Source organism: Sceloporus occidentalis, unplaced genomic scaffold (assembly GCF_023333645.1).
Source record: "Sceloporus occidentalis isolate IW3139 unplaced genomic scaffold, rSceOcc1.0.p SCAF_58, whole genome shotgun sequence".
NCBI classification, from domain to species: domain Eukaryota; kingdom Metazoa; phylum Chordata; class Lepidosauria; order Squamata; family Phrynosomatidae; genus Sceloporus; species Sceloporus occidentalis.
Window position 1 is genome coordinate 1,922,987 of NW_028317038.1, and position 72,089 is coordinate 1,995,075.

The following is a 72,089-nucleotide window of genomic DNA, read 5'->3' on the forward strand; positions in this document are numbered from 1 at the left end:
ATTTGGTAAGAGGTCATAAACGTGTTATACTTTTTGCGGTCACCGGAGTACCTTTCTGGCATGGGTATCAGTGGTTCAGAGGCGGCTGCTCCCTGAAGTACCACAGGCTCTGGTAGCATAGGCGGTGCTGGGAGCTGATCACCATGTATTTTAGGATTGCCTTGCATTTGGTGCATTTGTTCCCATATCTGATTCTGTCCTGCTTGGACATCTTGCAATGACTGGTTCAGATGAGCTCATCTGGATCAGATGAGAAACCCTGTATGCAGAGATAGTGATAATAGTCTCAAAAAAACCAAGTAACAAAGTCCAAACAATGGTCAGGCAAGCCTGGTCAGGAGAGGAGAAATCAACGTAGTCAGGATAAGGCAAATATCGGCAACAAACTTTCACTTAGAAACACAGTAGCGTAGAAAGCTCAGTGGAGTAGTAGCAGAGGAGGCACGCTACGAGCACCTGCCGGACGCGGGCACTGCATGGACCTGGTGTTGCGAGGACCGCCACACTCCCGGGGGGTGGGGATGTAGTAATGTTGGGTGGTAATTTAATCCATATTTCAGGTGTACAAAATCTTGTATACTCATCTACCCGTCAGTCAGTGGCTCAGTGATGAGTAGCACATCTTTAGGAGTAACATGTCCAATGATGCTCAGACAACCTGATACAGACTGATAGTGAGTAAAGGACACATATGATATATCTGCTTCATACATCTGAGCAGCTTTGCCTTTTTCCATTCTTCTTCTATAAGTGTATAGTGTATGTTTAATGGTACTCAGAGATAAGTACTATGTAACTGTAAGACTAGATGAAATGTATTTCCTGCATGCTGCAGTTCAAAGCTGTGTAGACATATTCAGTGGGCAAGGTGAGAAAATGAATGGTCATTATAGGGAACTAGATTTAAGTTTTTACCTGCATTATTTTTGAAGACATTTATTATAGGGTTTTTTGAGTTAAAAAAAATGTCCAATTAAATTTTTTTGTACTTTAATACATAAACATATACATCCACATAAGAACAAGGTTGTATGTTCTGGGGCAGTAACACATCTAATAAATACAGACTTCCCAGGAATTTATAATGTGTTTCTCTTCTGCTAATCTGATCTCCAGACTTGCCAGATCTTTATAACATGTATCTTTATGAACAATAAGCCTCCTCTTGCTTTGCTTTAAACTTCTAACAATCTATTGTATTTCTTTCCTGTGTCCAAACGTGCTTCCTGTATGGAGCATTTAACAGGTGATGACCCCAATTTCCTCTGTTTAGCCTCATGTGCTGCTGCCACGAGCCCTGGGAATACACCCAAAGAACACACTTAGAGGTCAAGTACACTAGAAGTTACTGACCTGGTGTGTCTTCTGGGGTGTGATTTAGAGAGAGGTGTGCATTGTACTGGGACAGTGCAGATACTCATGTTCGGACATGGTCTGAACAAAAGCTGGGAGAATGTTTGCCTATATTTCTATTGTAAAAATGTTTAAACAAAAGTTGTTATGTTAATCAAACATTTGTTTGACAATATTGTGCATGCTGTATGATTTCCATATTGTGGTGGTCTTTTTTGTTATTTTTGTTCATGAGTCTCTTGTTTGAGTGGGCCCAAACCAAACCAAATAAGAGAGACAAGACCTAAATTACCCCTAGGCAAATGCCACATGATTTTTAGACTTTAAAACATTAATAACACAGCCCTCTTGGCCATCCAGACGCTTCAGGGGAATATAAATTAAAAGGATCACTTCTATAAACCGAACATTCTAAAAAAATGGTGATTACCATATTTCCCCATGTATAAGACGCACCCATCCATTAACTTCCCCTAAATTAACCCTAAAGACCCCACCAACCATAACTGCCCCTAAATTAACCCTAAACACCCCATTAACCATAACTGCCCCTAAATTAACCCTAAAGACCTCATCATCCATAACTGCCCATAAATTAACCCTAAAGACCCCATTAACCACAACTGCCCCTAAATTAACCACCACCTCCCCTAACTTTCAGCAGCCCAAATATTAATTTCATACTTACTGTTAGATGAGTTGCTGTCTGAGCAGTGTGCAGGGGCGGGGCCAATCGGCAGTGTGACTGCAGGGAGTTACCGCCAAGTACTGTAGTAACTGCAATCTACAACCACTGTATAAGACACACCCAGTTTTTAAACCCCGCATTTTTCGACAAAAGGTGCGTTTTATACATGGTACCCTGCTTAAAATATCACTGATCAAACTAAGTGGACTATCATTCACACCTTGGCCCCTTTAATGTAAAAAGGAATAGTCTTTCCACAGACAAGAAAAGCCGCTAGAATCGCTTTAACATAGAAATATTGAGTTGCATTGGCTACGGTACTAGTACTATAAACAGTTTGGAAATATGGCACCCTTAAAGTCATATTTTACACACAGCTCCGAGTACACGGACTTGCCCGCATTATATTGCAAAAATGATAAACAGAAAGGTTAGTCAGGGTACAAAATATACATGATGCCATTATCTTCTTCTTTACAATTTTCCATTCTATCACACCTATATGCTTAGATTAAATAACTACTCAATTTATCAGACAAGCAAAAATGACATCATTTTTTTTTTTTTTGCCAGCAACATATTTCTCCAGCCTGTGAGTTAGTACAAAAAAGCATCTGAAGGCATTTAGCTTCTAAAACACAGATGTTTAGCTGGTCCTGCTGTCAGTAGGTTTATTGATGCCTGAGGTTGGTCTTACGGAACACCAGCTCAGCCAATCCTTCTCTAATTGCAGTTCCCAGACTGCTTGAAAGCAATTCTCTGTACTTATAATGTGTGCTATTGTTATCCTCATCAATCCTACAGCTGGGCCCTGCTTTTTTTTATGTTTCTAATCAGCCATGATTACTGAAGTTAATTAGAAAGAATTAAATAGTTAAAAGAAAGGACTGACCAATCAAACTTGATCTGAGGCTTTCTGTTGCCAGGTGGACATGGAATATATACCTTAGCTAGTATAGTTTATTCTATGAATGTATTTATACCGATATGGTCAAATGGTTCAAAAGGGGTTTAAAACTTTTTATTAACAACCAGATTTAAGTTTGGATTCAACCATTTAGGTCGTGGATCCAAACAACATAATCTATTGTTAGATATGGCTTTAAAAAAACACCGGTGCCAAGGTTCTTGAAAGGAGGATCATTAGGGCAAAAATCCCTTTAATAGTGTTAGATTGTAATCCATTTTTGGATCCAGTTAAGGATATTGCTATTTTTTAGGAATAGGAGGTATTAATGTTTAATTAAATTTAAACTATACGCAACGATTTTGAAAACTGAAGTAGACGCTTTCCTGGCTGGTAAAATGATGCTAAATCACTTCTGTATATAAATCTCTGTTGCTTTAGTAATTGCCATTCACAATTAAGGCAGTCACATGGAGCTGGCCAACATCAAGCATGTTCCACCCATCCTGGGCCAGTTGGATTAATCTGAGAGGAAGCAACCAATGACTTCTTAAAATCTGTGTAGTTTTCAATTTTTAAGGGTCCTGCAAATCAAGAAAATGGGGTGGAAATACTGCATTTTGGGTTTAGTAAGATGTTATAGTAGGTTTTTTTTTTACCATGCCCACACCTATAGTTCTTGTCCTGAACGTCTTAATTTCAACTGCATCCACTGCATTCACAACAGGCAAAATTTGCAAAGACAGATTCCCGGCACTGTAAACTGGGGTATGTTTACTAAACTGCAAATTTACAGGCTAGCACTCCACTAGCTTAGCAAGGCATTAAAGGTCAACCCCAGTTAGATTCTCCAGAAAGGGAAAAAAAATTTTTAGACAAAAATAAATGTACACGTTATCCAAAAATCGTGATCAGAAAAAAAGAAAAGCCATTAATATTTTTATTTTATTTATTTTTCACAAATATAATAATCTAGTCAGAGGCAAGCAGACCAGAATAGATACTCATCAGGGGGTGAAACACTGCACCCTTTCTTCTACCAAGTCCAGAAGAAAAGCCTGCTCCCAAGTTTGGAAGGTTTTAGCTCTGCTTCAATGGCAGGGTTTGGCTCAGGTCTTGGTCTTGAGTGGTAGATGTTTTCTGGGAGAGGTCTGTCTGTTTTCACCTTTGTGACCTAATGAATGTAATAACACGTGTTAAATGATTATTCAATATCAACATACTATACTACATTCTATTTGTAAAAGAGACCAGAATTTCCTAGGTAGTGTTCAATATTACTTTAATTATTGTTGCAGATGTAAGCCCCTAAATAAAACACTAAGGGGATAACCCTCCTGATTAAAAATGACTACAAAAACTGTAGTATAGTTAATAAAACAGATATAAAACATACCTTTTAATAAAATATAATGTAATATTAAAATACGTACTATCTTAAAAGTATTTCAGTTTCCCTCCCTACCACGCAGGTATAAAGGATAGAAAAGAACATGTGTGTTTCTGTGATTAAGGAAACACAGAGCATTTATCTATTACATAGGCTAGGGCACATTGAGGTGAAGCTTTGGAATCCCAGCTTGTGGTTCCCTACATTCTTATCGAGACCTTAGGTGCGTATATTGTTGCCGAGTATAATATGCTGCAACACTGTAGGAAATGAAATTCATTAGTGTTACCGCAGTTAGGCTTTTACAGCTACATTTAGTATAGAGTACATAGTCCCACTGACCCGATCCCTTCTCATCTTACCCAATCTTTCATCTACTCTTGTTCATATCTTCAACCTCTCCCTCTCTACTGGATCTGTCCCATCCTCCTTCACGCATGCTACCATAACTCCTATCTTGAAAAAGCCCTCCCTGGACATGATTCATTTGTCCTATTACCATCCCATTTATCTACTTCTTCTTAATTTCAAGCTTATTGAAATTACTGTTTATACACAATTAACTTGATTCCAAGTCCTTACTTGACCCTCTTCAGTCTGATTTCCACCCTCAACACTCCACTGCCCTTACTAAAGTTACTCTATGCTAATCCTGCTTTTTTTTTTTTTTTTTTTTTTAAATGCTCTTTACATAATATGTTTTCAGACAGCTGCATATTAGTCCTATGCATGCCTGGGAACTCTCCGGGTTTGACCCGGAGACTACCGGGTGAGCACTGCTTATCCGGTTCAAGACACGAAACCTCCGCCCCACTCCCTGCCCATTTTTTCTTTAAATGGGGGTGGTGCCCGCCGACGTCAGTGGGCAGTCCTGCCCGCGTCCCGCAAGGGAAGGCTCCAGGTAGCCGGAGCCCAGAAGTTCCCAGGTATGGTCATATGTATGTGTTCCAACTCTTATCTAAGCCCAGTCTGTGAGATAAACGCCCTCACGCCTTATCATACTGCCTGGTGGTACCAAAATGGCTCAGCCATCACCCATGCATTAACTAATAAAAGTCTATGATGGAAAGGATTTCACTGACCAAGCATAGATTTATCAGCACTGCCATTGTTCATATCTTCAACCTCTCCCTCTCTACTGGATCTGTCCCATCCTCCTTCACGCATGCTACCATAACTCCTATCTTGAAAAAGCCCTCCCTGGACATGATTAATTTGTCCTATTACCATCCCATTTATCTACTTCTTCTTAATTTCAAGCTTATTGAAATTACTGTTTATACACAATTAACTTGATTCCAAGTCCTTACTTGACCCTCTTCAGTCTGATTTCCACCCTCAACACTCCACTGCCCTTACTAAAGTTACTCTATGCTAATCCTGCTTTTTTTTTTTTTTTAAATGCTCTTTACATAATATGTTTTCAGACAGCTGCATATTAGTCCTATGCATGCCTGGGAACTCTCCGGGTTTGACCCGGAGACTACCGGGTGAGCACTGCTTATCCGGTTCAAGACACGAAACCTCCGCCCCACTCCCTGCCCATTTTTTCTTTAAATGGGGGTGGTGCCCGCCGACGTCAGTGGGCAGTCCTGCCCGCGTCCCGCAAGGGAAGGCTCCAGGTAGCCGGAGCCCAGAAGTTCCCAGGTATGGTCATATGTATGTGTTCCAACTCTTATCTAAGCCCAGTCTGTGAGATAAACGCCCTCACACCTTATCATACTGCCTGGTGGTACCAAAATGGCTCAGCCATCACCCATGCATTAACTAATAAAAGTCTATGATGGAAAGGATTTCACTGACCAAGCATAGATTTATCAGCACTGCCATTAACAGCTCAGTGCCCCATCACTGATGAATGAATGTTAAAGTACTTGTAAGCACTTTAATATGCATTCTTTTAACTCCGTTGTGACACAGGGCATACTACTACATAATACCCTAAAACATGCTCCAGATGTCATAATAGTACCTCCTATGGTTTTTGCGTTAGCGAGGACATTTAAAAAAAAAAGGCCTTTGGCTACCTTATAAAACCTATCCGTTTCTACTCATGGGATGTTGTTGAACATAAGTTTTTTTGTTTTCTTGTGAAAGAAATGCTAAGTAAAATAGCACAACTTTTACATTACATTGACAACATGTGTGCGCTTATGTATGTTTGCACGCATGCATGTACAGTTAGGATCCATAAATATATATGAAGATGGATCCAGGCCCACATGAAAGAATTTGTGGACTGTAACCTTTAGTGAGAACCAAACCCTCTGTTTAGATGTCATACATCATATAACTTCACATACCACACTGTATAATCTGCTTGTGTTATAGAACTAAAATCAACCATTTAATATAGAGAAGGCCAGTTACTACTATCTATATTATCTATAACACAAAAGGGAGGGGGTAGGAAATTTGCTACAAAAGCAAGTTTCCCACCTTTTTAAAATTCTCAATGATAGAGACTAGTTGGTGTAAAAATTATGTATCAGATTGTAAAACTGCACTGGAAACTATGCAAAGTGGACATTGGTAATTTTACCTGAAAATAGGACTCCAGTGGCCTTTTAAATGTTAAGGCTTGATTTTTAAATCATAAAATACAGAAAGTTAATAATCTCACCTTAGACAGATCTCCCAAATCCGGTCTCACCCACCCCAGCTTGTCTAGGACACAGTTATCAAATGCGTGTTGTTGTTTGCGACAACGGCGGAGTTCTAGCAAGTTAGTATAGTCAATACAGGTCCAATATTCAGTGAATGGTTCAGCGCAATGAGTCTTAATTTTCCTAAAATAGAAGCAAAATTGTAAATTGATGTATTAACACCAGCACAACAACAGTTACGAAGTTTGCGACCATAAAGGTTTTGTTTTTACAATTAAATACATTGGATAAAGGTTCTGAAAGCCTACGTTCCTCCATGCAGTGACTTAACTAACCTATACTCATTTAAGAGTTGGATAAGTTTAAAGACTTGTTAATGAATAGTAGTTGCAATAGCAACCACTGTCAAAAAAAAGTCTATTAGGCTATTAAGAAACCCATGATATTTTAGCATAGTTTATACACAAATACAATACAGAGTTGCCATCAATATACCACAGACATGCCCACACCCTGTTGAATATCATATTGTATTCATTGTATTAATGTGTTGTAACTGGGCCTTAAAACCAAGCTAAATGTAAATATGTAATGGGGAGAACTGAGAGATATGCCCACCTTCTGTCAATAGTAGGAACTCGATATTCGGTAGGTGTATGACTAGGTCTCTCTCCATTACGGGTTCCCCAAATCATGTCACAAAGTCTGCTAACCCCTGGGTTCTGTACCAGCGGAAGAATCGACAATGCATGAGCTGTTACACTTATCAAGTCAAACAAATCTGAGTATAACATGTAGTGTAAACTTATGAGCAGGGCCGGCTTTACCTATTGTATCGGTCTGTCAACTCTAGCTTTGTTATTTCCCCTGAATATACGCATTGTAAGAAGCGCTGAGTAAATGGTTGGCGCTATATAAAGATGATAATAAATTACTGACAGGAGAAAGTGAAGTCTCTGGACAATGCAGATCTTACACGGACTGAGCAGTTTTGGATGTTAGTACCTAAAAAACTCCAGCGCACATTCATTTACTTGTTTTCCCTCCTTCAGACATTTCCTGGGATCCTTCTCTTCCCAACGACATAACATGAACTCTTTATTGGGCTTGTCACATTGGGATCCATAGTGATGAGCTGCAGCCTTCAGGACAGCAGAGCTAACATTGAGCTGCATAGTTTGGGGCAAAATGACAAGAAAACAAGACGGATTTGATAGGGATTTTGTAACGTCTGGCACACAAAACGTTTCACTCGGCAGTGCTAATAAGACAATGGGCTATGTTACAGGTGCATACCTGCAAACATTAACTGCCACCCACTGCAGAATGCTTAAGATATATTACAAACATTCTTACAAGCACGCATTATATGTATTTATTCATAAAGAAAAAAAATGCAGCAACATTATTTTGCATATACAATAACGGCAGTGTACATACGTCGGAACACATAGACAGATTTCTAGCGCATACATAAAGCTAACGTATTCATGTACTTTATTTATATATGTAAAGCTCTCATCAAGACGTATACCTCCCGGACTGTCAGGTCCTCAGATGTAGGTAATTCTACAGTTCCAGGCATGGCTGCCTCTGTCCCCGGAAGGTCAGCTTACAGCGCATGCGCGAATGACGCCATATCTGGTACGCAAATACGTCAAGACGCCCCCGTACGTCTCCCGCAACGTCATCCCCTGAAATTATAGTTTCTGTGACAAAGTGGGAGATTTATGGCATTAAGGCTTCTTACTACCCGCTACATACTTACTAGCGACAGTTTTGATTCTTCGGAGGCAGCAACGTATTCCTATATAGAGCTGAAATGCTCTACTGTTCTTTCGGCTAATCATTGGTAGCTGCTATCAGGTGACCGTCGATTGTCATAGTAACGCGTCCACTTCTTCATGTTGCGTTTGTTATAGTAACGTCTTTTCGTGGTCTGTAACGGGATGGAGTACACAGGCAGCAAGTACCGTGGGGATTACCGGAATGGGAGGTATTACTTGTATAAAGTGAGCGCCACAATGGCTAGAGAGTGTTATAATGTATGCTAACAAAGAATAGCTGCCCGAAACCACTGACTCTAATATTATAAAATAATGAAAAAATATCCAGGATTTATAATTGTAATTTTATTACAATGGCTCTAAGACAGTTAGATTGACAACATCATGTCATAGGACATTATAAGGCAAATTAACAAATTACCCAGTTTTAGCTAAATTAAAAAATTAATGTCATATCTGAGATAAAACCATAACTGAATCCAGTGAAGTATTTTGGCCGGGGGGCCCTCTTGGGCTTCGAAGCCCTCTGGTCCACCACTGCTCAATGGCTAACACAACCTCCACGATGCACTTGCAGTAAAATGCACTGTATGACTTTAAGATCAGAGTACCGGATATGCTACAGTGGCCACACGGGTCTGCTGGGGGGCACTGCCCTGAGAAAGGCCAGGGCAGCACCTGAAATAAATACACCAACCACATTTGTGTAATTTTATTCCCCAGTGCTGAGATTGAATCTGGCTTCATCAGGTGTAGTCTTCCTATGACCCATGAGCAAAAATGAAAACATCTGATTGCCTAATTACCTCTCACCTTTAAAAAAAAATGCAAGTAGAGAGAATTTCGGGGATGTGGTTAGAGGCATGGATAAAAGAGAAGGTCATTACTTAGTCTTGTAGTTTTGAGCCTAACCAATAGCTATTCGTTTAATTATGTAAAGCATTAAAAATAATACTAATGTGTTTGATTTGCACAATTTAATTTGTAAACACATCTTCCTCTGTTTTTATACAAATATACATAAAACATATATGATTCATACCCGGTAAAATGATGAGCTACTAGTGGAGGAACATCGTGTGGAGAAAAGGGATACTTATCCAGTTGTCAGTGGTGGTAAGGTTAAACTGTAGAAAGCCAGATAGGACACTTAGGTGTACTTGAATGGCATCATCATATCTGTAGGTTCTGTTGTATTAAACATGAATTTACTAAAATGTCTTACCATAGCATACACCTGTTTCTGAAATACTTAGGGGTTTATTCACTAAAAAGAGAGTTTGCAGGAGTGTCGACCAGGAGGTCTTCTCCCAGTGGGGACAACACCGGACGCGTACTAGGCCTCTAGTAAGCCCCGCACCTTTAAGGGTGAGTGCCAACGCCTTGCTGCTGGGGGGGGGTGTCCTGCGGCCCGATGATGAAGCTCCAAGGGAGGGGGATGGACCAAAGGTGGGAACAAGTGGTGACAGACAGGTTAACACTAATAGGGTCTTATTGGGAGAGGAGCGTCTCTAGGGTCTGGGGGGAGAACTACTTAAACCCCCAGTACTGTTCAATCAGTGCTTGTGCAAGTTCCGTCTTGGATTTCCCATACTTTGTTACATGATACTTATTTTGGATTCTATGGACTTTGCTGATTCTCTCCTACCCCATACCCCAGATTGCTGTACGGTATTGTTTTTTCACTGCTGCCTGCTTCTGCTCAGTGTAATAAACCTTTGCTGATGTACCATTACCTGGTTTTGCATCTACTTGTAATTACCAGTCTATCAGGTGTCTCTCTGCGCTGTGCTACAATCCCCACATACTGACAAGGAGAGTTATGAAGGTCCAAGCCCAAGGAGCTTCTGCTGGCCATGTATAATGTTGCATACTTCTTGCTAATAAGAGATAACATTTGTTATAAACTAAATTATAATCCACTCAGATCAGTGCCAGTTTTGTAAAACACACAGGGCCCATTTGGAGTGTGGAAGTCTGTTAGTGTAAGTATGAGTGTGAATGTGTTATATGTGAGTGTGCTGTGTCCTTATTAATAACACACATGAAGTTTTATTGTTCAGAAATGACAATTTATTTGGTAACAAAAAATTAAGTTTAGGGACTAGGTTGAATGATTGTCACATGACCTGTGCCGTTATGAAGTGTAATGGTTTATTGGAATGCACAAGTCTAGTGTAGAGATTATGTGATCGCATGATCTATCACATTTTCTCTGTGGGCACTGTGTCTCACTGACATCCACTTCCTGCATGCTGGATCAGTCTGCATACAGCACAGAGGAGTAGAGACCCACCAGTCCTGCAGGTAAGTGGTGGGGCTAAAATGGCACAGAAAGGCCGCCTACAGTTCCTTTAAGAAGACGTCTGGTTTGCGCCGCTAGAGGGCGTGCGAGAAACGGAACAAGTTCTCTGTCTCTGTTGGGACGGCCCTGCCCTCGTGTTCCAGCCATCCTGAGGACCACGGTGTAGGGTAGGAGATTGCTGCACCGCCATCACGCGGGAGCAAGTGGATCCAGTACGCCGGACCCCTCCTCGTGTGTCGCCATGTTGGCAGCACGTGTTGGAAGGAGGACGCGGCACGGGAAGGAGGTGAGTACCTCGGCGGGGACCTGACAGTACCCCCATCCTAGGATGCCGCCTCCGGAGGCATGTAGTACCCGGTCTGTCCGGGTGCTGGAGATGGAAACGACCAATCAGTCCAGGAGCATGGACATCGGTGGCGGATTCCCATGTTCTTTCCTCTGGGCCATATCCCTTCTACTGTATGAGATATTCAAGGGTTCTTCTTATACACAAGTCCAGGATCTCCTGCACTTCATATTTGGGTTCGGGAATGAACTTGTACTGAAGTATCTTGTACTGATCAGGAAGATCAAGCTTGACCACCACAGGAGAGATCAGTTTCTTAACGTAGAAAGGGCCGATGTACTTGTGACCCAGTTTTCTATTTTGTACTCGGATGGTATTTCTCTTTTACCATCAGCATATCGTTAATATGACAGTTGGCTTTCACATAACATTTTGTGTGCCCGTTGAATGTTATGAGACAGGACTCTTTATTTATTTTACTTTGTGTCATATCAGCGGCAGCCCCTAGAGGCCTCCTATGTGTACACAGTACCCAGAGCCGACCTTAAGTGTTCTGGCGCCCTGTGCGGACTACTCCTCTGGCGTCCCCCATCCCCTTCTCACTGCCCCCCCGCCTCTTCTCACTGCCCCCTTCTCCCTCTCCTTACTTACCTCGTTGCCGGAGTCCTGCAGTGGGAGCGGGAGGCGTCCATCTTCCCGATCTGCCGCGGTGCGCAGAAAAATTCCGGCGCTCAGCATGAAACGCCGGCACCGCGACGAAGTCACGGAGAGTGAGGGGCGCCGAGCGGTTGCTGCCAAACTTCACGAGTGACCACTCGGTGCCCCTACCCAGGACTTAAATTGAAACATCGTTTTTTTTGTTTGTTTTAACTTTATTTAACATCCTCCATGTTAAATAAAGTTAAAAAAACTTTATTTAATATGGAGGATGTTAAATAAAGTAAAAAAAAAAAAGTCCCGGGCAGGCGCCCCTGTTGCCATGGCGCCCTGTGCGGCCGCACAGGTCGCATACCCCTAAGGCCGGCCCTGACAGTACCCTGTAGGCTAACAAGCAGACCAGCTGCCTCTGCTTACCTGGGTGTAACCCTTCTCACCCAGACCTAATCAGTGCAACCAGCTGAGCCTCGTTGACTGGACTGAGCCTGCCTATTTCATCCTGCTCTGCCCTTCAGTCAGGGCCTTTGCATTGAAGTGATGGGACTGTGTTGCTCTGGCCCTGTACCTGATCCTGCTTTGTACCTGCTCCTACCTGCTCCTACCTTCAGCCCTGCCAGCTGTGTTCCTGTTCTCCAGCCCCAGAACCTGCACCTTGACCAGGGAATTCGTACGCGGTGAATCCATCAGTCCGCATCCCAAGAATCCCCTATGGATGTACCGGTCCTTCTACCAGTTACATCCCTGCCGCTGCACGGGAGATCAGGACTCCCCCCTGACAGCATGAAAACCGGAAAGCTTTTACATTTTAAACTGCCCGATCGCGCATTCCCTTCCGGGTTGCGTCACTGCTGTAGACGCTGCGATCTCAATGCACGTCTGTGGGGACTTGCATAGAGATAACAGTGTGATCGGTGCAGGGAGGAGAGTGAGAAACCATGTTTCTCTCCCTTCTCCTATGCTGAGGACCGTGGTGCAGGGAAGGAGATCGCGGCACCTCCATCACCCAAGAGCAAGTGGATCCACTACGCCGGGCCCCTCTTTGTGCATCACCATGTCTGCGGCGCGTGCTGGAAGGTGGATGCGGCGGTGGAAAGAGGGGAGTACCGCGGTGGGGACCTGACAATTGACAAGCTGTTTTGGGGACAAAGATGGCACAGACAAGTTGTGTGCTAAAATGGCATTGATAAGCTGTTTGTTGCAAAGGTGGCACTTGCAAGCTGGGGGCAAAGGTGGCACTGGTGGGCATGTTGCTTGGTGAAGTTGGGGGCCCCAAGGGAATTTTTCGCACATGGGCTCTGTGGTTTCTAAGTACGTCTCTATCATATACTGACTGCCTCTTAAGGACACATGGCACCAGGTTACCATTTTAAAACAGAACAAACCCCGGAACTTCTGAAAGTCAGCACAGGTTGGGACCTAGCCTCTGGGGGAACTTCTCTCTTCCTGGTAGACTGGTACAGTGGCATGTGGGAGGAAGTAGACCACAATTCCCCATCCACTGTAAAAGTGGTACTTCTATCTCTGCAATCTTCTGAATCTATAGTGGCACCACTTATAATTACTGCATTACGTATACAATCTTGTGACCCAGGATGGGTCATTGAACAGATATGGGAGTAGGGGAGGAGGCTATGAGGGACTTTGTCACCTGGAGATACACTATATGGACAAAAGTATTGGGATTCCCCTCCTAATTATTGAATTTAGGTGTTTAACCCCTTGATGACAATTGCCGGTCCGGGCACGTCACGGAAAAACATGTCGTTAACGACAAATGATGTGCCAGGACCGTCATTTTTTAAAACGGGTAAAAAAATCCATCCGTGATCGATTTTTTTTTTTTTTTTTTTTTTTTTTTTTTTTCACTCAAACGGTGTTGCTCTAATGCCTCGACATCGAGGCATTGAGCAACACCAAAAAAACCATTCTGCCCCCCCCCATGATCGCTCCTAGGTGCGAATAAAAAAGCATGTTTGAAAGACTGCATGTCTTTCAAACATGGCGGCGCCCGCCGCCGAAAAACGGGTTTAGGAAGCGATCGCGAGTCGCTTCCTTTGCTTAGCTAGTGTTGCTAAGATCCCTCAGTAGCGAGGCATCTTTGTAACACCTGTTTAGCAAAGGAAGCGACTCGCGATCGCTTCCTAAATGCTTAACTTACCTTCCCGGTACCGGCGTCTTCGAAACACACGCGGTGTTTCAAGATGGTGGCGCCCATCAAGCCGGGGGGCATAGCCTGCTGTCATCATCGGGGGGGGTGTTGCTGGATGTCATGGACATCCAGTGAATAACACCCCTAGTGGTCAGATCACTCATAAGAGTGATCATGATTTGATAAATCAAAGGCAATGTTTTCTAAACATTGCCTTTGACCAGTATTGGATCTGCCTCCCTCCTTCACTTGCTTCTAGTGAGGGAGAGAGACAGATCGGTGTGTGACAGGTATTCTGAATAAAATAAAATATATGTATATTGATCCAAAGGCTCTTATAAGAGCCACCCATTCAATATTAACCCCTTCATTGCCATTGATCACTGCATAAACAGTGATCTTGCACAGTGGCAATTGTTTTTGGGGTTCTTTTTTTTTATTAAATGTTTTTATTTTTATTAGAGCCATTAACCCTTTCCTTCCCCACTATTTTTGCTGCAATTGTAACCATGCAGCGCAGGTATACGGCTGAGGAGGCGTATGCCGTTTTGGCCACAGATTCTGAGGCCACTGATACAGCGTCAGATTTTGACGTTGGTCAGTTCACAGATACATCTAGTGATGTATCTGTGGCTGTTAGGAGGCCTGCCACACGTAGTCGTGGCAGTGCACCAGAGGCATGGGTAGCGCCTAATAAGTACAAGCCAGCTATCCCTCCTTTTTCTGGAATTCCTGGCATCAATATTGATGTTACAGGATTCACTCCACTGCAATTTGTGCAGGTTTTTTTGGGAGATGATGTGTTGGGAGACATTGTCACACAAACTAACCTTTATGCCCAGCTAGCCCTAATTCTTTTTGGGCAAAACAGCCATGGACTCCCATTGATGTGCCAGAATTTCTTAAATTCTGGGCACTCACAATGTTAATGGGCATTATAAAAAAGCCCTCCATCCGCTCCTACTGGAGCACCAGCCCCATCCTTAGTACCCCCCATTTATGCCCAGACTATAACTAGGCAAAGGTATGAAATGATTCTTCATTTCATGCATTTTAATGACAACAGCCTGTGCCCCCCTAAGAAGCACCCCCAGTTTGATAGGCTCTACAAAATCCACCCCCTGATTAGCCATCTCGCTGCCAGGTTTCCAGAGGTTTATACACCTGGAAAGAATATCTGCGTGGATGAATCCCTGATGAAATATAAAGCAAGGCTGGGATTCAAGCAGTATATTCCTTCCAAGCGCTCTAGGTATGGAGTGAAGGTGTATAAGCTCTGCGAGAGCGAGACAGGGTATACTCATGCCTTCCGGGTATACGAGGGTAAGGATAGCTACCTTGACCCTCCAGGTTGCCCAGAACATCTGGGCACCAGTGCCAAGATTGTTTGGGACTTAATATTCCCCCTTATGAACAAAGGCTGCCACTTGTATGTAGATAACTTCTACACAAGCGTCCCTTTGTTCAAGCTGCTGTATTGTTTCGATACAGTAGCTTGCGGTACTAAAAAAAGAACCGCTTGGGTTTCCCACAACACCTGGCACGAACCCGGCTAGGAAAGGGGGAGACCTCAGCTCTACGTCAAGAGGAGCTTTTGGCATTGAAGTTCAGGGACAGAAAAGAGGTGTGCATGCTGACCACCATCCACGATGAGAGAACCGTGGAGGTTTCTGTCCGTGGCAGAGCTGGGGTCACTAGAAAGCCAGTGTACATCAGGGCCTATAATAAGAACATGGGTGGAGTTGAACTGTCAGATCAACTCCTACAGCCCTACCTCATTATGAGGAAGACAAAGGCCTGGTACAAGAAGGTTGCAATTTACCTAATGCAAATTGCAACCTATAACGCTTTTTTGTTGCACAAAAAAGCAGACACTGGGCTGAAACTGTCTTTTTTGCAGTTTCAGCTCCAAGTAATTTCAAGTATCTTGTACCGTGATGCACCTGGTCCCCAAGTGGTGATGGGAACCAGCAGGATTGGGGCTACCCATTTTATTTTTAAAATCCCCCCTACAGCAAAGAAGCAGAATCCCCAAAAGAGATGCAGGGTATGCTACAGCAGGGGGCAAAGAAAGTCCAGATTGCCCTGGAAAACCTGCACTCTGTGTCGGTGACTGCTTCAAGTTGTATCACACAGTTTCCCGTTTTTTTTTTTTTTTTTGTTCCTGCTCCATTTTTGTATTTTTTTTTTTTTTAATTTTTTGTTACATTTACTGTTTTTTAGCTTTTATTTGCTCCACCATTTTTTAAGCGTTTTTATTTGCACTGACAAGTGACCTCTGTGTCTATTCCGTGGCATGAGGGACCGCTTAAGGTGCTAGATCAAATCCCTTCTTGGAGATAGGCCAGGCTTTCTTGTAACCTGTCCCTACTGATAGTTGGGTACAAGCATTTTTCTTTACCCAGATGTAAAACTTCCTAGTTGAAAAACTGAATTGCTCATGTTCCAAATGTGGCCCTTTTGCCCCCAAACAGTCTGACAAACCCATGCATGTGGGGTATCAATGTACTCAGGAGATGTTGCTGAACACATATCGGGGTGTTGTGGGACAGTGACATGTACCAGGAGCTGTAATTTCACACCTGAAGTACAAAGTGTGTGAAAAAAACACCAAAAACAATTACTATCCCAAACTTTGACTAGGGTTGGTGGTAGGATTAGTGCATGGAAAGGGTTAAACTATCAGCATCTAAAATACCCTGGGGTGTCTAATTTTTTAAAAATATATGGTTTGGTGGGGTAAATTTAATTTGCTGGCTTCAAAGATGCCCCAAATACCACATGGAGACAAAATTACCAGATTCAGAGAAAAATGGTTTTGAATTAGCAAAACGCTACTTGTACTTATTGCCCCATAACGTGTAGAAGAAAACAAAAAAACATAAAAACATTGGGTATTTCTAAACTCGGGACAAATAGTAGAATCTATTTAGCGGGTTTTTTCAGTAGTTTTTTATGATGAATAAAAGATTTTTCAAATAAAAGTGAGAAAATGTGTTTATTTTTTAAATTTTTCGTCATATTTATGGTGTCTGAAGAAAGCCCTTCTTGTCCTGAAAAAAACAATATATAACTTGTGTGGGTTCAGTAAATGGGTTAAGAGAAAATTACAGCTAAACAGAAACACCGCAGAAACGATAAAATAGAATCAGCCTTTGTCACGAAGGGGTTAAGCCACATCCATTGCTAACAGGTGCATAAAATCAAGCATATAGACATGCTATCTCCATTTACAAACATTGGCAGTAGAATGGGTCCTACTGTAGTGCTCATTGACTTTAAACATGGCAGTGTCATAGGATGTCACCTTTGCCAGAAGTCAGTTTGTGACAATTCTGCCTTGCTAAATCTGCCTCGCTCCACTGTGAGTGCTTTTTTTTGGAAGTGCAACTGTCTAGTAGCAGCAACAGTTTTAACATAAATCTGTCCTCTGTAGCATCACTCACTACAGAGTTCCAAACTGCCACTGGAAACAGCACAAGCGCTGTATGGCAGGAGCTTCATGAAATGGGTTTCCATGGCTGGGCAGCTGCACACAAGCTGAAGATCACAATGCCATGTGTCGGCTAGAGTGGTGTAAAGCACACCTCAACTGAACTCTGGAGCAGTGAAAATGTGTTCTCAATCAGCCTTCACCATCTGGAAGTCTGATGTACGAATCTGGGCATGGCAGGTTCCAGGAGAACGCTACTTAATGGAATGCATAGTGTCTACTACTTTGGTGGAGGAAGGCTAGTGGTTAAAAAGTAATGTTAATTCTACAGCATACAAAGACATTTTAGACTATTGTAATGCTCCCAACTTTGTGGGAACAGTTTGGGGAAGGCCCTTTTCAATTCCAGCATGACTGTGCCCCAGTCCACAAAGTGAGGTCCATAAAGATATGATTGGATGAGTTTGGTGTGGAAGAACTTGACTGGCCCACACAGAGCCCTAACCTCAACCCCATTGAACACCTGTGGGATGAACAGGAACGGAGATTGCGAACAAGGCCTTCTCATCTAACATCTGTACCTGACCTTGCAAGTGCTCTACTGGATAAATGGGCAAAAAATCCCACAGAAACAAAATCTTGCGGAAAGCCTTCCCAGAAAAGTGGAAGCTGTTATAGCTAAAGGGGAGACCAACTACATATTATTGTTTATGTATTTAGAATGTAATGCCATAAAAAGTCTCTGTGGGTGTAATGGTCAGGTGCCCCAATACCTTTGTCCATATTATCTGGCAGTGAATGTAGTGCACATTGCCAACCAGGAGATGTATTAAAGATCATACAACAGCAGGACTGTACCTTTACTAATAGCTATTGATGTTTCCTTCACCTCAATCAAATGGAGATTCCACCAAGTACGATGCTTTGCCAAGTTCAGATTCCTGGGTTGCTGTCAGAATAATGACCAATAAATATATAAAACAAAGCAAAAATTCAGCACATAACCAGTGCATACCATTAAAAAAACACCTACCCAATGCATGAATATTGGGGATTCCATCACACTAGATGGCTATATATTGCAAGCCCATCTTTCCACTCAGGTGCCTCATTAACGGTGTCCGGTTTAAATTGCTTGAGAGTCTCTTGTGGGTTAAACCACAATGCAATCTCATTGATTTGGCAGAAATCCAAGAAAATAGCCATGAAGAATTAGATTGGTCTTTCCAAACTTGGGGTACTTTGACGTAATGGCAGGCTCAGCTGTATATAGTCATACAGTGTTCATACATACTCTGTAACTATTTCTACGTGACTGTATTAGGTGCTGTGTGCAGGCCTATAAATAGTGGGCATCCACAGCCTCCAATATGTTGCAGATAATTTTATCAGAAACATCTTCCCTTTTAGGTTGGAGGGCAAAGGCGAGTACATTCTGCCAACGGAAACCCGTTATGAGGGTGACATGAAAGATGGAATGTTCCATGGACAAGGAACTTTGTATTTTCCCAATGGAAGCAAATATGAAGCTTCGTGGTACTGTGGCGTTGCATATGAGGTACAAATTACTATAGCTGTGGCCATGATATGTAAAGGCCTTTATTTTAGCTTATTTTTGTTTTTACCCAGATGTAAAGCTTACATGAAAGTCACAATGTTATTAATTACTCTAGAAAGTCAAGATCGGCAAAAAATAGTACCGAACTTAATTAATAGTTTTTTACTCAATCACATGAATCATCAGAAAGTCATTCAGTATGTTCATTTATACATATACATTTTATCCTGCATAGCAAGTGTTTAAAATGTAATTAGTGATTAAACTGCAATTACAACAGCACTGGGTATGGTTATGTATAAAAAAATCAATTTTTATGTTTCATCAAAGTCTTTTCACTGGAGCAAACGTCAAGAACATTATGTTTTTTGCAATGGTGATACTACTTTGCTTTGGAATCCCACTTCATATACAGGGCCGGCCCGACAATGGAGCCAAGTGGGGCAACCGCTCCAGGCGGCACTTTTGAAGGGGCGGCACTTTGCCGCCCCAAGCCCTTTTTTTTTTTAAAAAAAGCAAAAGAGAGAGGGGGCGCCGAGTGGTTTTCGCTTACCAAGCTGTCAGTACCCGCTCGGCGCCCCTCTCTCTCTCCTCTGCGGCGAGTCTCCCTGTTCGGTCTCGGTGCCGGCTTGTAATGCTGAGTGCCGGAAGATTTCCGGTGCTCAGCATTACAAGCCGGCACCGAGACCGAACAGGGAGACTCGCCGCAGGATTGCTGAAAGGTAAGTACAAGGGGGGGGGACACGGAGGGAGAGGAAGGGTAGATAATGGGGAGGGACGGAGGGAGAGGAAGGGTAGATAAAGGGGGGGCGCAGCATTTTAAAATTTGCCCCAGGCGGCATTTTGCCTTGGGCCGGCCCTGTTCATATATAACCCCCAAACAGTCAAATACAGCCTGTGAAATACTAAGAAGCTTCATTTCATGTTACTCTTTGTGTCTTTACTAGTACCATTCTTCTATGAAAGTAAACCAACTAATCTCTATTTAAGTGCACATTGCTGACATTATCAACCTTAACATGTTTGAGATTTAGCATTGATTCATATATGCTAGCAAGTCAGCATACTGCTAGTGCCCCCTTTGTTTATCTATCCACAAAATAAGGCTTTTATTGAATTAGAAGAAGTTGTCCCCTGTCTGTGAATACATTCTATCCATTTTTTTGCATTATGTTTACTTTTACAGGGGAAATATACATTTGCAGATGGACTGCAGTATGAAGAAGAGAAATGGCATTACTGTGATGGCTATGACAGGAGGTTTTATACTGAAATCAGCTCAGGACTTAAACCTGCAGGTATATTTAATTGTTGCTGGGTCACTTGCATTCCTAAATTCAAGTATTAAAACTACCTGTAGCTTTTTTGGTTTGACATCAGCTTGTTTGGAGATATTTACTTTTTTAGTGCCAACCACCTTTGCCATATGTAGTTGGCAACTTATGCAAAATATTTCTGCAGCTTAGAGTCAGCAGTTTGACTTCACATTTACAGTTAACTATGAAGGTGTCATCTAAAGAAAAAAGAAAGCTGCTGATTCGTCACTGACTAACCAGCACCGCTTCCAACTATATAAAAAACCTAAAAGTAACGTCCAATTGCTGCTTTTAGGCAGTGCCCCTGCCTAATAAAATAATGTAAATAATAATAAAAAAATACCGTATTTGCATGATTATAAGATGACCCTGATTATAAGATGAATTTGAATATTAATTTAGAAAAAAAGCCTGAATACAAGACTACCCTATACGAAAATAGTATAGTTTTATTAGTAAATATTAACTCACATGTAAACTTTTTCATATTTAATAAAACTATGATTGAGAAAAATGCATTTTTACTTTTTATTTCCTTTTATTTGCCAACCTGCCCCCCCAGTTATGCACATCTGCCCCCTGATATGCCACTCTGCCCCCCAGATATGCATTATACCCCCCTATATGCCACTCTGCCTACCAGATATTCCTTATACCCCCGATATGCCACTCTGCCTCCCTGATATGCCATTTTCCCCCCTATATGCCACTTTACCCCTGATATGCTTTATGCCCCCCCCCCCGACTTACCGATGCATCCCTAGACTTGTTTCTCATGCTCCAGAATCCCTTGTGTCACATTCACCAGCATTTGCTCTGAAAAAACCTTGTCTTATAATCTAGCAAATATGTAATATAAAAATATATATGCAAATTTTAATATTTTGAATTTAAAAATTGGACCAATCCTGTGAACGAAAAACTGTCATCACCTTCAACCTAAATGATTAGAAGGGGAATAGGAGTTTAGCCCTCAAAAACAGCTACACCAGAAGAACAGAGAGGTTACCTATGGCAGTGTGTATATCTTGTGTTTTTTTTTAGCTTAATCGTGGAATTAAAGCCCTTATGTGTGCCTTCTCTGAGATAGCTTGGGCCTGACACAGTGAGGTAAATATGTATGGTTTGGGATTCAATTATGTGTCTAAAGTCAAATCCTGAAGCATAGACAGTAGACAAGTGCTAAAAATGCTACAATTAAATTCTGTGATTCAGTGGAGTGTATAGACAAACAACATATTTTAAGTTGAAACATTAGAGTTACATTTTGAGCAACCACATCTAGAAATTTGTAGAAGCTCAAAATGCATTTAGCACTCGGAGTGTCCCTATATAGCCAGCATTGCAAGGGTTGTTAACAAACGAAACTTGCAAGGTTCATGACCCCTGGCGGAATTCTGCTGCCCAGAAAACAAATACATGGACAGTCCAGTATCCTATACAGCCCCACCAATGAAGAATGCATATTAGGCATATTAAAGTGCCTGAACCAGCACTGTAGCTTATGTAGCTTGGTGGTGAGCACAATGTGCTTGTGCACTGGTATGGAGACAATGTGCTCAGCTGATTTAAAGAAGACATTCAGCTATTATATGCATTAAAGTGCATATGATGCCTGGAGTGTCATATTTAATTTTTCAAATGAATGAAACAAGGCTAACACTTCTAACATGCATTTCCAACACCAGGAACCATTACTTGAATTGATGATGATGATGCTATTAAGTTAAGCTGTTTGATATCTTTATTCCTAATGTCTCCTTTTTTACTTATTCAGAGGTCCCTTTTTCAGTTGTTATTATATTTGTTATTGCATACACATGTATATAATATTTGAGCATATTTAATTACTACTTTCATATGTTTGCAAAACAGTTGTAACATGAATATAAAGATAATCTGTACATGTGTAACAGTTGTATTTGTTTTACATCAATTTTACTTCATATCAAGCAGATCTGGACTTATTTGCTCCTAGTTTTAGCATAATTAGACCTAAGTATTCCATTACTTTCATCTGATTGACTGAAGAGGTTTGGTTTAACCTGCTTAGCCAGGCTGTGATTTTTTGTGTTGATTGAAGGAGGTTCAGCGTTACATATTCATAATCATACCTAAATAAAACAAAACAAGATAAAGTTAGAAAATGTCCACAAGTGAGCCCCAACTAGTTGTGTTTTGTTTTATTAAGCCAACTTGAAAGTAAGCATGCGGCTTTTCTCTTTAATAGAGGTCTTGTGCATACTTTCATTCTGGGAAGGATTAGGATGGCAACTGGTTGGCTCATAGAGCCTCTATTTATGTGATACATGGCAGTCAGTATAGCCATTTCGATCCAGCTATGTACGTAGTAATAGGGATGTCCCATGAACAACTGCCATTGTTGCCAGTTATATTTTGGGTGAATTTCCCTGCTCAGTCTTTATGGCAATGCTGTGAAGGCTGTTCCGACATAGACTTTCATTAGTCAGAATGTCCAATTGATTAAGAATGAGCCATGGCATTGTTTACCACAGTATGATAAGATTGGGCTACTATAATAGAGCTAGAACACATACAAACAGCTAATATGCAGCAAACTTAAAACACTATCTTATGACAAAAACTAGAACTGCTAAAAAAGAAAGCAGCACAATGTTTTTAAAAATGTACTTTGAATCTGATACTATTAATAAAAATGATGTAAGTTCCCCTTTTAAGGATTTTGGGCTAAAGAATACGTAATGTACATGTTATTACATGTATTATTTTGACCACCATGGTTAATATGGTTAATCACAGTTATGTACTTTGAACTGGAATATAAAGTAATCAAGTTTTGTAAAGGCTTTTGTCTATAAACAATGGCAGGCATTTAGTGGGGAACACTATTTTGTCCAATAAATGCTATTTTATTTTTGCAAAATTGCATTATTAGTCCCCATAGATAAAAAAAAAAACTACACACAGGTTATCTAGATTTCACTATTCACTGACTGACACAAGCACAATAAGTCTTCCTGAATGATTAACTGAGATGCATAGCATATATTCTATATAATAACAGCTGTGCAGGTTAGCCCTTACTTATCCTTATTTTTTTCCTCCTTTGCTAATAGCAATGTTAAATTGATTTGAATAGTCAATTAAAATCTGTTCAGATTAAGATAGAAAATGCTTAGTATGTGGAAGTGACCCAGAGCCTGCTTTAATGATTATCATTTGCCTTTTTTAATTGCTTGTGGTCTTTGATATAGTCCTGTTTATAACAAATACATTGGTGCTTTCAGTGCATTATGAGATCTTAGAAAAAATTATTTTCAATGTTAATGTCAGGGTATGTGTATTTTTATCCTGTGCAATGTGCAAACATGTTTTAAATCAATCACGCTCTGTTACATGCACATTTCATTATGTTTATTTTTTTACTTTTATTAGGCCGTTCCCAACTTACAAATTTAGATCCTCCAAGACAAATCCCAGAAGGCTGTTATGATTGTGGTGATGGATTCTATGACCCAGTCAGCCGAGTTGTAAATGACTATCAGAACAGATTCTTGAGAAATGCTGGTATGTATATAAGTTTATAAAGCTACCTAAACAAAGGGTTAAAAATATCTGATTTTGTTTTAACTATATTTGAGGGTGGTTATGTTCATTATTTTTGCCCATGATAAGCCAGTTGCTTGCATACTACATGAAGAAAACTAGGTGGCATCGATTAGTGGAAATAAATGACTCAAAGGGATCAGTAGGGGTAAAGGGTAAAGTAATGCAGGTTAGCAGTGTATGAAACTGGTCATTCTGTTATGAAGGAAGGAGATCCTAAACATAAAAAAATCACCATGTCCTCAATCTGTGCATGACCAACAAAGAATGTAATTGAATTACTATGCAGAACAGATTTCTTGAGTATGGTATGCATCACCATAACCACATAAAAAGCATTTTGAAATAAACATTCTATAGAATTCATAAGTTACTGGCATGTCTTCCTGCAAATTATTATACAGAGAATAATATCATTATAGTTTAAATAAGGTTTGGTTTTACAAATACTGGCTCCTATGCGTTTTTTAACCTCACCCCATGCAAGGCTAGATAGGCCCACATCCGCACATGGCTAGCTCTACATGGGGCAGGGTTAGAAACACATAGAACCAGGGCTAGCCATAGAATCCAGTTAGCCTTAGGTAGGTGGCGAGCAGGAGGTGGGGTGGGTGCGGCCAGTTATACTCCCTCTGAAAGAGGAAAGAGGACACTGACCCGGAGCGCGTCCCCCACAAACTCCAAGTCAAAATCAGAGAGTTTATACATTTGATAATGTATTTTGTCGTTCTGTTTATGGATAACACATTCCCTGCTGTATATCACCAGGACTTGCCTCCCCAGGACTAAACAAGCTAGACAAATGCCTTGGGACATTTTATACTTTTGGACTGTATTGAGCCTTACTTCAACCAACTTACAAATATAAAGCTTATCTATTCATAATTAACAGTGCCAAATGCCCTATCTGTTCTTGTGTTGGAGACCAATTATAGACATGCTAATAAAGCAAACTCATGTATCATTTAGTCTCCACCCAATCCTATAGTCTAAATTCCACCTATAGCTTTCCTAATACAATTAGACATCTTCTTTACCAGTGGTACAATTCAGAGTTGCATATCTCTGGGACAATGTATAGCCACATAATAGAAAGTAGTTTACTTTATTTAGAGGAGGGGAAGCTAAATAATTCACCACTTTTCTAAAATTGTTATATTTCCCTGTTAAGCATGTGTTTTAAATGTGGATTAAACTGTGAGACTTTTATCTGCCGCACATGAGAGGGGACTTTAGACTGAATTTAATTGCAGACCAGTTTGCTGCAATTATTCAATTGAACCTGGTTTCTGCAGCAAACCTTATTAGCCCCTCTCCTGACACTTTTCATCTTAGCAGGAACAATTCTCTGTGAACAGTCATTGCGCCACAGGCTGCACTTACCGAATCTGACGATTGATTCAAGAGCATGTTACATATAACTTGTCAAAGCCAAGAAAATTCTTAGTGATAGGAAGCAAGCATTAAGTATATATTAACAGTATACTTTTATTGCAGGACCATAGAATACGTACGTTGCGGGCTGCTATGTTAGCATATAGTAAGTCTTAGCAATAAAACACATGCTTAAATTGGCCACTCATAATGAAAATTATCACTGAATATATGGTCATAAAAAATGTCAACCCTTGAGACAAGTTGGTTGATAGACCTTGTGCATTAGCATTTGCGTTCTCATGTGCTGGGGTATTTTTGTGGCTTAAAAACATTTATCTGCTTGGTGTAGCTGTGGAAAGCCCCTTTGTGCCAATGCAATAATTTTGTGAGTGCCAAAAAACTCACAATGTGAGAATAAAAAAGTACAAAGAAACTGGAAAATGCATGCTTTGTCATACATATCAAGAAAGACTGTAAACCTTGAGTACATATCATTTGAAAAGGAGAACTGATCGCATAGATATGATAGAAAAAATAAAACTTCATTAGTTAACTGAAGACGTAGGGTGACTAGGACAAGATAATATACCCTGAAGTTCAAAGAGAGCGACACGGGGACATTGCTGTCTCAAGCATGGAACATGGAACATAATGTTCTGGTTTCTGGTGGAAATGGCTAAGTGGGCCAACATATTGTAATCTGCTCTTATACTCTATTTTGCAATAGTAATTTTGCTGCTTATGGTGAGAGTATATTTAGTCTTAGATATGTGAACACACACTATACGCTATACAGGTCTACAGAATGAGCATCAGTATTACACATAATGCCATGAAAGAAAACAACAGTTTAACTGGAGAGTGATCAATTTCTTGTCTGAAATTATGTTGCTGCTTCCTAATGTGTCTATTGGGAGATTTGGGGATTGTTAAAGGTGTCTGGTGTCTCAAAATGATAAGGACAGATTATATCTGCTACAAGTTATCTTGCTATCCTGCCTGACACTCTTATAACATCACTTGATAGCTTTATATGGCTTTCATCCAATTCTTCTGGTATGCAGAGAATATAATATCAAATGAGATAAGCGGCATGCTTTCTAAAAACAAAGGAACTTGTAATGATTAACAATATAGAGGGAACACCCAGCCATCCCATATCCTTGCATATGCTTTGAACTTTGTGTTTTTGCATTTGTTTTTAAGATATCCTGTCCATGCTAGTAAGAACATTCAGCTAAACAGAATTTGTGTGACAATTCAGTAATAAATTGAAATTCTCCTTTCCTGTCTTAAAATATAATTACATAACACCTAATGCTTAATCTTTGTGCAATCATTAAACAAATATTTTTCTTTTTTATTATAAAACTAAAATTTTTGTAAAAGCTTAATCTACTGTGCGTTTAACAGTTTCACTGAGAAGTAAAAAAATCAATGAAAAGTTTGGATGACAGACACTTCTCCAAAACAGGCATACATTTAGGCAAATATGCCATGAAACCTGCATATGATATTATTTATTTAGCATCAAACATTTATATAAGCTTAAATAAACTTGCTATATGTTTTAGCTGCAATAGATTTCTGCGTCCCTCGTCAGAGGACAAAAGGGAGAGGTTTATTGCATTGTTGCATTTCAACCACTTGTGTTAAAATAAGGTTATGCTAAATTGCTTGGTACCCCTAAATACCAAAGTCGCCAAGGAATAAAATATTGTTGTAAGAAGATTTATCTATATAGTGGTATTGCTGTGAATCTGCACGCTAAACACTGATAAATGTGGTCTATCAAGTGGTAGTCCTAAACATAAGAAGAATCTGCCACTCCTAGGAGAAACTCTTGTATGGCACAGGGCCATGAAGTAACGGAAGAATAAAAAACCAAAAAGTATGCAGTACGCAAAAGAAAATCAGGAAAGAATTTGGAATGACAGGGAACCCTTCCAGAACAGCTACTCTGTAGGGTGGGCAGGAAGGAGCAGGAAAACACCAAGGCTGCAGACCAGTCCATGACAGCATCTAAAGCAGATGGTAGGAAACATTCAGGAAGTCCTGTATAGCAGTGTCTTAGCAAGACAGGTTTAACAGAAGTTGCGCTGCGATCTGGGAGTGCCCCTGAAGGATGTCTATCACAGAAGAGTTCAGACGTGGCTTGTTTTCTCAGAACCGGGTAAATGGTTGTTGGTGTTAAAGGTCATATGGAAGTCAATTCCTCATGAAAACAAAAGAATATTATTTTTTTCCTATGATGACTTCTGTTACCTGAATACATTTTGTGTCTTAATATGAACTGTTTTAAAAGGTTTATGTGTGTTGAATCATAATGTCAGTAGGATCTATATTATTCCAACATCATTATTTAATTTGAAATATAATTTTTTAAACTACTGTGGTGATACATATAGTCAGGGCTACCTTAAGAGATATATTAGTGTGTGATTTAACTCATTAGAAGTATTAGAGCCAGCCCCGATATTGTGAAATCTAACTAATATCCTTGACCTGGCTCTCCAGGCTATATGCAGGCCAAGCTCAACTTACCCATTGGATTCAGAAAGGGGGACACAAACATGGAATGAAAGATGAAAAGAAAAGGGCTAGTGTTGGTCTCGGTGATCTGTGATCTAAGATATTAAACATGCTATTCTCCTTTATGACGCATTTGGAATAGATTTACAAAACTATGTAACCTTGAGGTAGATGGGAGTTTACCATAGGTAACACAAGTCACAACAAATGTCACAATAAATGTTTTTAATATCCATTAATTCAATTTGCTTTTGTAAGAAAACGTGAAAACTTTTGTCTTTGGTTCCATTGATTTCACAGACAAGTGAGGAGAGTCACAAAACTGTTTTCAAATGACATAATAATAATAAAAAAAAATAATATAAAAGGCATTCACCTCCCTCCAGAAACATGGCACATGAAATGCAACAGACTCAAATTGACAGACAGTGTAAGCCAGATGCATAATGTAGAGAAGGCCCCGGTTGTAAGCTTACAGTTTATTTCACTAAAATTGTGAGGGAGGTGGGCAGGTGGATGCCATTAGCGTACCTAGCGAGGGGAGGGGCTGCAGTCCGCCCCGGGTGCCGCTCATCGGGGGGGTGCCACCATGCCAGCACCCCTCCAGAGACGGACAGTAATGTCCGACGCTAGAGGAGCAGGCTCGGTTGGGGAGATCAAGTATCTCTCTCTAACTGGTTTAAAGCCAATCTAGGGACCGGGAGGTCTGTTAATGCAGACCTCTGATCCTGCTCCCGTCCGATGCGTGCGGCAACTGATGGTGTGCGTCGGGATTTGCTGTCATATCCCGGTAAAAACACTGAAGTTGCGCCCACCGCCTTCTGCGATCACTGCACCGGAAGGAGACAGATGAAAAAGAGCCAAGAGGAAGAACGAAGAGGAGGTGGAAAATTGACACTGACAGAGAAAAGGTATACTATACCAGACATTGCATGAATATGAGTATATGAATGAGAGAATAAATGTTTGTGAATAAATCTTTATAAATGAGTGTGTGTGTGATAGCATGGATGTGTAAGTGTGTGTGTGGGGAGGTAGCATGGCAAAGGGAGGCTGTAATCTCACTTCTACCATACCCAGGTTCCTACATGTACTGGCTGCCTGGGCATGATAGGAGTGTGATTGCTGTTAGCAATTATATATATATATAAAATATTGTTGATTTTTAACCACACTTTTTTTAAGTAAGTAAAACTGGATAGAAAAATTAAATAACAATATTAATGTATATATATGATTGCTAACAGCAATCACATTCCTATCATGCACAGGCAACCAGTACATGCTAGAACCTGGGCATCATAGGAGGGTGATTGCTTTTAAACAATCACAGTCATGCTAAGTCAGCCAGTGCATGCTGGAATCTGGGTATGCCTGGGCATGATAGGAGTGTGGTTGCTGTTAACAATTATGCATATATATTAATGTTATTTATTTTTTTGTCCAATTTTAGTGTATTACTTTTATATAAAGGTGGGGGGGGTCATGTTCGGTTTTGGCCAAGTGAATCCTGAATTTTCGGTTTTGGTCCAGAATTTTCATTTTGGTGCATCCCTATATATATATAAAGATAACAGTTATGCTGTACTCCTGTCAATGTTTGCCCAACGATAGAAGCGATGCAGTTTTAGAGTGTTTGTGTGTGTGTGTGTGTGTGCGCGCGGAGTGTGACATACAAGATCCGCCCCAGGTGCCAAATACTCTAGGTACGCCCCTGGTGGATGCATTTTGTTTTTTTATTGTGCCATTTCACCTGTACAGGCAGGCATATTATGTATAATTCTGGTGGCAGAGTAGCTCACCTGTAATAGTTCTAAACAGAACCTAATATGTGTTAATGTACAATAATAAAAGAGAAGAGAGGACATTTTTAGGAGCAGGGACGTCCTTAAAGGTGACTTGTTCCCTATATAGCACATTAAGTGTTTTGTGCAGTAAAGATATAAAATGTACATGATATAAAAAACACTACCTATGTAGTCTACAAATAAACTATTTAGTAAATACTATGTGGTTAATAGATAGTAAAGCGGTGACTATGATTCCATTACGAAAAACTTTTCTTAATAGTAACTAAGTATATTGTGTATTTTATATGTTTAGTTTACATGTTAAAGTGAGTATATTGTAATTGTGGACAGAATTTCATTTATATTATCCATTCAAATTCCATTTGTATTTATAAGTGTAAAGATGTGTGCCAAGATAATGTCCTGGTAGCTGCATTTACATAGGGAAATTGTTGCTATTGGAAGAATAGTAATTATATTCATACATTTGTGATCACTAATCAATACTTATGTTTAATTGCATCTTTAATATTGATGTAGTTTCCTTTTATAGTTTAGTCCCAGTGTTATGGGGCACAGAGTAAGAAGTGCAGAGTGCTAGAGGCTGGAGGCAGCTGCGCTAAGAAGCACATACATTTGTGATTCAAATTGTTGGCTGCACAGCCAGGTAGTGTGAAAAGGATAGTCAAGTGGCTGTTAAGTCCATTGCTGCCAATTACTAACAATCAGGGAGGGGCTTTAAATCTTGTTCAGTATAATAATCCCAGTTTGTCTTGTTTCATGGGTTACTGTTGAAGAGGTTGCAGCTGCAGATTCGAATAGATTCAGAACTGCCTTAATTATGAAGCAATCGTTCCTTTCAGCTTGGAAATATTATATACAGAGTGTAACTCTTTATTTTCTGGCATACATATGGGTTACTATTTTCCTGTAGTATGCATACTTAAATACGTGAAAAACAACATTCCTCTCCCTCGCAAAATGTGATTCGTAATACCATTCCAATAATGTTTTGGATTGTAATTTTTAGTCAAATTGTACTAATTGTATGAATGTTCTCAGGGAGTATAACTGTATATTAGTAGTAGTCTCAGATAAATGTTAACTTTGCCTTTTTTAAATCTAGATGATGATGAACATGAGTGGATTATTCAGACATGTCGGAAAGGATGGGATGAAATCGCAGGATATCAATCAAAACACCCACGATCCCAGACATGAGACCTTGTAGAATCTCACCTGTTCAGTAAAGAAGCATCAACAACAATCTAGCTTCAAGAATTCTGTAGCATACATACAAGAATAAAAAATCAGTCAAACAGTTTAATGTTCCACTCCTCCATCTCCAAAGGAATATACCTTTTTGCTTTTACTCTACTTTCTGCATTTCTCCATTCCTTGCTTTGTCTTTAGAACATCATAGTTTTATTTATAGTGCTAATTTTTCTAGATGGTTAAGAGTTTTGAGGCATATATTATATTCACTGGTGTTGTGATCATGTATAATATCTTAAAAGGTGCAGGAAGCAAGGTTTATGTAATTTCAACACCATTTTTAATCTGGCCAACATCATGCATATGTTTAACAAACCATGACATGTCCTGAAAGAGTAAATATCTTTTTTAAATGTAAAGTAACTTTTTATGGGTCCAGTATTATGAAGTGTAGCCATTATAATATGTTCATCACCTTGGGATTTTCTGATGATGCTTTACATAAAAAAAAAAAAAAAAGTATTGTTATCAATATATTTCCTCACAGAAAAGAGCTTTTGGTGACCTCATAAAGCCTAACTTTATCAATTGAGCAGCAATAATCTTAATTCTTATATGTGCACTTCTTTCCTGAGGCTAGTATTTCTATTGATTTTATATATATATATCTATATATATCTATAATCTTTTCATTTATTTGTAAATCATATTTTATTATTGTTTTACAAAGATGTACACGAAGGATATAACATACAAGTCCACAGCTGAGATACAATGAGCATGTAAAGCCCTCATTGCCACTAACTGTAAACCTTCACATGAATTTCTCAGGCTAGCTCACCTAGTATGTCACATCCTTTGAGTGAGAAGGTAGAAGTGAAGAGTAAGATAGCAAACTTCCTTGAAATAAGTGGGGAAAAAGATGACAGGAAGAGAGAAATGGGGGGGCAAGAGGAAAAAAAGGGGGGGACCCCCAAACAGATGTGGGCTGGGAGGAGGGGAGTACACCACAGAGACACAACTCCAGCAACCAGGAGCTCTAGATGCTTAACCTATTCCTATGTCCTCACTTCACTAATGTATTAAACGTCCGTGATCCTGTGAACTCCATCCACCCAAACCAGGTGGCGACGTATGAGGTCATTTGAACTGAGGCAGACTTGATTAGTGTTTCCATTACCCTGATTTTAGTTTTACTATGAAGTAAGCAGAGCTAACTGTTTTACGTTTGCATGCATATCCCTCTTAAATCCTAGTAAAGAGCCAAGACAAGCTAATTTTAATGTGTGATTATTATTAGTTGTTGGAACTTTTAGACCATGTGATTTCACCATGAAGTTTGATCACATTATCAAACGAGCAGTTATTTATAAGAAAAACAAGGGTGGAAAATAAATTCTGATTTATTTCTAATAAGCAAGATTGTTTAAAATTTTGCTTTATAAGGGAAAACATTTCATCTTTATTGTCTGTCCCTGACTGAACATTCTTATTTAAAACTTCTTGTTGCTGTCTAAGCTATGCCTTGCTAAAGAAATATCATGTCTCTTCTTCAACAAGTCTGCCCTTTCTGTCAGTTTAACGTTTTAGGTAATATACTTAATTTTGTCTTTTGTTATATTAATGAAACATTTTTGTTGTCTTTGTTATAATGCACTAAACAATGGATATCAAATGCTGAACCAAGAAATAGCAATACCAAATGACCGTTTGTATGTTTTAGGGCAATTTGGAAGCATGTTTAACTGTATTTGTTCCAATACAATAGAAAATCTACCACACACATAACAAACATCGTGCACTCTTACTAAAATAGCAAATTAAGATATTCCAAAGGTTTCCTTGCATAGATCTCACAATGATGCAAAAACGTTGACATAAAGTCTGGTTTAGTGGTCAATGGAAGGTACATAACACCTGCTATGGCTAATTCTATTTGTCTTTACAAAGCAAGTTGAAGCCTCAAAAGTACTAAAATATTACTTTTGACACTTATAAAACAATGTTATGCCCCCCTGGGGCAGAGCATCCAGAGAGCAGGCTAGCTTTACAAGTCCAGGCCAGGATTTTCACACAGGTGAAGCTGGCCTAATCGTGTTTAACCCCTTAATGACAATTGCCGGTCCTGGCACGGCACGGAAAAGCATGTGCTTTACGACAATTGACGTGCCAGGACCGGCACGTCTTTAAACGGGTGCAGAAAGCGATCTACTATCGCTTTCTGCACCCAAAAAGCGTTGCTGAATGCCTCGACCTCGAGGCATTCAGCAACGCCGCGATCGGCACGAAGGGGCCATCTCTGGCCCCTCCACGGGGCGTCAACATCCGCCATACTTTGTATGGCGGCGGACGCCCGTTTTAAAAGCGTTTAGGAGGCGATCGACGATCGCCTCCTAAACTTAAATGGTGTCGCTGGAATGCCTCGATCAGGAGGCATCCAGCGACACCAAACACTAACCTTTTGATGGGCTGTGACCGCTCCGGAGAGCGGTCACAGCCGCAGCTGCCGGCAATCTTCGCCATCAAGGAAGATGGCCGCCGTCCTGTAACAGGAACCACAAATTTTAAAAGTTCGCTAGATAGTCCAGACCATCTAGAGAACTTTGGCTCCACTTGCAGGTTGAATACAGGTACTGCATTCACCATGCAAGTCAATGGAGCCCAGCTTTCTAATCACAGTGTGATTAGTAAAAATAAATTAAAAAATAAAATAAAATTAATAATAATTAGAAAAAAATAGTAAAAAAACAGTAAAATGTAAAAATCATTTCCGACTGATGTCACTATCAGGGGAACCTCCAAGTTGAAAAAAAATGTTAAATTTTTTTTTAAAAAAAAAAAAAAAAAAAAAATATATATATATAAAAAATATATTTTTGTGAGCAAGTCCTAAAATTAGCATATTAGCTTAAAACAATTCTCGCATGGAAAGAGTTAAAATACTGGCATATTAAATGCCCGTGGGGTGTCTACTTTTAAAAAATGTATGATTTGATGGGGTAAATTGAATGGGCCAGGTTCAACAACGTCCCAATTAACACGGGGGGGAAGGATGGCCACACATCTAATTTCCAATTAGAAAAATGCACACGTACCAAATGTGGCCTTTTAGTTCCCCCAAAAAATGACACACCCATGCATGTGGGGTATCACTGCACTCAGGAGATGTTGCTGAACACATTATGGGGTGTCGTGTGACAGCGGCATATACCAGGAGCTGTAAATTCATACATAAAGTAGGTGTGTGTGGGAAAAATACACACACAAAAATATTACTGCAAACTTTGAAAAAATGCTGGTGGTAAAATATGTGCATGCAAAGAGTTAAAATACCAGCATTTAAAATACCCTGTGGTGTCTAGTTTTGAAAAATATATGGTTTTGTTGGGCACACTGAAATGGCCTGGCTCAAAGATGTACCAAATAGGGCATGGGCAGTGGATCCCAAATGCCAAAGTTCAACATTGAAAAAAGCGCATGCCCCAAATGTGGCCCTTTTGCCCCAAAACAGCCAGGCAAAATCATTCATGTGAGGTATCGCTGTACTCAGGAGATGTTGCTGAACACATATTGGGGTGTTTTGTGATAGTGACATATACGAGAACATTTTAATTCATACCTGAATTAAAATGTGTGTGGAAAACCAAATGCAAAAAAATGACTACCACAAAGTTTGACAAAGACTGGTGGTAGATATGGTGCATGGAAAGAGTTAAAATACTAGCATTTGAAATACCCTGGGGTGTCTAGTTTTCAAAAATATATGGGTTTATTGGGCACACTGAAATGGCCCGGCTCAAAGATGTACCAAATAGGGCATGGGCAGTGGATCCCCAAATGCCAAAGTTCAACATTGAAAAATGCGCATGCCCCAAATGTGGCCCTTTTGCCCCCAAACAGCCAGGCAAAATCATTCATGTGGGGTATCGCTGCGCTCAGGAGATGTTGCTGAACACATATTGGGGTGTTTTGTGATAGTGACATAAACTAGAACATTTTAATTCATACCTGAAGTAAAATGTGTATGACAAAACAAATGCAACAAAATGACTACCATAAAGTTTGACAAAGACTGGTGGTAGATATGGTGCATGGAAAGAGTTAAAATACTAGCATTTGGAATACCCTGGGCTGTCTAGTTTTCAAAAATATATGACTTGATGGGGTAAATTGCATTGGCCGGCTTCAAAGATACCCGGAATGGCACATGGGGGGAAGAATTACCAGATTTGGAAAAAATGGCTTTGAAATAGCAAAACGCTACCTGTACTTATTGCCCCATAATGGGTAGAAAAAAGCAAAAAAACATAAAAACATTGGGTATTTCTAAACTCAGGACAAATAGTAGAATCTATTTAGCAGGTTTTTTCATTACCTTTTATAGATGAGTAAAAGATTTTTCAACTAAAAGTTAGAAACAGTCATTTTTTTCTAAATTTTTCACCATATTTTATAATTTTTTTAATAGTAAATAATATGATACAATCAAAACAATGTCATCTAAAGAAAGCCCTTCTTGTCCTGAAAAAAACAATATCTAATGTGTGTGGGTTCAGTAAACGGGAAAGAAGAAAATTACAGCTAAACACAAGCAGCGCAGAAATGTTAAAAAGGCCATTGTCACAAAGGGTACAAAAAGTAAAATCAGCCTTTGTCTCGAAGGGGTTAAAAAGGTCCAGTCTGGTCTCTCTTTTATCTCAATCAAGAGAACTGGGTAACTACAAGCTGCTGCATTGTATTCTTTTGGGCTACAACATTTGCATTAAGGGGAAGTCAAGAAGCCCCCAACATTAGAGAGGGGAGCTATTGTTTAATGCTCAAAGCAATAAAGAATATCAAAACACTTTTGGTTACCCTAGAAGACAATGGTTCTTAAGGAACCACTGACAAAAACACTGTTCTCTAAAGGACATTTGTCACTATAGATTTGAAAATACAAAATACTCAAATGTTTCGGCATGTCCGTGATAACAGTAGGTTAGTTAGTCAATGAGCATTTCTGTAAAATAAAATTAAATTTTTTTTAATTTTTTGTGTGTTTTCAAAAAATGCACTCAAACATTTTTAAAGGAACTAAGTTTTTTTTCACTCAGTGTATGCAACTGATTGTTTTTATTGATGCTGAATTGTAAATACTGCTTGTCTGTCCTTTCTATTAATCCAAAACAATGGGAATGGATAACCAGTTTTGCTGCTAGTTGGGTACATTTCTACCCCTTCGTAGAAGGTGTGACAAGATTACCTTAAGTCCTGTCTCCCCTGCTGCTGCATGAGCTATCAGGCTGTTTATGGACAGCTTGTACTCAACTTGTCAACAGAAGCCCATTACCCCTGTTCACTACCCGCAAACCCCTTAAGCAGTTAAAATACTACCCTATAGGGTAATGTGTAAGGGATGGTGTGGTCCTCTGGAACATAACAAAATATGTATGTGGGGTATGTCTGTAATTAGGGACTCTGGTCATTGTTCATTAGTGGCACCTACTGTGTAGAAGAAAACACATATTAGTATAGGGTTTCTTTATATACTACCACAATTATTTAATGCATGTTTCTATGGTCTGAAATGAAAGCCCATTTTTGCTTCTGGGAAAAAAGGATGTATAAGTTGTGTAGGTAAATCAAACACAGAAAAGGGAGATCTTGATTAAACCCACATATAGTTAAAAGTATGGTGCTTATGGCACTAAAAAGCTTTGGTGATAATAGAGATTTATTTTGAATGTTCAGCCTGTGATTCATTGACTATTATGTTGCAAGGAAATGTATACAAATGATAATATATTATGTATATTATTGCTATATGTATTGCTATATCGCCATGTAAACAGCCACCCATGATACATTCAAATAGAAACCAATGTCATCCATATAAGTGCCAGCACTTTCATTCAATGTAACTTTATTTAATACACAAATAAGACATTTTACATTTCACAACATTCAAAGTATATATACATATATATAACAAAACAGACATTTGCTTAAAAAAAGTGCTTACACATTTTATAAATAAATAGTACATTTTAAGTATTTTTTATTTCATTGTTAAACAAGATATATTTAACGGAAATACACAGAACAATTCTGAAAATGTTCTTATTTTTTGTTGCCCAGTCAACCAATGGGCCGAATTTGATGGCTTTTTATCTGTGTTCATGAGTGGACATTGTAATAGCTGGTCAAGGAAGAACTGAAATACTGTAGCCTATACTCTAAACTATAGCAGACTGAGTCATAATAATCATTGGATTTTTAATACATTTAACCATTTAAACTCAAATTCAAAACCTGTGTTTAAATGTTTCATCGCACGTTTTCTTTTGTAGTGCCAATGATGGTGACATTAATGTTTTGCTACAAGGGTTTCAAGGTAAAACAGCCAAAATCTTGAAACAAACCAGCTTTTTAGGATATATTCATATAAGCATCCCCAATTATTTTTAAAAAAGTCTAAAGGTGTAACTAATCTTTGTCATATTAAATTTTTCCCATTACTGTGTGGGTTCCTTTCTTTTTTCTTTTGTATACCAGTAATGGTGGTTCTGTAAAGCTTACGTCTTTGGCAGTTTGTGATACTAGTAGTCATGCAACAAGATTTAGAGCCACATATAATTTCAAGGCCTTATACATTTCATTTGCATATCAAAAAGGGATCCCTGAAGTCTTGATAGCTTATGTGAGTTTTAATCATGCACTATGAATATGTTGATACTCTAAAGTTATCACAAATAACTAAGGACATCTCTAGGTTTTCTGAAGGACACCTAAAGTTAGGCTTATTGTAAGCAAATACCTGTCCTAAAACGTAAACCCCCAATCTTAATGCTTGGTAATAATATCCAAGAATATACATAGGTCCACAAGAATTAGATCAGCAAAGTTATTACTTATAAAGCATGTCAAAAGTGGTGGTTGTTTCTTGTTACCTTATTTTGGTACTATATCACATAGAATGCTACTGAATTAATCTACCTGAACAGTAGCATCACATTAAGCCTCTTTTACTTCCACAATGCATTGGTGCCTCATCAGATGCGTTCAGAAGATGGAGTAAGGTAGAAAGTTTGTAATAAAACATTTCACTCCATCACTGCTTGCTAACTTCTTCTGTAAGACTGAAGCAAACAATGCATTGGTCATTTTTACTAGCGTGTCTACATTTGAGCAAGGATATCAATGCAAATCAAAAGCATTCCTCGTATCAGCAATGGTACAATATTATTTTTAACAAATACAGAAATTAGGGTTTTACTGAGAAGATGTGCCAGATTAAGAGGTCCCAAACTAAAGCAGGTTGCAAGGAAGTATAGCAAAACCTTACTTTCAGAAATTGATTTTCAGAGAGCACTTTCTCTGGGAATTATTTAACTTATTTTCAGATGCAACTGTTCTACCAGCACATTTCAAGTACCTAGAAGCAAAGGAAAAATACAGCAATTTGCTCCAATTAAAGTGTTACTTATTTTATTATGCAAAATCAGGCAACGTTTTGATCTGGTAGAGATGCACCAACAACACCCTAGTAGAGATGGATATTAAGTATTGTAGAAACTTTGATGGGAAGCTCATTTAAAGAAACACTATCAAAATTAATAGTACCTACTTTTCAAAATATTTTAACATTTTAATATTAGTGCTGTGTACAACTCATCAAACTTTTAGTATTGAAAAATGCATTATTTTGTACATCTGGTAAATTAAAGTTGATGAAGAAATTAATGAGACACAAAGACATGGTACGTTCGCACATTTTGAAAGTGAGTTGAAGTTTAGCCAATACAAAATTATTCAGTTTTGTGGGAATTGTATATTCTATTAAGAAAAATGAAAAGGGGCATATTGTATAATGTTTCATTGCTTCCAAAAGTATACCTTTTGCATATGCAGTTTCCTTGATGGCTGAGGTTTACGTGCTTTCTCCAGGGCCCAACATTTTTTCTTTGTAAGAGTGTTTAAGCTTTAAACTCCTCAGTATCATTATACAATATCAAGGTAAACCCCAGTAAGCTTCTGACCTGGCCCTGCATACTGCATTAGTTTATATATACACTATAAAGGGGCAAGTTAGGTACTCCTGCAGGAGTACCTAACTTGTGATATCAAAGAGTGGAAATGTGCAACTCTCCAAACGCCATCTTCAGTAAATAGACTACTTAAATAGTCAGTAAATAGACACAGTAAACAGGAAAACTGCCACTACCTGTTAAGGTTTTGGAAAGCGTTCAAGTTTACAAAATGTTTAATTCAGTAATTAAGTCAGGCAGTTGGATTTTATGCTCAAAATAAATAATGGCATTCTGGTTAGTGCCAGACAGTCTTTGTTGAGTACTTTGTTTAGAAATATATAAAATGGCCCAAATATTTTGCTTTTTTCTTTTCACATTTGTAGGTGCGATTCACAAGTTTAATGCATTACCATTTGCATTACTCCATGTAGGGTGTCATAAATATAACAGCATTCTTCAGCCTTGTGATGGGTGGTCTATACATTAGTTAAGATAGGACAGAGGGGGTCTAATGCTATGAAATAAGTGAGTTCCTACTTAAATCCCAACTAAATTACTTAAATAAAGGGTGTCAAACTCTAGAACTCAAAGGACACAACAGACCAGGATTTCAGTGATTCCTTGCTTTTAGCGTAAGCAATGTATACAGTTCCAATCATTTTGATTGAGCTGCCAATGCTCAACCGGACCATCCAGAATATCTGGCCTGGTTGTACCCCTCAAAGGCCAGGCTTTTAACGCCATTGCATCATTCCATCAGATGATCTGAAAGCTGGACAATACTTTTTAATGAAGCTCCTAACTGATATGTAGAGACTATTAGCTACGAAAAAAATCTGCATAAAAGGCATGTTTAGAAACCAAATCTGTGCTCACAATTTTTCTCTCTACCGTTTGCATTTATCTTTGTGTACATAGCACTTCTGAATTAGTCAATTCTTCAAGCTGGAAGAGTGCATTCATTTGCATGTGTCTTTTACAAAAAAGTGTTTGTTTCCACTGCGTTCTTGTGTCATAAAGTAGAATAATCACAAAATAAAGCTTGCCTCTAATGGGTTGCATAATTTTGTATATGACTGTATATTGTTCAATATACACCACTTTATTGTCAATAGTTAAGCTTTGCATCACCAGGTAGGTAAACTGGGCAACTTCCTAGAGGTGCTAATTGTGAATGGTGCTGCAGCTGCCTGTATATGGTTGGCAATGCTGGTGAAAGCTTTCTTTTTTTCTTAAGATTTCCTGCCTCAATCACTCAATCACTAGCTTCCTATTGGGACAAATAGCAGGTTAAATTGGGAGTTTGGTGTGGGGCACATATGATGCCCTAGGTTTCTGGACAAGAATAGCCTTCACCTTGCTTTATATTGCATTGTCTTTTATTAAAGAAAAATAGGTTTAGGGTAAATACATTCATTTATTATTGTCTTCACTCCTATACAAATTTACTGAATATTTTTGATAGAATCTCTTTTTAAAAATGAGACTCATTATATTTGCATAATTGAATATTCACCAACAGTTTGTTTACATCTGTAATCATTGGCACTAAACAAGTGACTGGCAAATGAAATGGTTAGGCGGTTGATTCTCGTTGCAATCATTTGCCCTTGACACACTTATGTCACCTTGTCTGCACAACTATACGACATGATTAGGTGGTGTTTTTAGATAATTACTGTATTACTTTGGCTCGTGATCTGCAGTTCAACTGTAATACTTGTATGTTACTGTATTAACAGTAGTGCTAAATCCTATTACAGGGGAGACATAATACAACTTTTTATGTTGCTTTGTGGATGTTTACCATTTTTGGTAGATAGATGGTCTGTGTAAAGGAGAATAAGCTAAACACAACATAGATAAACCATAGAGATGTCTCATTCAGAAGGTATATCGGAGTGCTGCAATGCTTCTCTATAGTGTTTTAATTGTATTGCAATGTAGCGTCCCCTACCCACTGTAGTGAGGCATTATGTACAAATACAGAACAGGCTTGTGTTTGCCTTATCCTTATAAAAGGATGAACGGTCAGAAATTGGAAGTATATATAAATAACTTAACAGTTGACTTGACACCACCTGACCTTATGAAATTGGGTGACATTTTAGTCCAGGGTTGTGTATATATGTAAAAACACCTTTTATTATTTAACATTTAATTTTAAGCACAAGCATTGTCCCATCCTTCTTTATGAATATTTGGTAAGTTTAAGTGTTTGTAAATTGTGTTCCACAAGACAAAAAAAATATATAGTAAAAGTTGTTCCGTGATATGAAATAGTGTTTGTAACATTTTAAACTTAAAATTGCATCTGCTGTGTTTCATCGGGCTGAAAGAAATAGTTTACCTTTACACCCTTTACTTCTTGGGCTTCAAATGTTCTCAATAAACTATCAAAATAGTAAATATAAGGAGGTATCTCTGCACCACCCAACCAATATAAGCCACCTTTAAAAAAAAATATATAGAATAGTTGCCAAAAATATTGTACTAAACAGCAAGATGTGTATATCTGCAAGATAAAGTTTTGCTTTACTAATAAAACCAACAATGGTAAGAGCTTTCATGTATTTCCAATGTCACTTAATAAAGCTGTTTTTTTATATTCTTTTTAATTGTAACAAAAATATCCACTGCAATGATTTCTTTTGTGCTTTTGGCTAACATAAGCCCACATTGTTTCATGTTTCCTGTCAATTCATCTGTTGCTGTACCTATAATCCCTGTGGTGTTCAGTAGACATGGGTGGCGACACGGAAATATGTCACAATATTCCACCTCCACATATGGGGATCCATAGCCAAAACGGATGAAAGACAAAATGCTGTATTTACAGTGGTAGATATTACACTTACAGGTTTCCATGTAACCCAGTAAAGATTTACACTAAAAAGCCCATTTTTTTTACAAATTACTTGTAATTTCAAGCATTTGCACTCTTTACTGATCAACTACAAAATAGTCATGGGGAAATATGAGGTGGATAAGATTGAATATAAATTAGCAATATGGCTATGGAAGGGAGGGATAAGGGGTTAATGATTCTTATACTTGACTAATTTCATAGATTCTTTTTATGGATTTTAATCAAAATAGCTGTCAATGATTATGGAAGAATGCACCGGTACAGGTATTTTTTTTTTATAAAGAGGTAAAAAAAATTACTGAGAAGCAAGAGGCTGCAAGCTCAGGCACACCAGAGTCCTGATTCCAACTCAACAGCTAAAACAGTATCGTTCAGTATATACAGAACAGAAAGTACACTACAACACGTAAGAGTCACTCGCAAATCTATTAATCTGAAAATTTGGTGACAGGCAATATAAAGCATGTAAGAACAATTTCTTGAAACGGATTGTGAGTTCTTGTGGTTGACCAAAACTTCGATGTAGGCACATATGCAGTGTGTATTCTAGTATTTCACATTCTGTGAAAGGCTAAGCATTGCAAATATTAAATCTAATGCACATTTATGGGAGGATTGTGACTTTATATGTAAACTGTGTCTTGCTATTCAGTGCAACATCCAGACCATATTAAAGACATTTTCATTGGCGCGTGAATTTGTTTTCAGGATGAATGCTGTGGGACAAAAAAAGCTCTTGGAGACTATGCATTACTGAATGCAAGCTCAGTCATTGTGTTAATGTCACTATTTCATAATCCAGAGAAGCTTCTTATTGTGAAGAATACCCAGCATCCCTACCACAAATCCGGAACATTGCTGCATGGACGAAAAGGATGGTAAATAGGAATATCTATTTTTTTGACAGCCTGTATGTTGTGCGCCCATCTGTGTTTGTTTATAGTCCCGGCATGAAGTGCAAGATGTTGTTGGTCAGTACTGAAAAAGGATGACCTGCCAGAAGAAAAGGGTACAATTAACTAAAAAACAATTTGAATGAATTCAATATACATGTCTATTCAGCCATAGTTTTAAGTAAAGGTAGCAGACTCATTTATTTGAAATATTTGATAATCAGAATATGGTTTCATGGCTTTTTCCAGCGGTATGTTAATAAGGTTCTAATTCATACTCACAACCATCCACACAGAATGGTTTAAGAAGAAAAAAGTACAGATTGTAAGTTGCATCATACTTAATACTATGATCAACTAATTTAATCACTGTTAACAAAAATGCCATGAAGGTGAACATCTTAACTCTACTCAAAGCTAAAACTCTTTGACGGCTCATGTGGCTGCATCATACTGTTCCTCTACACATATTTTTAAATCCCATTTACTACACATTTATATCTATTTATGGTACTATATATAGTGCTGGGGGATTAAGAGATCACCAACAGGTGCTCTATGGGGTCTGTTTTGAGACTTTTATCAGGTGTAGTTAAACTGAACAAAATAAATAACCTCTGTATGGATATATTTAATAAATGTTTGTTTATATATTAAAAACACAATAATACTGAACATTCTCTCAAGCATGATACCTACCTTATCACCTCTGTTGGACAAAGTTGCCTCCATATCTGTTTTGAGGTGCACTGGAGGAGCAGCATAGGGAAGTCTGCAGTGCACCTGCCCACACTGTACCTGACCTGCATAAGCATACACATAATTACGGGTTTTTTCAACAATATATGTACATTTACACAAGGTTAAAGTGCATTCCCAAATGCGATATAAAAAGTAACTGTCTACCGACTGAAAAGAATAATATAATTGATTATTTATTGAAAACAAAAAAGATAAAAACAAGTCAGGGGTTGTGTCTCCAAACAGAGGTGGCATCATTGTTGTTCTAACTTTTAAGGTGAGCCAAATATATCTTTGTAATAGAGATGAGAAGTCCTGGGGAAATTTTTCAGAAATATGGAGTGTGGTATGTTCTTTTACAATGATAAATAAATAATATGTTTATGACATGGTATTCAAACTATATACCATGAAGACCTTCATGAAAGATTTCTGAGACTTTATGTAAAGTCTGAAATCATTGCACGTTCTCTAACCTAAAGACAAGCAAATCCTGGAATACAATTCAATTACTGAGAATGCAATTCTCAAATTAGAGCAATATGCATTTCTGTCTCTAGGGGCGCTGTAGGCAAATGGTATCAGTTCAGTTTGGTTGTGACCGGGCTCCATCTTGTTTTTATAGAGAAGTTAGGACAAGAAGGGCTTTCTTCAGGTGTATTTTTTTTGATCATATTATCTAATTTCCTATAAAAAATAATAAAATATGATGAAAAATTTAAAAAGAATGAAAACACCTGATAAATTGTTTTTATGTTTTTTGCTTTTTTCTGCAAGTTATTGGGCAATAAGTACAAGTAGCGTTTTGCTAGTATTTTAACCCTTTCCATGCATGATATTCTACCACCAGTACCTATATTCAACCTGCAAGTGGAGCCAGAGTTCTCTAGAGGTCTGGAGACCCTCTGGTGGACTTTTCCAACTTTGTTATCTTGCAGTGACAGGGCGTCCTATGGTGAGTGTTCGGTGTCGCTGAATGGCTCGTGATCGAGGAATTTCAGCGACACCATTGAAGTTTAGGAGGCAATCGTAAAACCCTACTAAACTGTTTTAGTACTACTAAAATGTTGACGCCCCGGATACCGCTCTTGGTGTTGCTGAATGCCTCGACATCTAGGCATTACAGCAACACCGTTTAAGCGAAGAAAGCGAGCTTAGATGACATTCTATTTTTTTTTAATGAAATGACATGTCAGGCATTGGTCGTCACGTGACCGTTTTTGCGTGACGTGCCTGACCCATCAATGGACGTAAAGGGGTTAATGACAGGTTAAGGTTAAATGTGGCTAAAAAACGAGGTTAATTTAATTGTGACATGCAAGCGGGTACATACATTGACTTAAACCTGCTTTAGCGTATGGCTCATTTTCCCATTCAATATAAGAACCGTGTTAATTGTTTTCTATATTGGATCTCAAGCTACTGGAATGGCATATGAATGACATTGAAAACCTACTAACTTGTTTTTTTTTCAATTCAGTCTAAAAGTGAATGCACAGTAATATACTATTTCAGTGTATGTCTTATTTAACTATTATAGAAATCTGAGTGGTTACGTACTTTCTATGTATCCATGTAATGTTACCATTCTGGTTCTTTCTGGACTATTGAAAGGGGAAAAGTGGATGTCGTCTGAAAGTGAAGAAGGGAGGCGTGTTGGTGCTGGACCTGGAGGAGGCACTGTGTGCTGAGGTGTATGTTTTTTATGCCGTGCTCTGCAGTTCTGAAACCAAACCTGGGGAAACAAATAATGTAAAATCATGTTTGGTGAAAAAGCAGGGAGAAAACTTAAAAGTAACCCACTACACCCCAATATATGTTAATACAATGATGAATTGACTGTAAAATCAATGGGGATCAGCAGCCTTAACTAAACATTGAAAATAAATTACAAACTTGAAACCTTGAATGTTTGAAACCAGTGCAAAGTCAAAAATGGAATATAACATTTTAAGCATAATTACACCAAAAAGTGGATGGAAAAAAAACTTATTAATTGAGACATTGTGAAAGACTTGAGATTCACATCATATTATTTATTAATGTACAATATAACACTATCAACCTAGGTTGAACATATAAACATAAATGCACTGAAGCATCATACAAGTATTTTGGTCCTTACATGGGCCCTGGTGAGACCATGGAACCCAGATGGCACTTTAATAGGGGAGGCAATTTGCCACTCCAAGGCATGTTCTTTCCAGATAGATTTGTGGAGAAAGACAACTGTTTCTGCACCTTTCTTCCTTCACCTTTCTTCCTTCACAAATCTATGTGTATTACTGGCCCCTTGATGCACTTCATCAAAAAATGCGTAGCCACAAAGACAGCCTCTCCCCTGTTCCTCCGATCGGAGGAGTGGGTGAACCTGGATGGTCTGTCCTTTTGTGGACATGCAATAGGTGCGGTGGCATACTTGGGGGGTCCTCTGTGGGTGCCACACCTAAGGTGGGTGCCACACTGGCATAAATGGGTGGGCTGCCCTCTGACCAGTCCAAAATTAGGATTTTGGACATATGTGATTTTGGTTTCCCATTCATAATCAAAATACAGTTACAAAGCCTTAGAAATGGTTCTTACCTGGATGACTCTCCTGCTGAGCCCTGTCATATCTGCAAGTTTCTGAAGTGTTTGTGCATCAGGATTGTTGTCCTGAGCAAACTGTGCCTGCATCACCTAAACCAGAGAGATCATTAGCAGAGCTGATCAAAGTGCTGACTCATAACTATTTGACTTTAAACATTAGTGGGTCACCTACCTGCAGCTGTTCTGCAGTGAAAGACGTACGTGCTCTCTTGGCTGGCTTTGGTTGGCTGTCTTGTTCTGATGGAACAGCTCCCTCCAATGTAATGCCATTGCCTGGAAATACATGTATCTCTTACTTGCCGAAACAAAATACATTATGGAAAAGAGATGTCATGGTCCATATACACATGTCATGTATCTTCAGGTTCTATCAACCTGTAATTCACATTTAACTTCATTTTGATTAAAATGAGAAACCATTCAATCCAATCATGTTGATATTTTCTTTACTTTCTTTACTTTCTTTACTCCATGTTTGAGTATATTTTAAGAATCTCTCAATTTAAAAAATACCTAATTACAAAGATAGGATCAGCATCTTTAAAAGGGTTAGTGTTTAAAGAGCTTTACACTTGTTTGGTAGGTTGGGATTCATGGTATAGTTTATACACAATTATGAAATTCTATTTGATACAAAAAACCTTAACCTGTGCCATGGAATCTAAAGGTTTTAATGAATAGATTCTGAAAGCCTACATTGTTTAATGCTGTATGACAGCTGGCATAGATAATAGACACAGGAAAAGGTGTTTTTAACCATCAGCACCTATTAAAATATTTAATAAAGGACATTAAAATAGGATGGGTGTTATTAATATAGGATGGGTGTTAATCTGATTGCAAGATGTAAGAAAGGTTAATCCAGAAGCGAGGTCAGAGCTGGTATTACGATATCAAACTCAGGAAGACAAAAATACTAAGGGATAAAATGGGATTGATAACACGAGCCACTGTAGTCCTGAGGTTACATGGAAACACCCTTATCAAAATAACTGGTTGTGTATACTAGATATTTTTATGCAACAAATACCAGGATACTTATTGATTCTGGAATAATGTATAATGGGGACATGTCTCTTTGCTGGCTTGTATAGTATACAAAAGAGTTATGGTTAATATTTTCTTAATTATTAATGTGATTATCATTGCTACTATACTTAATGTAAATTTGATAGCACAATTCAATATTGTTAACTTTAAACAAGCAAATTATATTGTTTTAAATGAAAAAAAAAGTCAGATTAGAATTTAGGGCTTTTAGTGCGTTGTACAACATTGGTTGTGACACTATTGGCAACTGTTTTTACAGAGGTAAAATAAACATTGCAGTAATAATACATTGCAGAATACATTTTACAGCTAATTCACAACAACACTATGGCTAATATTTCAAGGAAAGATCCTGCCACCTGTGTAGCTAACCATGACTAATATCTTAATCACAGCATTTGTGCATAAGGCACAAAAGAAGGAAATAAGAAAATAGCATAATATGAAAAAAGTGATGGAAAAATAAAACACAGATGCTATATCTCAGGGGAGCTTTATGAGATCATGTGGGACTGAAGCACTGAACTAGAGTAATCAGTTCTTGGACAAGCTGATGTCTGCTAACCTAAAATCCATGAGCTGTGTGAGCACTTTACATATTACTGTTTGTTGCTCTTTTGTTTTGTTTATGTGTGTATAGGTGTAGTACCCATTCATTTATCTTCCTGTATGTGCCAAAGAAAGCCACATTGGGACAGGGCAGGCCTCAGATCCATTAAGGGGCGAATTCCCTGAATTGGAAATTCCCTGAAAACAATTAAAAGAAATTCCAGGCGACTTCTACAATGGAAACTCAGCTTTGCATTTTTTTTTCTTTTAATGAACTTATGGTGATCTTTCTTAATTGTTAAATTGGGGAGATGATTTTCAATAAAACCTGAGGTTTGGTAGAATAAGTTGTCTCAAGCAGCTTTTCACTGGTGTATTTTTCCATAAACTGTCATGGGATTTCTAGAGCATCCTTTAATACTTTTGCATTAACCTGCATGCAGAATATGCTCTCTGCATTTAGATTAGTTAGTTTACACAAAATGACTGGTCCATCCAAAATCCCTCTGCAAATTGGACATACAAGGCCTTTTACAGAAAATTATTTGCCACCTTACTTGGACAAGCTAAATGTGTGATTTAGTTGGAGTTTCCAGGGTGTGTTCATTCCACATCCAAGACTCTGTATCTGATAAACATGTGGCTGAACTGTTATCAATATATATGATTTTCCTAAATGTTTACCCCATCTAGCTTAAGGCAACATAGCAACTAACAGGGAAACTGGAGAACTTGTTTAAAGGTAGCAATAGAATACAATACAGTTATGGGATTACCACTATGTCTTGGTTCTATCAGTGTTTTCTCAATGCCTCCTTTATGCAGCCCTTGGTGCAGAATGTACAGCGGGCAAGTACTTTCAAGGGATCCATGTATAAAGTGGATATAGAAGCAAAAGGAGATCATTGTTGACCTTATTTGCATGTGCCTACCCGGAATCCCGTGTGATTGTGGCAGCACCATGAGATTTCTGAGGGAAAAAACAAGCCTTCTGGCTTGTCTTGTGTCTGTAGATGAGTGTTTAATAATGCTTCTACTACCTCCTAGTCTGTGAGGAGTCATCAATGTATTTTGTTTAACTTCCTAATGTTCACACATCCCTGGTTTATGTGAAAAACAGTGAAAGGTGAGGTTGAGAGAGTGTTAACCTTATGGTGCGGAGAAATACTTATGCATATAGAAATTTCTTACCATTTTCTGCTGCCCGTTTTAGGTTTTCTATCATCGTGTCATAATGGATCCTGCAGAGGACCTTCTCTTCCACTAGACCAAATTCCTCCCCTGTAGACAGCTGCCTTTTACATGAATAGCATGCAAAGCAGGCTAGGTGGTAAGCATTCCCCCGAGCTCTTCTTACCCAGTCACTGGCATAGATCTGTCTCCCACAGCGGGCACACTTGGTACCAAACCGACTGAAAAACAAAGCACAGTAACTTTATACATTGTAATAAAAATGTCAGCATTTTGTTATTTTAAAATAGATACATTGGGTTATTATATATTTCTAATTATAAAATATCCCAAACCATTTCATCCAATCTGAAAATCTCTTGAAACAGGAGCAGTAAAAATAAATATTATTCTTTCATAGTTATTCCCTTATAGTATAATAAAAAATATTCAACTTGCCATGTCAAAAAAGATAATATTTATCATACACTTAGGTTAGGTTATTTTATATAATATAATTTATTATATTCACAATTGGAATGTTATGTTTACAATCCATGTGGTTTAAAGCTAATAGCATTAACAGATTATCATTATGTATTGTTTTATATAGCGCCATCAAATTCCGTACCGGTGTACAACAATTTGATTTACAGAGACAGCAGATTAGGAGGGCCCTGCTCAGACGAGTTTACAATAGAGGATAAAGAGGAACCAGAAGAACTACTATTTGGCTAATGTGCAAACTTTACATTCTAAACAAAGAGCAAATAATAAAAAAATCCAGAGTAATATTGCATTATTTCTATTACATTGTTTATAATGTTTACGCAGAAAATAATCTGTTATGGTACTGGAGATGTCAGCCTCTAGTTTTCTGGTATGATTCAGTACCTCAAACGATAACAAGGCCAAATTTTACATAAGGAGAACTAAACCTTTATATAGTGGAAAACACATGGGCTTGATAAAGATAAACCTCTCATTAAAGAAAATAGATATCATTTTGTACATGGGTAACTTTATAATTACTTTATTCCCTCGGTGGACGTACATATTAGATTTTATAGCTGTACTGATCGTAGAAGTCTGTATATCTCAGAAGTAAAGGTAAAACATCTACATAGATTTTATGCCATATATACCATATTTAATGTACATATACCATCAATGCCATCTATTCATATTCTTGAAATTCGATATTTCAAGTTTAAAATATTATAAAATGTACATGTAACATAAAACTTTTAAATGCAGTTTTGCTTTATATTTTGTGAACCTTTGCAGAAAATGTTCTAGTTGCAAATATGGTTATTACGGTATCTAGCACGGGTTCTATTAACAAACTTAAGAAACTCCTGTTTCCACAGTACAGATAATTGATGTAATTCCAGCACAGACTGTTGATTTTCTAAGGTAATAAATGATGTATAATGAAAGAAACTCAAGAAGAAAACGTGACAAAAACACTTAAGTACTCAATCAGTTTCCTATTCAATAGCTGCCAATGAGGACTTCCATTGCTTGGAAAAAGATTATTGGGCACCTCTAATTAGTCAATAAAAATCAACAGATGATTTGTGTTTCTAAGCTTCTCTGTTATTCTAAGGATTACTTGTTAGCAACATGAATGTACCAAATGTACCACCATGTCTAATTTTGCTCTAAAACAAAGCATTAAAACAGATAGGTGGGATGCACTGACCCATTGGATGTTTTTCATAATCAGTCGAGGTCCATTTATACGTGGAAACAGATATAAATCTCATCCATACAAAGAAGTGGGAGCCAGTGATCCTCTGATTTTTTTTTGCTGTGAATTAGTTTTCATATCTTTATTGCCACTGAATTTCAATGATTCGAGATCTAGTAAATTCCCTACTATTATGTTGCCTTCTTTTTCTTATTGTATTTGAAAGCTTGGTGTCCTGGGTGTGTCAGCAATTTATACATATGCTATTTCTGTACTCTCTGAAGGCTATTATAACTGAATAACATGTAAAAAGCCCAAGAATCTAATTCTACTCAATTAAATAAGTCCTATATTACATATAATGGGCACCATATACTGAACTACATACAGGGTGAATGTGCGTGCAGTCAAAGTAGAAACAATAAAAATTCTATAGTGTTGCGCAGGAATATTTATGCCAATTTAGAAAGCAAATATAAAGTGATTATATAATACAAACAATATATACAATATAATGACACCATTGAGAAAGCCTGATTAAGGCGAAACGCGTCTGCGTGCCGATTTCATTATTCTGCTACACCCGGAAGTTGTCCGCTTGGAGAGAGAGATCCGAGAAAAAAATCCTAAATGTGAGCATACTGCACTTTTGTTTGTTAACGAATTAAATATTTGTATACCTTACCTTCTGCCTCTTTGCTTCGTTCCGTGGTGTTATCGTGTGGAACGATAATTGGCTTTCGTTCTGTGGTGTTATCGTGTGGACCGATAATTGTTTTCTTTGGGAAGGAGCTTTGGAAGCCCATATAATCCTTTTGGCGGGTGGAACCGCTCAATTTATGTCCAGCAAGTCAGAGCAAACTATAATGCTCTTATCAATGTGAGTGTGATACCGCTTTTAAAACATCTGATACAGATTTACTGTTTTACGGAAAACACTATGTTTTTGGTATCCTTTTTTCTTACGTATGCTAAAACACTGGAACAAAAATCACAACTGAAAAATTGAAAAAAACAGAACACAGAGACGAAAAATATAAGTATTATTTCTTTATTATTTATTACACTTTTTTTATATATATTGTTTGTATTATATATAATCACTTTATATTTGCTTTCTAAATTGGCATAAATATTCCTGCGCAACACTATAGAATTTTTATTTGTATTTTGGTATAAAGGGGTTATACTTAAGTGTCTGCAGCACCTGTTACAAATATATTTTAATTTTCACCTTATTTTATTATACACATACATATCTTTTGTCTAGCGCCTGAACTTTTACTTAATTCTACTAAAGTAGAAACAATAGTTTATCATATAATAAACTATTTACAGGAAAAGTCTTGTGTGTGAGCCATAGACGAAGCCCATCACAGGGTCTATATGTGTGAGATGTGTGACTATTTGCTGGGTTGGTGTATGTTTTTTTCTGAAATATTTACTAAATTAATATGCCCATAATTGAACAAACTATTCTTAGGATTACTCAGTGTTACATACACTGAGTGCTTTGCACTGAAAGTCTCATACATAGATATAGAGTGATGGCATAAAATAACCAACTGACCCATCTAGTCTGTCTTTTGTAATCACATTTTGCTGATTAATTGTTTAGGAAAGCCTAATGTACATCCCAAGCTTTCTAATTTCCCTTAGCATTTTTGCCTTTACTACTTACACTGGTCTACTCTAGGTATGTGCTATTTACTGAACAAAGGCAGGTAGATGTGCCCCTGTATCCGTTGCACTCAGAGGGGTTACTTAATCCGTCATTATGTGACCATGAGCTAATAGTGCTGCAGCTTTCACAAAATAAGCTCTGCACACAGTAAGAGAGAATATGTATTACCATATTCTGTAAGAGAGTGGGTGTGTTAGTGTATGGTGTTAGAGTGAGTTAGTGTGTTATGTGTGTGTTAGTTCCAGGAACGGGGGCTCCTTCTGTTTACTTGGCCCCTAGGCCAGAAGAAGGTACCAGCCCTATGTCACCCCACTTTATTCACATAGATGTGCAGAACAAAGTGGGGTAAAGGTATGAAGGCAGGCTCAATCAAGCCTTGAACACCTAAATACATTCTGTGCCCAAGTATCAGTAATCCTATCATCACCACCAGTGCTATCTAGTTTAATTATCCACAGGGTTAGTGTATATATCATATAGTGTACTATAACTGAGGCAAAGGTTTGCGCCAGCCACTGTATTATATACAGGGAAACCATGTGAAACATACACTACGTTATATTCACACTAGTGTGTGTGCACCGAGCAGTGAACTATCCAAACTATCAATCTATGTGTGGAAGTGGACAAGAAGGTCTAACCCTAGGCTTGACAAACTGCAACAAGTCTAGTGAAGAGTTGCTGAAAACAGAAGGAAAATCAATGTAAAACCTGACGACTAGAGGTTTGGGTCAGGCATTAGCCGAACCAACAGTTGGGCTTATACGACTGCTGGCTTGCCAAGCTATGTTTGCCTGAACTATGTGCTCTTTATGCTATATTGTATGCTGAGTAACTGTTGGTTGTATATACTGAACTATTAACAGGGTCACTATGTGTATCATACATTGAAAAATACACAGGGTCAGGTTATGTGCAAATACTTATATGCATGGTGTGCTTGCCCATAATTTGTTGAGTTTTTCAAGAGCTTAGTAAATACGTGCAGCATTAAGAGGAGAACAGTATCCTCTCCAAAACATAACAAAACACACATTTGTGGCACCTATTAAGGATACAAGGCCACTATAAGAGTCCAACCAAAAGAAATTTGAAATAAATACTTGCCAATAAAAGAGGAAAATCCTGGGCATATGAAATGTCTTTAAAATAAAGGCAGGTAAATAAATAATAGTCTAAATTTGGCTAGTCTAAATTTGAAAATTTAGCACAAGTGCTAAAAAATGTTTCCATCTTTAAATGTAAAAATATGTAAGATAGCCTTTCTCCTTAACTTTTCAAGCAGAAAAAACTTTGTTTTAATGTTATAATAATTCCATAGCTTTCTGCCTGTATTCTTTTTGAGTTCTTTGAGTTTTTTCTAGGACAGGGCTTTGTATTGTGATTATAAACATAATCCCATAATAGAGCCACAGTGTTGAAATGTTCTAAAACCAGCTAGGAACATCCCAATTGTATGAATTGTAGGTCATACAAATTGTACATACAGTAAAAGCATCATTGTCACTTAAAACCAAACAGAATTTCAAATGTTTCATTAGCTGCTACCTATATATCGTTCATTTCTAATGACACACTCTTCACTAAAATAACACACATAGTTAGGATTTGATGAGTGGGATTATAATTGACAATAAAGCCTCCGTGTTATTAGAGTGGGTGGTATGAGCTGGCAACCAAAACAGACCATTATCATATAAGCTGCATTTTAAAAACAAGCAGCATGGAGTAAGCTATGAAGCCTATGCCAACTAGGCACAGCGCTCTATATTTACATTATATGCAGCAATTACAAGGGAGATCTGTGATCTCCTCAAACGTCTTATGAACCAGTGGAGCACCCAATAGGGCCATCTGCACTGGTTATGTGGCAGAGTGGTCACATGCTGTTGCATGCTAATGCTCACAAAACATCTTGAATATAAATGCTATTGAAATGTCTTTCAGCCAAATAACGGTATATTTGATAGAAAAAAGCCCAGCTAACACATATGAAAAACAGATGTCAGGAAAAATTCTTTATAATGGTCCAAGGGAGGGGTATGAATCCATATTCCAGGCCAAATATTATTTATTCAAAAAATAATTATTCTTTGCTTTGGACAGACATTAATACTCACAATCTATAAGGAATGCTTAAATAAAGATGCAAGAATCTTTACAATATTCCAGAATTTTACCCATTGTAGCCCTCTCGTATTAATTTTTCATATTCCAGAAATGGTTGCATTTTTATTTTGCAAAAATGTGAACTGCAGTGAAGATGGGGGAGGGAGCAGACATGCTGCATCGATGATCACAGTATGAGTGTATATTTATGTATGCATAAGTGCATGATGTAAGTGTATGGTGTCGCATGTGTATAGTTGTTTGTGTGAGTGTATGTGTTAGAATGAGTGTGTGTTACTATATAGAGGTAGAGTGTGTGTAACTGTTTGTGTTGGAGTGTGCATGTGTGAATGTGTGCATGTTAATATATGGTGTAAGCGTACGTGTATTAGCATAAGTGTGTGTGTCAGCATATGATAGCCTGAGTGTGTGTCAGCAGTTGGCATTAGGTACACAGTTAGAGTGAGTGGATGTTACAGCAAGTTTGAATGTTAGTATCTGCGTGTGTTTAAATCAGTCTGAACCTAGGCAACATTAACCCTAGGCTAACCCCTGTACATGGGCAAAATGGTTCTTATCTGATGTCAAATTCAAGAGGTCCTTGCTGGTTCCCACAACTCAAAATTCTGTGGAATTTAAATACATAATTCAATTTCAAATTATCAGATTTTCATTATATATATATATATATATATATATATAGAGAGAGAGAGAGAGAGAGAGAGAGAGGATAGAGGGGGAGAGAGGAAAAGAGAGAGAAAAGTGAGAGAGAATGTTTAGATATGTTTATTGGGAATAAAGTCAGGTTTCAATAAACAAAATGCAATCCTCCTGTTAACAAATTTTATAATCTCCATCTCTAGTAGTTTACATTTTACAATTTGTATTCTATTTTTATAACTACCCACTTCTGCATCTGTCACTCAGCTGTAAAATTTCTGATTGCACTGGTTTAAAAATCTGCCATGTTTTGCTACAACATTGGCAAAGTGCTTGATATATTTGCTTCGATACATTTTGGATGTTGTCTGGGAGTGATAGTTCTTTTATCAGTTGGCAAAGTGTTGCAAATGTTGCACATCATTATCAATGCAGGAGCATTCAGTATATATGGTTATCTTTTATTTGGTGATTTTATTGTAAGCAGGCCCAGACTGGCCTTTAAGAAATCTAAGTAAATGCCTGGTGGGCTGATGTGAAATGGCATGGGTTAATTATTTTTGCAATTAACTTTTTGAACACATTTCCTGATGTTTCTATACACATTTATGTGTCTTTCTAGAACACTGTCATACACACTAAACATTCTGATCCCTTAGAAGTGAGTTACAGTTGGACATCAGGAGAGAAAAGTGGGACAGAGGGACTTGGAGTCCTGATAAGAGACTGTCTTCCTAAAGAGGGATACTTGAGAAGTATGAGATGGCTTTGTGATCAGATAAAATTACAATAAATTAGATTTCCCTGGCGTGCCTTCCCACTATATGCACTTCTAACAAATGTTATTGGCCAATTCCATTTGGAGAAATATACTTTGTATATTTGTCTTAAATAAACATGCGTTCTAAAATTATACACAGATGGATTGACTAAAAAAACATAACTATAGTCCACTCAAATATAAAGGACTGGCTATTAAATGGAAATATGAAACTATTTACTACTAGCAAATCATCAGTGATCCCTTACAAAAAATTACTGCAGTTTTTCTGAAGTAATACTGCAGTTTTTTGGACATGACACTTTTACTGCAGTATTACTGCACATTTACTGTCGTTTTACTGCATTTGTACTCCACTGTACTGCAGTTGTACTGCACATTTAGTGCACTTTTTTTTTTATGCTGCAAACCTACAGTTGTACTTCAATGTACTGCAGCTTTATTGCATTTGTACTTCCGTACAAAAATAACTGCAGTAAAACTGCAGTACAGTGAAGTACAAATGCAGTAATACTGCAGTAAATGTGCAGTAATACTGCAGTAAAAGTGCAGTATTGCAGTTTTTTCATGTCCAAAAAACTGCAGTATTACTTCAGAAAAACTGCAGTAATTTTTTCGTAAGGGATGCCCTCAGGAAGGCTGAATTTATGTTGTTCACTCCATTTGGGAAATGTCTAACACCTTGGATAAATCTGAAATCAGAGGGGTACATCTTGTGCCATCTTTTTTGAATATATTACCAAACAAAAACTGCTTACATCTACAGAGCATATACTCTGCCTGAACAACATAAATAATAAAAATACATGGGTAAAGTATTAACAACCAATCAGAAAAGTGTGTTCCCTCAATTAGAGCTATAGTAACATAGTAACATAGTTCATAAGGTTGAAAAAAGACCAAAGTCCATCAAGTTCAACCTATATACATATTGTGTCCCTACTGTGTTGATCCAGAGGAAGGCAAAAAAACCCTTATGAAGCAGATGCCAATTGCCCCATACCAGGGGGAAAATTCTTTCCCGACTCCAAATATGGCAATCAGAATAAATCCCTGGATCAACGTTCTGTCCCTATTAATCTAATATCCATAACTTGTAATATTATTGCTTTCAAGAAACACGTCCAGGCTCCTTTTGAACTCTTTTATTGAGTTTACCATAACCACTTCCTCTGGCAGAGAGTTCCATAATCTCACCGCTCTTACTGTAAAGAACCCCCGTCTGTGTTGGTGTAGAAACCTTCTTTCTTCCAACCGTAGAGGATGTTCCCTTGTTATAGATACAGTCCTGGGTATAAATAGGTCCTGGGAGTGATCTCTGTACTGTCCCCTTATATATTTATACATAGTTATTAAATCCCCCCTAAGCCGTCTTTTTTCCAAACTAAATAACCCTAATTCTGATAATCTTTCTGGGTACTGTAGTCCTCCCATTCCCCTTATTACTCTGGTTGCCCGTCTTTGAACCCTCTCCAGCTCCACTATATCTTTCTTGTACACTGGTGCCCAGTACTGTACACAGTATTCCATGTGTGGTCTGACTAGTGACTTGTACAGTGGTAGAATTATTTCCTTGTCGTGGGCATCTATGCCCCTTTTGATGCACCCCATGATTTTATTTGCCTTAGCAGCAGCTGCCTGACACTGGTCGCTACAGGTAAATTTACTGTTAACTAAAACTCCTAAGTCCTTTTCCATGTCAGTCATCCCCAGTGTTTTCCCATTTAATACATATTCCCAGCCTGGATTTTTCTTCCCCATGTGCATAACCTTACATTTATCTGTGTTGAACCTCATCTGCCACATCCCAGCCCAAGCCTCCAACCTATGCAGATCCATTTGTAATCGTGCACTGTCCTCTATTGTGTTAACCACGTTACAGAGCTTAGTATCGTCTGCAAAGATTGATACTTTACTATACAATCCCTCTACAAGGTCATTAATAAATATATTAAAAAGAATAGGACCCAAAACTGACCCCTGTGGTACCCCACTAGCAACAGTAACCCACTCAGAGTATGTACCATTAATAACCACCCTCTGTTTCCTATCACTGAGCCAGTTACTTACCCACATACACACATTCTCCCCCAGCCCAAGCATTCTCATTTTATGTACCAGCCTTTTATGTGGCACCGTATCAAATGCTTTGGAAAAATCAAGATATACGACATCCAGCGATTCACCCCGATCCAGTCTTGAGCTCACCTCCTCATAAAAGCTGATCAGGTTAGTTTGACAGGACCGATCCCTTGTAAACCCATGCTGATATGGAGTCATACACTTATTTTCATTGAGATACTCCAAAATAGCATCTCTTAGGAATGGTCATGGCTATAGCTTATTCCATAGTATTCCAGAGTTCTTCCTACACGGAATACAGTTGGATAATACTGTGCAAAGTTTTAACATTTTATTTATTTTACAATTTGCCTCCTACTTGTTTTCGAGCATTAAACATTAAATCATGTCCGGTTTATTCTACAGATTTAAGTATTTTATCCACATCCGAATAATATTTTGTTATCTTTTTTTATATTATTTTATTGGATGTTTTAATCATCCATTAGGCCCAACAGGAACAAATATATACCCCTACTACAAAATCAATTTTTGACCGTGTTTAGTGTGGAGGTGCCAATGGTCTGATTACAAAGAAAATATTTTTATTTAAAATGGTATTTGTCTCTTTCTATACCATTTGGTTATGCTTAGAGGAAACAATATCACTCAATATCACCCATGAATCGAGTGAATACTTTTACTGTTTTCTTCAAACATTGTCTTGGTAGTTCTCGCAAAATTCTTTGTTTCCTGTTTTTTGTTTCATTGTGAAAATTATATGCGGTAATGCTGGTTTTTCTACAGTGCATGAGCTAATTTCACAAATCACAGAAAGCAAGAATTGCAAGGGAAAAAATCTTGCTTTAAAGCAGTAGGGTGTTAAGACACAAGGAAAATGAGAGGAAGGAAGTAATACTTGAGAGAAAGTGTTGGATTCATATAAACATTTTAGAAAAGATAATAACCTCTTGTCCTTTATAACGTACCCACTTCCTAACTGGCAACATAAAATAATTAAAATAAAAATCCTGGAACACTTTTCCACAATATTTGTTTGTTTGTATCACAAGAACAACACTTGCTGGAAAATGCTTCTATACAAAAATATTTTAAATCTTATTTTTCCTTTATCACTTTGCATAGATCCCCCTTAGTATTATAAGTGGGGATTATTGGACATTGAAATGTTCTGGATAAACCAAGTCCCAAAGCAGTATGAGTATGTAAGCATGTCAATCATGCATGTAATATAACCAACACAATGATACATGCAATACTAATTAACATTAAAACAAGTTTGAATTGATTTCCATTGCATTTCCAGGCATTTCAAATTTGTTAATCTTTGGCCATTGCAGTGCAAACATAAAAATCCAAAACTATTTTGGATAAAAAGAAAAGATTCAATTTCAATTTAACAACATGACTTAGGTAAAGGTTATACAGAGTGTTACTTAAAATAATTGTTTTCACTTCATTACTAACATTATAAACAACATAATTGTGTGTTCTTAATTAAATACAATGCATATTTTTCAATATAGTTTTAATATATACCATATTCATGTGATTTGGTAAAACGTAAGTGACCCTGACAAAATATTGACATGTAAGGTATATTTACATTCCTTCAAGGACACGGATCCTTGTCGAGGCTGTAATAAACATAAGGAAGTCTCAGTCCGAATCTCTCGAGTCTAGTCCATGTCATTGACCTTCAGCTCATACAGGTCACTGACAAATTGTTACACTCATATCCTGGCATTACTTTTCCTTCTTCAGGCAAACAATTAAAATTTTAAAAAAAGGCGCTATGAGCTGTTCACGTTTTTAAAAAAATATTGTGAGCAATGGAAACATTCACCTGATCCACACAGAAAATCAGCACCTCCAAACTGTGAAACAAAACTCCTTAACAGAAACCTCTATTATTATGCTGAACTCTTGTGCCCCTCGTGAGAAAATACAATGTTTATGAATAAAAAGTAGCATTTATGCCACTTGACAGCAAATAGGAGTTTTAAATCACAGTATTATAGACTGAGGAGCCTTCTCAGCAGGAAATCCATCTCCACACAGATTTTTTAACAGGTTCTGCCGATTCTTACTAAGACTAACCCTCCTGCAGTGTTTTCCAATTTGCTGTGCGGTATGTGACTTCTTAACGTATGCTTGCTGGGCCTACGTTTACAACATAGAATAATATTCACATCCCAGAGCGTGTCAAAATTTAGAATATATCTTTAGCTGTGAACTACAGGGAAGTGCAACGTGAGAATTATATCCGACAGCAAGCAATGCAAGTGATAAAGTGTGCAACACACTTCTCTTATTGGTTGTTAACACTTTACCCATGTATTTATATTAATCATTGACTATGGTTTAACTGCATCCTATTTCCAAAGTCATGGTGTGCAATTTTAGGACAGGTTTAGGCCATATATTTGCTGTCATCTAACTTTCATTTTCTGGAAAAGTTCCACAAGGAAGTCAAAAACAGAAACGTTTATCAAAAAGGCTAACTAATCAGGTGAGCTAAAAGAAAATCCCAAAGGTGATTTGTCACTAATGCCAAAGTTATGCCAGGCTATTCTCAGCTACTAGAAATATGAACTGACTTTTTTGGACCATCTAGTCTGCACAGTAAAGCCTTAATAGGTCCTTGATCTTGTCTTAGATTCAGGAGAGCCCTATGTCAATCCAATACATGGTTAAAGCCCTTCACTATATTAATATCTACCATTTATGCTGGGAGATTCATAGAGGAGTCTGGTATAGTTGTAGGTATAGTTGTAAAATAGAGAACTGCTGGAGATTTGTAGTCCTGTGTGTGTCAATCTTCTGTTTGAAAAGTCTTTGACGTCTTAATAAGTAATGGAATAACAATTTTAGCAAAGAGGAGAAACCAATTATATGTTTTAACTATAGACTGTGAAGGAAAATATCTCAATTACAAATATTTATTTTATCTGGAAGATTATATATAAGAAGCATTTAATGTGTAATTGTTTACGCAGATTAAATGTACACAGATTTACATTTTCTAAAGAAAATATCTGTGTTATTGCCCACCACATGTCAGCTGTTTTGGTTTTTTTGCCCCGAGCTTTGATTATTGAGTTGTCCAACACCAGCAGCAGGTTATAATAAGCTGCACTAACCCTAAACCTCAAGATGCATTCAAGGTTTGCAAAGCAGGATATGGTTACATTTTAGTCTTGATTGGAGTAGATTCATTTCCATGGCTAACAAAAGCATTTGTGTGCAAGAAGGCTCATCATCAACATCTGGGAGAACAGCGTGATTTCAAAGAAATGCCTTGATTTTGTTTAACGTCAATAGTTTCAATATGCTGCAATATCTTTTAGGACATTTTTTATCATCATTAGGTTTTCTGATTTATGATTCTCTAATCATAAACCCTATTTTAAATGCATTATAACTTAAAGTGGTCAAATCCATAAAGACATACTTCTTTCGCATGTGGTATAATCCTCACTATCCTAAAACACAAAATCATTTCTGCTGACTAGTATATAATTTAGATTAGATTTTCATTAAATGTTTTAAAAAATCTTATATGTAGACTAAGCAATGTTCATTTTTATAAATAAATAGAAGAGGGGGGAGGAAAATGAACACAACAAGGTAGGCTTACAATTCCAAGATTTAATATAAATTAGATCTATATATATATATATATACATTTAGTAATTTAAAAGCTCATTAATAAAAAAAAAAATAATAAAAGAGGTGCAAGTGATTAAAGAAGTAACAAGGAGGTACATTTTTCTTTTCAACAGTAACACAGAATTTATATTTGCTATCTAGTATTTTCAGAAAATAACGCTATAGTAGAAAGTTAAGATTTCTTTGGCATTTGATTGGGCCCTGCCAACCCAAAATGTCACCAGCCATAACTAGAGTTTGCATATGCAACATGAATTATTAATACACTAAATACTGATTCTATTGAGATTATATGCAGAATATTTTTCTACCCAAGCAGGAGCCATACAAGAACCCAAGGGGCAAGTCATGGAAAGCCAGCAACGTTATGTTTTCAATAATGGTGTCTACAATTGAAAAAAACAACAGCAACTGGACATTTCTTTAAAACACACTGGTACATTATGTATTTTGCCTAATCCTGAAATACTGCAAGATCATTCTGTTCTTGTCTTGTGATCCTGACTTTTAGGTCACAGTAAGGACAATTTGGAGACTTGTAGCTCTAAACACACAGCTTGGCTAAACCAAATAAGCAAGAACTGTATAAAGCCATGTTCTATATAGATGGAGCTTTCAAAATCCTGAAATGGTAAGCAAATAAATACTGTATTTGCTCGATTATAAGACAAGGTTGTTTCCGTCTTATATTCGAGGTTGTCTTCTAATCAGACCTCAAATAAAGGTCTGACTACAAGACTAAGATCCAGATCCCCCGCAGTGCTGCAGGGAACCCGGTTCCTCCTCTCTGGCAGCCGGTGGAAGTCTGTTCGATGCACGCAGACAACCTCCGCCGCTGCTGCCAGCACTTCCTCTGGGGCTTCTATGACAGAGCACCAGCATCACATGACCTTCCGGTGCTCATTCATAGACGCCAAGGCGGAAGTGCCGGCAGCAGCAGCGGAGGTTGTCTGCGTGCATCGTGCAGAACTCCACCGGCTGCCCCACTAGACACCAAGGAATCTGAAACACAGGGGAATAAGTCTAAGGATGCACTGGTAAGTCAGGGGAGGGTTAGAGTGGCATAGGGGGTATAAGGGCTTTCTGGAGGTAGAGTGGCATATATGGGGTTTAAAGGAATATCAAGGAGGCAGGGTGGCATATAGGGGGTTAAAAGGAATATCAGGGAGGCAGAGTAGCATATAGTGGGTTAAAAGGAATATCAGGGAGGTAGAGTGGCATATAGGGGGTTAAAAGGCATATCTGGGGGCAGAGTGGCAAATACAGGGGTTAAAAGGCATATCTGGGAAAAGTGGCAAATAGGGGGTCAAGGGGCATATCTGGGGGCAGATCGGCATTTAAGGGGGGTATAAGGTATATCTGGGGGCCAGATGTGCATAACTGGGGACGGGTTGGCAAAAAAGGAAATAAAAACAAAAACGTGCATTTTTCTCAATCATAGTCTTTATTAAATATGAAAAATAGTTTACATGTGAATTAATATTTACTAGTAAAACTTTTTTCTTATAGGGTAGTCTTATATTCAGGCCTTTTGGGGGTTGTCTTATAATCAAAGTTAATCTTATAATCAAGCAAATACGGTATATTTGATTCCTCCAGGTAGTATGAATTACGAAAACTTTAATGAAGACCAATGTCAGAGCACAAGTCGAAAGCACAAATGTATCCTACTAAATCCAAATATAAGCAATACAACAGTTTTCAGTTCCAATGTTTTCATTTGCACCTTCCCAATAGTACTTTACTCTACCAGTTCCACAGTTATGCCAGTTTAAACTTTGACATATTTTTATCTTACAAAATAGTCCTGTGTTTTTTGCAAAACATGTGTTAATATGCATTCTTATTCACCTTTAGGCTACCCTGTAGGTCATGCTAGAGATCTGAAAACAATGGGTTTCAAATAAGTCTTCTAAACTTGTCAACATGACAGGTTTAAAAGGTTCCTCCAAAAGACACAAACTGCGTTTATGGTGAATCTGGAATGGTGAAAAATGCTGAGGATCAACAGAAAATATAACTTATGTAGTCATAGCTTAAAAGCACTAGCTGGAGCAAATAAGACTTGTTTTTCGTGTTAGTTACTTGTGTACAATATGTATCATCTACATGTCCTATGAAATATAAACAATGGAGTATCATTAGTGTGGTTTTACATTATAATAAATTGTGGTGATAAGGCAGCTGTACTTTCATACCAAAATTATTATACTCTTACCTAAAATAATCCATTTTGCAAAATATTTCCTTGTTTTTGATGTAGCAGCTGTTGTGTTGCCTTAATGACGTTCTGCATACTGAACATTCCAGACACCTGACATGCCAGATTAAATTATTTACCTGAAACATAAAAACACATGTGCATTAAATATATATTTGTTCTGAAGAAACAACCTCCTGGTATATGATTAACGGGTTGCAGTATTAGTGATTTTGAGGCATTACATGTGTCTACCAAGAATTACCGGTCATTCTTGAAGAAGCATGCCACATTTCTGTGGAAAATATGTGTAAAGTCTTTAATCATCGTGTCTGTCTTTTACATTGGTGATGAATTCCAATATTTAGGGTCCATATGCAATATTTACAACATGGTTCAGCGACATATTCCGTCACTTCCTTAATTAGATGCTTGAATAAACAAAGTTTTTCATAACATTTACTCTTAGATTGTATAGTTTCCTCCTTTTTGTTTTCAGAGAACAGATTCTACAAAATGTAAATTCTTTTTAAAATTTGGATACAAAATTTGTTGCCAAAAAATCCCTCTCACACTCTCCCAGCAGAAGAAGCTTGAAGTCCACAAGATTTATACTTATATGAGATTTATACATTTATATAATGTAATACAGCAGGGGTGTCCAAGTTTTTCTGCAGTGGGCCACTTCATCAGAAATGTATGTGTTCATGGGCCGTACTCATTTTTCACTGAGAGAAAATTTGGCCTTTTAGCTTTATAATGCATATTAATACATAGGTAATTTGGCAATAATGAAAAAAGCAGTGGACGAACAGTTTTTTGATCAACTTATATATGTCATTGTATCAATACTGAATTACTTAAACAGTAAAACAAAGTCAGTCCACAAACCATTTAAAACAAGTTTAGCCAAATAAAACTGCACAAGGCTGGGGCAGACTGTGGGTACAAGCTGGATTTAAGCTGGCTGATGGACACGGCAGGCAGGGCCAGAATAAGAGCATCAGGGGCCTGGTGCTGAGGATTTTGGTGGCCATTTAAAAACCGAATCCTTTGTGATAGCATTGGGAGTAATCAGTACACTAAAAAAAGTCATCATACACGCGGGATACCTGAAGCCACAATTTAGTGCCACCGATCCTTTTTAATAAAATATGCAGATTGAAACAGAGTAAATAACACAAAACATTTACTTTTCCTCTCACTGATTTCAGGGCCTTGAAAGTTTTGTCCTCTGAAGTGACTACAAATTCACACAGGCTCTGTGGACACACTGACACCCAAACACACACACACCAGGACAGGCTATGCCACACTGACACACACACACCAGGATAGGCTCTGCCACACTGACACCCAAACACACACACCAGGACAGTCTCGGCCACACCGACACCCGATTCCGGATGGTTTAAGCTGCACAAAGCATAAAAAAATGCTTTGTGTATTGCCCCATGTGCATTTGTGCCCCCACACCCTTTATTGTATTGATTTTTATGTAATGCCCCCAGCCAGCCCCCCTCCCTTGTGTATTGATGCCCCCACCCCCTTTTGTACTGGTTAATGTAATGCCCCCATATCCATGTGTATTGTAAACGGACACCCACCCACCACTTTTTGTTTTGATTTATATGTGATGCCCCAACCACCCTGTTGTGCTTTTAACCCTCAGCTTCCCCCTTTTTCTATTATTAAATTGTTGCCCCCTTTGTCCCCTTCCATCTAACACCCCAACTATTTCTCTTAAATACTTACTTTTCTTGCTGGCTTCTTCCCCTGCAGACTAAGGAACATTTACTTTATTGAGATGATGGTGAATATGTGGAACGGTCTCCCAGCAGACGTTTGAGGTCCACAAAACCTCAGTGATTTTTACTTGTATTTAATGTAATAAAGTCTGACTTAATGAAAGGAAGATTTCCTTTACTGAGGGTGGTGGATATGTGGGACATTCTCCTAGCAGAAGAAGCTTGGGGTCCGCAGAACCCCTGAGCTTTGTGCTTTAGTTTAATGTAATAAAATCTTACTTATTGTAAGGTAGCATTAGTTTACTGAGGGTGTGGTGGATATGTGGAACAGCCTTCCAGCAGAAGAAGGTGGAGGTCCATAGGACCCTGAGATTTGTACTTTTACATAATGTAATGAAGTCTTATGTAATGTAAGGAAGATTTACTTTACTGGAAGGGTGGTAGGTATGTAGAACAGCCTCCTAGCAGAAGTGACTTGAGGTCCACAAAACCCATGATGAACTACAGTCTTTTTTTCTTTTACTGTAAGTAACCTTTTGCAACCTGTCCTTCATTGTTTCCTAGGCAGTTTGCATTTGCTAATACCGTATTTGCTCGATTATAAGATGAGTTTTTTTTCAGAGCAAAAATGTGTACATTGATATGAGATGGTAAATTAATAATGTTACATATTAAAGTAAAAATTACCTTGAGCAGATATCGGTCCAGGATTTCCATTCCACAACTAGAGCAGATATTCTTGCCATCTGAAGGTACGGAGGAGGAGGAGGATGGGGGAGAACACACAGAGGGAGTAGATGGAGAGCTGGGGGAGGAGTGGTCCTCTTTCTCCAAACTACAGGGCAGATTTTCATCATCTGACTGTGACTGAAAAAAGCAAAAAAAAGTGATTATATCTAGGGGTCAACTATGATTCCATATGTAATGACCCAAAGGAAATCCATAAATATGCATTATTGGTAATTCTCTGTAATGTGCTGCATTAAAATAATTTATAAGCAGTACATTCATTACAATGTTTTCACAATTATGATTTATTTATTTTTGCAGATCTGATGAGTGCATAACAAAGTACTTACAAACATTCACTCTTGTGTTAAAAGATAACTAACATATAAAACTAACAAAAATAATGCACTTACAAATCATTTTTAACATGCATTGTTCTGGAGGCTGCCCGAGACACTGGAGTGCTCCTTTAACATTTTGCTAACACCAGTAGAGTTGCTCAGTGCAGCCACGCAAAATAATTTTTATCAAATCATGTTTAGAATTTTTACACATATGAAAATGACACTGTGGAAGCTGTATAACACTAGTTTTGGGATAAAAGTGAGTGACAAATAGCATATTAACTAGACTTTTCAGTTTGGCTCTCTCCTTTTTGGCTGATCTCTGCACAAAAATTTCCAGAAATGTACCAAATTGGCCTGCGTCTAAAAATAATTTACGCTTCTTCCATGTTCATGTCTGAGTTTCTAAAGGCAGATTTGACAGGGATAATTATATTTGTTAACCACGTATGGACAAACATTTCTAAGGAACCAGTGTAAAAGCTGGATGTCTCCTACATGCAACAGGCAGCTGCAAAGATCATCTTTGTGACTAATGGAGACTTGGGGAGAAGTATGATTCAGGCCCAAGTCTAGATAGCTGCCCTTAGCTTTCTCGTTCAGCTAACATTAATTCAGCATAAGGAAACATCTGGGAGCAAAACCAGCCCTTACATGGGACCCAGGTGGCGATTTGCAGAGCTGTGTGACACAGGGACACGTAAGCAGTCAGCGGATAAGGTAGAAATTGAGAGAGTGTGAATGAGAGTATGAGAGAGCATGAAAGAAAGTGTGAGCGAGTATGAGAAAGAGTGAATGAGAGAGGCAGGCTGTTTGGGGCAAATGTAGCACAGGTAGGCTTTTGGAGGTACTGACAAACTGTTTTGTGGCAAAGATGACGTAGACAATCTGAGGCACTGACAAGCTGTTTGGGGACAAAGTTGGCACACTCAAACTGTTTGGGGGCAAATATGGTAACCTGCATTTTACATGAGTGTACTGACAAGTTATGTTGTTGCACAAGCTCTACACAGACACAATTCTCATAGACACATACTCTTCTATATTTAAACCTCCTCTCTTGAAAACCTAATCTCTTCTTTTAGATTCTAGTACCACCTCCATGCTGTTGACATACTAATCTACCTTTTGTCTCCTGAACTCTTCTAATTCACCTCACTGCTTCTCTGAAATTGCTTCTTGGATGGCATCCCACTACGTAAAGCTCAATATTTCCCAAGAATAAGCTTCTATTTATTCCCCTGTTTCCTTAATATCCAGATATCTTCCACAATCTACCAAACAGCGGTGTGACACATGACTTCATTCCTTACATTCAGTCACTTTTCAAATCCTGCCATCTGTGAAATATCTCTTGAATAGGTCCTTTCCTCATACATGTTATGCTCAGTGTGTTAAAGCGGAACCCTTGACCAGAGATTAATGCTTGTCTCCAAACTTCCTCAAGTTGAGCTCTTGAGTTTTTGCAGCCATGGGACTTATTGATGATCTACCGGGACCACATGTGTCCTATCAATCTGGTAGTTGGATAACAGCAGAATGTTGGGTCGAGCCAAAAGGTCAAGGTAAAAGAAATAAGATTTATCAAATGCCAAAGCCAAGGTCAGAATGGAAGAAATCAGGAGCAGAGGGAAACAAAAGGAACAAAATAAATAACAAGGTATGGGTACTGGTACTAGACAGAGACAGTGCCTTCTCATGGCAAACCCTGACTTTCTGTGCTGACTATATATATATATACATATATTGTCCTAAAATGTCCATGCCACTGAATCTCCACATGACCTTGACTACAATAAAATCATCCTCACCAAGCAGTCCCTCACTATCCATCTCATTCCCCCTCAGCCTCTTAATAGACTGCAAGTTCACAAAGGCTCTCTCTGTACCAGCATGTCTTTACATATGTTAATGTTATCCTTAATTTTGTATATTGTCATTTTGTACTGTTGTCTTGCTCATTTTATTTTGTAACAACGATAGGTAATCTGCTGGTGCTCTATAAATAAAAATTGAATTATCAGGTTCAACAAGTAAAAGACAGGAGTATACTGTACTTCAGAGGAGAAATGCAAGGGTGAAAGATCCTAGTCCAATAACAGAGTGTCAGAAGTTTAGATGTAGTATCAGGCAGTTCTGCTTCACTAAGAGGGTGGTAGATAAGTGAAACAGTCTTTCAGCAGAAGACTTCTTATGGAATTTATGCACAAATGGTAAAAACATAAAGCTATCCTAACAAAAGATGACAATAACAAGAACCAAATAAGTGTTGAGTTTTTACATCAGGAAAGAACGGCCATACTAGATGAGGCAAATTGTTATCTCCTGTCAGAAATCTTATGTTTCTATGTTTTACTAAGCACTGTGAATGATTCATCAAAGATTTACTTGAACTTTGGTCTGTTTGGAAAATAATACATTTGTCTCTATTTAAGCAGACACTGTTTCTACCCTATAAACCTTTCTGTGGATGACAACGATCTTTTAAAACCAAATCAGGCAATTTCCTAATAGAAACATTTTCCCAGTGTAAAAAACTCAAACATTTTTGTTCTTCTCTAATATTCACTATAGCCATATGTCTATCCCATGGATGTTTAAATTCCCTCACTGTATTAACCAAATTTGTAGTGCATCTGGCAATTCTTAATAGAACCCAAGGTGTAGTGAGGATTAGCACAGGTGAGAATGGCAACAAAAGAAAAAATGTGAACATTAGCATTGATGAGACACACAAAGGAAAAGTTCAAGCAAATACCCAAGTATACATCAGATCAACATTTTAAGCATTCTGAAATAAAACAGGGATATCTAAGGCTATATCACCATGTTAGATGAATCGACTAATTACGCTGGGCCATTCCATTGGTTGATACAGCAATTAGAGCAGTTTGAATTATAACACCTGGACACAAATACCGTCATTAACAAACAATAAAAGGCTATTACTTAATAGTTTCAATATATTTAGCAATAACTAAATATATAATATCCCAGCATAAGTTTAAAGAGATGTCAGTGGAAAAGACTTAAGGGAATACATTCAACTATGCATACTATAGTAAACGAGCATTTTTAATAGAAATTCTATCTCCATTACTAAGAGTTACCTTAATTATTTTTGGCATGCATGGTTACAGTAATTTTTTACATAACTTTTTTAACACAATCAAGCTTGCTTCATTATATTAAAAACAATTATATATAGAAAGTTTGCTATCTCAAAAGAAGTACTAATGTTAACAATACCATTAATTAAAAGGTGCATTTATGTTGAATTAAAAAAATATAAGTGTGAATAATCTGAAAGTAAACACACTAACACATTACAAAATAACAAAACACTAAATCAACTATTATTCGTGCTCCACATTAAGGAAACAAACTTTGCACATAAAGCAATGTAAAGTAATCATTTAAAAATTGTTATGATCTAGTTTCAGAGCCACTTGCTCACCAATCTCATAGACGAAGAAATATGTCTGTCCAACATATAACCTTAACTAAGTCTTTGAGATCTTTTGAAATGTACTTTTGTGGTATTTATATTATACAAATAAGACATATTAGCCTAAGATATGCAGTGAAATTCAAGAGGTAAAGGTTAATGCAAGATGCCTCTGTGACGCTATATATATATATATATTCTTAAATTTCGTTATCTCGGTTTTCTGTAATGATCTCTTCACATTTGCCCATTAGCTCCTGTGCTTGTATTTGCTATGATTCTTAATTATGTTTAGGTACTCTTCTATAAATGTTGTTCCCCACCTTTCCCTGTACCCCGGATTACTACCTTCAATTCGATTTTACTGTTGCCCTTGGTCTTCATCTATGTTTTCTCAAAATTATTATTGTTTACATATAAGGTGATAATATATACCACAGAAGTCTACTTTTCGGAAGTAATTATCACAAACACTGTTGACATAATACAGCAGTATACAATGGGCGCTCTAACTACAAATATGCATACATTGTGTGTGATTTCCACCCAATTTTCATGAATACAGCTGTGAAATGCATTGCATTTTTTCATAAGCTTGTGCTATTTTAATAAATTACTGTATTCTTCAGGATGTTTAGAACTTTTTGTATTTTGCCTGGAGCAGGGACTTTCTGCAACTTGGTGTTTAGATTCTTTAGTGTCTTCGTTTTAATGGTGAGATGCATTTCAAGTGACACAGTACTTAGTACTCGTGCACTGGTGTATGACAGCTTGTGATGTGGATTTAGGTTATCTGGTTAAAATGTAAATACTGTTTGTTACATTATGTGTATGCACAGAGTACCAGTATTTAACTACATATTTACACTTTGCAGAGTCACTACAAAATTGAATTTGTTTTGCAAATGACCATATATAAGGTGTCCATGCAGAAAAAATCGCAATAACATTTTATTTTTCTTTAGATAACTCTTCTCTATTTACAACTCACATGACAAAACGTGAGTTGTGAATATACATACAGCAGTTCATTGAGGCTTATACCAATGAGACCTTGGTTTACAGCTTCATGCTAATGCTGAAACATGCTGGACTGAGAACCTGGATATCATATCATTCATACGTGGGAGCCCTGCTTCCCTGTGTCCCCGGGTTAGTGTCTTCTTTCACCAGACAGGAGCTTCCATCCACTAAAGGCTTTTTGGGGCTAGCACTGCCTCTATGCGCAGCTAGCCCCACTTCCATGCAGAGCTAGCCAAGATCCTAGAAGAAGTCATCCCCTGAAGAAGAAGAGCCCCAGGCTTCTCAGGTATGCAAATACGCCTGTGCTCCATTTTGTGGATATGTGTCATATAAAAAGCCTGTGCAGTGATTTTAAGATGAACCATTTTGAATGTTGGAAGAGTTTCGGTCCATTTATCTAAACAATCATTAGTTAATACACGTTCTGACTACATGTACACTGTCATTCCACATACTTTTATCACTCACCACCCATGTTTGACATCACCCTGTAATCATCAGAAGCAGCCCTCATAAACTAGTGCTATCCTCTCTTTATTGCTGGACCTATGATGTCATTGTTGAGCATTTGTCAAGTCAGCAAGACATAGATGAGGCTAAAAACTACAACTATCTGTGAAGAAATCAAAGCAGATGGACTGATTTGCTCAGATTTAAAAAAAAAAAAGCAAACTGGTGCCAGTTTCCATGAAGAGAATCAGATGAAGTCAAAATATAATGAAATATACTCGAATACCTCAGGGCAATGAGCAACTTTCTTCACCAATAATATTATTGAAGTTGTAAAAAGGCACCATCAACTAGTAGTCACAACAAATTATGGACACTCAATACTGAAGGTTAGCCAAACCATTTATGACACAAAGACAAACACATCTCCCTGATTGGTTCCAGTTGGTAGTTGGTCCTGTTATATACCTTATTTAAAAAAGAAAAACATTGTCCCCATGAGCATCAGATGTTCTACTGTGTGATGTAGGTACAATAACTTTAAAAAAGAAACCAGCAACATTTTTATCCGACAACAGTAATAAAAAAAAAATGGTTGGAGTTCTCCTTCAAACAATAAGGGAACATCATACATCATACAAAGGGGAGAAAACCACTAG

The 72,089-nt window shown here is 38.0% G+C and overlaps 3 protein-coding genes and 1 non-coding gene across 4 annotated transcripts; 2 read left to right on the forward strand and 2 right to left on the reverse strand.

Annotated features, from left to right (window-relative positions):
- Positions 1-3,984: 3,984 nt before the first annotated feature.
- LOC149287615 (NADH dehydrogenase [ubiquinone] 1 alpha subcomplex subunit 8-like) lies at positions 3,985-8,530 on the reverse strand. The gene is made up of 4 exons (XM_089492666.1): positions 8,479-8,530; positions 7,950-8,113; positions 6,962-7,127; positions 3,985-4,122 (listed from the first exon to the last, which is right to left on the reverse strand). Exons 1-4 carry the CDS (start codon positions 8,527-8,529, stop codon positions 3,985-3,987), a joined length of 519 nt encoding a protein of 172 aa, XP_089348792.1. The 5' UTR covers position 8,530.
- Positions 8,531-8,893: 363 nt separating this feature from the next.
- MORN5 (MORN repeat containing 5) lies at positions 8,894-30,943 on the forward strand. Its single transcript, XM_089492650.1, has 5 exons — positions 8,894-8,940; positions 18,972-19,119; positions 20,306-20,417; positions 23,853-23,984; positions 30,849-30,943. The coding sequence occupies exons 1-5, from the start codon at positions 8,894-8,896 to the stop codon at positions 30,941-30,943; spliced, it is 534 nt and encodes a 177-aa protein (XP_089348776.1).
- On the forward strand, positions 16,388-16,517 carry LOC149287617 (small nucleolar RNA SNORA35). The gene has a single exon (XR_016277467.1). It is a non-coding gene; the product is annotated as a small nucleolar RNA SNORA35 (small nucleolar RNA).
- Positions 30,944-42,787: 11,844 nt separating the features above from the next.
- LOC149287618 (LIM/homeobox protein Lhx6) lies at positions 42,788-48,862 on the reverse strand. Its single transcript, XM_089492626.1, has 6 exons — positions 48,829-48,862; positions 46,211-46,311; positions 46,033-46,128; positions 45,010-45,184; positions 43,408-43,511; positions 42,788-42,808 (listed from the first exon to the last, which is right to left on the reverse strand). The coding sequence occupies exons 1-6, from the start codon at positions 48,860-48,862 to the stop codon at positions 42,788-42,790; spliced, it is 531 nt and encodes a 176-aa protein (XP_089348752.1).
- Between the last annotated feature and the right edge of the window lie 23,227 nt (positions 48,863-72,089).

Coding starts and splice junctions, on each gene's coding strand:
- LOC149287615 (XM_089492666.1), bottom strand. CDS start 8,529: ATGCCTGGAACTGTAGAATTACCTACATCTGAGGACCTGACAGTCCGG. Junction 8,114..8,478: donor AGGACCTGACAGTCCGGGAG/GTATACGTCTTG, acceptor CAAACTATGCAG/CTCAATGTTAGCTCTGCTGT. Junction 4,123..6,961: donor ATTTGGGAGATCTGTCTAAG/GTGAGATTATTA, acceptor TACATTCATTAG/GTCACAAAGGTGAAAACAGA.
- LOC149287618 (XM_089492626.1), bottom strand. CDS start 48,862: ATGATAGAAAACCTAAAACGGGCAGCAGAAAATG. Junction 46,129..46,210: donor TCACTGCAGAACAGCTGCAG/GTAGGTGACCCA, acceptor TCTCTGGTTTAG/GTGATGCAGGCACAGTTTGC. Junction 42,809..43,407: donor TGTCCAACAGAGGTGATAAG/GTAGGTATCATG, acceptor TTCTTCTGGCAG/GTCATCCTTTTTCAGTACTG.
- MORN5 (XM_089492650.1), top strand. CDS start 8,894: ATGGAGTACACAGGCAGCAAGTACCGTGGGGATTACCGGAATGGGAG. Junction 8,941..18,971: donor GGGGATTACCGGAATGGGAG/GTATTACTTGTA, acceptor CTTCCCTTTTAG/GTTGGAGGGCAAAGGCGAGT. Junction 19,120..20,305: donor ACTGTGGCGTTGCATATGAG/GTACAAATTACT, acceptor TTACTTTTACAG/GGGAAATATACATTTGCAGA.